Genomic DNA, 57,437 nt, shown 5'->3' with positions numbered 1-57,437 from the left:
CTCTGCTGGCCAATCCCAACAACACGTCCGCCCTTTCTGCATACCTGATGTGACATAGCGTGCTGCAGAGGGATCCTATTCCCCAAGATACCCCACCCCTTCCAGTGCTTCAGGGCCCAAATACTCAGCACCCATGCCTCTGACTGGCCCCAAGCTTAGGCTCTTCCCACACCTCCCAGAGAAAACTAGCTGCTAGTTCGGATGCTGGAGCGAGTACCAGCGTGGCTCAATACCAGCAATAAAGGGCAGTGACATAAGCAGAAGGTTGGTTCTGTGGCCGTGAAACCTTACCCCTCTACTCAGCCAACACAAGGTGTTTTGCCAGGAGAAATGCCAAGCCATTAACTTCAGACCTTAGGACAGAGGGACATGCAGCAGCCATGTTTGCTAGTACCATCACTCCCTGCAGTGCTTCAGAGCACCCACGCTGTACACCCAGCTCATGTAAAACCGGTAGACCATGCCCCTACACAGTGTTTTCTCCAGTCAGTGATGGGAGCCCCTCACACACATACACACTTCCCTGCACAGCTCTCAAGAGGAGTTGCTTTCTGAACAGCCCTGAATTTTGGGTCTAGTCCCAACACGTCAGTGGACCTACTAGTCTCATTCAGAGTCGAGAGGCCATTCCAACAGCTGGCTCTGTCCTGCCCAAGGACAGCCCCTGAAGCTCTACCTCCCTGCGTGCGGAGGGCACCATGGACGAGGGTGGCCAGAGGTCCACGCTCCCGGAGCGACCCCAGCAAGGAACTTAAACTCCACAAAACGGTGATAAACAAGCATGGCTGAGCATTGTTAGTTACCAGTCGTGGGGCTGGATCCTGTGCGTAGGGCGCACACACAAAGCTAAACCCACATGACTTTGATGGGAGTTTGGCTGAACTGGAGCTGCAGCCTCAGCCCCATATTTCCGATAAGCTCATGGCTTCCCCCTATGATCCAGACACGAGAGCCAGCCAGGTAGAGGCCAGTAGGAGCAGGTACCTCCAGCCAAGCCAGTTCCTTCCACCACCTCTGCTCCTTGAGCCAGGAGGGTGGGGAGCAGGGCCGGGGGGCATGACTAGGGATTCCATCAGGATCAGGATGAGACCTAACATGATCAGGATCAGGATCAGGATGAGGATGAGACCTAACATGAGGGGTAGATTATCCAACCTCAGCCTGCTGTGGGGATCTCACCCCTTCCTCAAGCCCCTGCTGCTAGCAACTACCAGAGACAGGAGAGTAGATGGACACTGGGATTGATCCAGTCTGGCAGCTCCTCTCAGGCACAAGGAGTGGCCAGCAGTGACTGCAGCACCACCAGGAAAATCTGAGGTTCATTATTTATTGGAGGGAGGGACAGAGCAACTTGCCCTCATTCGTGCCTGTAATTTATTTTTCACTGCAGTCCCTCTATTATTTCTTTCAGACCACCAGGGACTGCTCCTTAGGCAACTCCCAGGGCTGGCCACCACAAACGGCACCACAGGACAAGGGCAAATAGCTCCCAGAGGGATACACCACTCAATGGGGAAAGGATCAGGAAGCCGGGGGGGGGGGGGGGGGGGGGAGAGGAGAGGAGTGGAGTTGAGCAGTGCCAAGTGCTCCCCCACCACCCTTCCTGTTTCCTACTTGTTTGAAATTAATGCTTTGTAACCTTGTTTGGTAATCCCAGGAGGAGCAATCCCCTTCGGAGGCTCTCTGAACTAATGTTTATCCATTAACTGCTCTTATCTCTGCAACCCTTGCACTGTATTTTTCATAGCACAGCAGCATCCTGTGGATTTTTCCAACCATTTCTCCAGCAGTGCTGACAGCAGCCTGGCACACGCTTGGCCTGTGGTGGGGGGACAGCTTGCGGGATGAAGCCGGGAGGCCAAGCGCTTCGGGACCACCATTTGCAGTGCCCGTGGGATCACTCCACACTCTTGTTCCTTCAGTCTGCAAGGAAACTGTACAAGTCCAGCTGGTGACAAGACCTGCTGGAGGGCTGTTCCCCCACCTTGATTCTGGCAACAGATGAGAGGTGAGGCTCTGTAAGCTGGGTCGTGTAACCAGAGTGGTGGTAGCAATACCTTTTTGCTTTATTGCTGAGAAAGTGCTCAAGAGCTACATTGGTTTGTTGCTTTGAATATAACATGGCCTGAATTCTGTAGAAACCAAAGGCACCACCCCTAAGAACTGCTGCTCCAGCTGCTCCCCCGGCCCCCTCAGACTCTAGTGGAGGTCAGACTCCAATCAGGAGTCCCAGCGAGTTTGAGGAACAGCTCTGGTACTTCATGATTAGGTTGTGTGCCGGGTGGTGCGAGCTCAAAGTAAATGAAAGGGAGCAGGTAGTTTTACCTACTGAATTCTAACTCCTTTCCCCCACTGCCAGTTCGCTCCAGCTCCATGTCCTGTATTTCCTCCCACGAATCTGAGATTTTTTAAGGCATTCAGCACAGCCTCCTACAGGTCTCATTGTTCAAGAGTGATAAATGAACACGTCCCCTATTGTGGCAGGACAGATGAAAGAGGCCTAGAATTGGGCAATGAGGCTGATTGGAGGTTTAGCCTGAAAAGGCTATGGCACTTGTTTACAGGGTACCACTCTCAAGGCATAAAGAACGCTCAGAGAGAGGGGGAAGACGTTTCCCAGGCTGAAATAATCAAAAGACGACTATGTAGGAGCACAGAATTTCTGTTTTCAGTTTATTTTCAGATTTTTACTGTACAAAATATGCAAAGTGTAAAATGGTTTCATGTTTCAGTTCAAAAACAAAACCATCCAGCTATAACTTAAGAGAACCCAGCTTGGAACAGAACAATTCACTCTGCTAGACACACAGTGCATGAACATCACAGACACCAGGAGTTTGCTACTCAAGTTCACAACTGGGACGAGGGGGGGAAAAACAAAAACAGATTTCAGAATTTATTTCAGACCATGTAACACTGCAGTTAAAGCCACATGTGCAGCAAGAGGCTGGTTAGTGTCTATTCATTAGAAAACCTCAGCAGAACCCACCTTACTATATGCAGTTTATGTAGAAAAAAGTACCAGGCTGTACATTACACAGTGATCAGAAGAGTTGTGTGGGAGCCAGGAGATCCTGGCCCCCAGTACAGAATAACGTTGTATTCGTTACAAGATATAGGCACAGAGGAGTGTAAGAATCCTTCACAGATAGATCTCCGTGCAGGCAGCGAACCACAGCAAAACGAGTGTGTCCGTGTGTGTGTCCGTGTGTGTGTCCGTCCCCAGTGAATTAGTTAGTGCTGGTGAAAGGTGCCAGAGCAACAGTCCTAGAGAATTCAGTCCTCTCTATGCCCAGGACAGGCACGGGTGGCAGAGGCACAACGCTTCCCCTACACACTGCCCTGCCACGTGGGGTGAAAATTCGGTCTCTATTAACGGGCCCCTTTCTCGGAGAGGCCATACTTGTGGGCAGTCATGGTGCTGTGGAGACCTGGCCCAAGAGGAACCGAACAGATCAACACTGAAGTTGCACAGGTTACTGAACACCTGTCAGACAGTAACTTGTGGTCATCATCTTTAATGGAGCCAGCCGACGGGAGGCGAAAGGATCTGTGTATCCATCCCATTGCCCACCCGCAGCCACACAGCCCCCTTACAGAAGTAATTTTATGACTCCATCCCAAGAGTGCTTCATTCTCCATACAGTCCTAATGGGCATTATTGAACCACCACCCCTGGCTTTTCAGGCATTAGACAGGAATAATACACACACCTACAAGGGGACAGCACATACCAATACAAGCTGAACATGAAAACAGACATCTGCACATTCATCTCCTATTCATCTAAATGTCTATTGGATGGCAGACTGAAAACTTAAGGACATTTTGAAGATAAAGTCTGGAGCCAGAACACAGTTCTCTCCAAAGACCCAAAGTCAATTTATATTTTTTAAGAGGGGAGGCCAGATTTGCAGGCTTTTTTAATGGGATAGCTATGTTAGCTTAATTGACTTGAATAAGTCTTCCTACGAAGCGGGGCAAACAAGTTTGTGATCTTTCAGGCTTCTTTATCGTTACTGTTTAAATACGTTTATGCCAACAAGACTTTAAAGCAGTGCATGGTGCTAAATGGAATTGCCAGTTTTTAAGAAACTGGTAGTGGTGTGATTTTATAGGATTTTTGGTGGAGTCCATGGCAACAGGGGTGGGTGCGTGGGGGAAATGGAAGTGTTTCCTGCAGCTGGGAGGCAAGATTGGGGTGAGGATGGGATCCACCCAAGAGCCCTGCCTTATCATGAGCTCCAGCCTGTGCTCCTGATGACATCCATCTTGCCTGTTACTAGTTCCTCACCAGGCTCTTGGCCTGAGAAACACAACAGGGAGATGGGAGTGGAGGCTGGAGCAACAGAGGAGGAAGTGGGTGTTTTTGGCAAATGGGTCATCAGAGGCAGCCAGCCCAGCAGAGGGTGGGGGGAGAGGGAAGAGGATAGGAGTAGCCATGGGCAGAGGTGCTGAAAGCTGGTTTATATTTATCACCACTGGCCCCATCCAAAGACACTTATGTTATTCCTCTGCTATGCAGGAATGGGGGCCGCTGTCAAGGCCTATGCAAGACCCAATTGCAAGACTTGTGTCATGCCACCTTTTCGCTCTGCTTGCTGCCTCTGTTCTCAAGCACCCCTGCCCCCAAGGGCAGCGAAGTGACCAGCAGCCACCTATTCTTCCACTATCACCCTCTTCCGCTATTGATAGAGCGCACTTGGTGGAGGCAGAAAGTCACCATAGCCCCCTGGCAGCAAGGGTTGGTTGGGGACCAAATCCGCTCCCCTCCGCCCCCACAGGGTGGGAGCGCTACCACCAATCCCCTTGCTCTAGGTCCATTCCAATTCCATTCCTTCCTCACCCTGCAGAGCAGAGGGGCAGCATGCTGAACCCACATGCCAAGGGGAGAAAACAGCAGCACCTCAACTGTGTTTCTGGTGGACTGCTCAGTTCATACATGGCCTTTCCCTATGCTACGGCCCTAGTTATGGGACTGGCAAGAACCAGGAGACAAGCATCTGCCCCTTCGTTCCGACAAGGGGCCAGGGACCCTACCGTTTTCACTATCCATCCACTCCACCCTACAAACACCACATACCACTTTACTACAGAAAAGCCACCTCAACAATCTCCATGGATCTCAAACTGATCACAGCAGCTTTGCTTGCACCTACTTGGGAGGTTCTGCTTGACCCCTCCAGGCTTTAGGATTTGTATCATGCTGCTGACCGAGAGCAAAGACGTGACATAGTGTGTTTGGCAGTCCAACCTACATAGTGGGAGATGGGGAAATAGCAGGGAGCAAGGAGATCGCTCGTCCCTGAGCAACCAGGAGACCTAACTCCCTAGGGAAAGGCTCAGCCTTACCTGGTTTTCACCTGACATTGTTCAATAGGAATTTCCTCGGTCACTTAACTTATGGTCAAAGGCTTAAACATTTTAAAGTAGGTTTCCATTCATTTAAGAGCTTTCCAATAAGAGAGAGGAGAAAAGGGGAGGGCAGTCGGAGTGAAACAGCCCCCTTCAGAGCAAACCCTGCAAACCCTGCTTCCCATGGACATGAGCGTAAAGCAAGGACTATGGGATTGGGTTGGAAATGCCGACACTATCTTGCTGTCCCCGACACCTGATTCTCATCTATTAACAGACTATAAATGGCAAGTGAAACAGGCCGGTCTAGTTTCACTGTTCAAATCTTTATTAGAAGACAGTTTGCGCTTCGATAGACAATCTCAAGTCACTTCACAAAGGTTAAGTTTAGCCTCACAACATCCCTGTGAGGTAGATATCATGGTCCCCCCTTTTGCAAATGGAGAGATGAAGGCCCAGAGAAGTGAAGTAACTTGCCTCAGGTCTCACAGTGATTCCTATGGCAAAGCAGGGAATAGAACCCAGGAGTCCTGGTGCCCAGTCCCCCACTCCAACCACTTCCCTCTCCTTCCAAGCTCAGCGAAGTGCAGAAAGGTAAATGGCAAAGAGTAAATGACCTTTTCTCTCTCATTGGGGTTGAGACCTCTCAAGCATTAGCAGTAACAAAATTAAGGGCATTCCATTTAAAGGAGGTTTACGCTAACAGCGCCCCTTTCAGGGACAGACAGAAATGGTGGCACTTTGAACTGCAGCAGGTAGGTTATGTAGCAGCTGTGAATACACTCGGCTTCTATTTGGTTTTGTATTAAATCCTTACACACATTTAAAAACAGAAAGACATGTTTCCTGAGCAAAGCGACTGTCAAACAACTTCCAGTTCTGAGGTGGTATGGCAGGAATCATGAAAGGAGGAAATTCATACTGGGTGCTTTTGTTCTAAATTCACACGTCTGAGCCAACTAAGCCAGGGTTGGGGCCCTAAATTCAGACAGCCAGTTCAGCCCTGATCACAGCTTTACCCAATTACCCCCACAGTCCCTGCCCCACAGAGTCTGCTCTCCAGTTGCACTTGTTATCCAAAGGTTAAAGAAACTCACTTTTTATGATGCATCATGCACAACACTATGTGACTTTCATTTAAAAAAAAAAAATGGTACAAAACCAACAGCGTTTTCAAAATGAATATACAGCAAAAGGCCACAACTGTTAAAAACCAACAAAAACTGCCAGAAAGCCTGACGGAAAGAACTGAGTGTGCTTTAGGGCAGGGGATATCTATAAACATCGCATATGGCAATGAGAAGAGATCCTCCCATAGACCCATCCCACACCCTGCAACCACCAGTGCAATTTGGCTTCTTTGTAATCGTTACTGGTACATAAATACAAAGGGGGTAGGGTCCTTATAAATACCATAGGAGATACCTAGGACCAGCAGGAAGGGCCTGGCAGACCACAGATAGGCCATGACTTGAAAATCACCACTTTAGGCTCTGGTTCACCAAGTTGCTTGAACACGTGACTGGTCCCATACACTTCAATGGGACCTGCTTAAGTACCTTGCCTTAGTGTGTTAAACATCTGCCTGTAACAAAGACAGGCAAGCAAAACAAAGACATTCACATTGTAAGAGACTTCCCCCCAGACTTTCCTGTTCATCAAAATAAAGTTAGACATAGGCCCAAGCCAGGAAATCCCACTCCAGATCCTGTACTGAACTTTCCCAGAGTCTGGAGGTCGTCTGGAACTGGGGATTTGGTTTAGCTCAAGACAGAAGTAGGAGCTGGCTCTGGAGTGGAGACCTGGACCCAAACATTCCTTGAATTCAGAGTGCAGGGAGAGTGTTCAGATCAAGAGGTTCTGTTTAAGCCCAGCTTTAAAACAATCCTGTTTAAAAACCTTGAGAACAGAGCTGCACTGACAGAAAAAAAGGCTTAAAAAGTATGTTCTCTGGAGAGCTAAGCTTCCCTCACCCAAGAACAGACAAATTCCAGGCTAGCTTGATGACGAATACCTAAGAGAACAGTAACATAGGGTAAACGGTCAAGGACTTTTTTTTTAAAAAAGCAATTGCAACATTCAGACGCAGTTTGGTCTCTCTTAGCTACAGCAGGGTGGGGGTGGGGGGGATGAATATACTGTAGTGCATTTATGTATACGGTCTTAAAGAACCATGGCACTCAACCACATGTGTCAGCCAAGGTCTGCCCTTTCCCTGCTCACAATCTCTCTGGGCCCTGTGAGGGACAGGGGTTAAGCATTCCCCCCTCCTTCAAGATGCTCTTGAAGCCCTTCTAGAATACGATACTACATTCCTGCGCAGGCTCGCTTTGTTTGGGACCAGGCCGTGAGGGTTAGGTAAACGCCACACACCTCCGAGGAGAACGTTTACTCAGCCAGGCTGTAACTGTGCAAATATATCGGGAAAGGGGGGTGAGGAGGACGTGATAACACGACTGACCCCAGAGGAGCCGTTGCTAGAGAAACACATTCAGAAAGCTGCAAGGGGGACAGAGAAGAGGGAGCATGGGATGTTCAAATTAGTGGGGCAGGGATTAGAGATCAAGGGGCCGAGGGGGAGAGTTGCATCATGCACCAATCCCCTGACATCTCATTAAGACATCTGGTAATAATTCAAACAGCTGAAAAATGAGTAGTGCCCGTACCATGATCAGCAATACAATCAACTGAAGAAACTGAAGGAAACAGATGGCAAAACCCATCTCTGCTACTCCCTGGTTCACAGTGGTCCAGTGCTATTGGAGAAGAGCATCCCTGGAGGGGGAAGGGCTCTTCAACCACTAGACAGCCTGCTTTACAAACAACTATCAATTATCTCCCCACCCACCACACTCTCCTTCCTGAGAGGAGGGGAACTGTAAATACTCCCTCATACGCAGACTTTTATAAATGAGAAAAAGCTACTTCCCAATAGAAATCTACACGCACAGGACGCAGAGACAGGTCAGGCCTGAGTAAGGGAGATGTACGCACAGTATTGATCACTGCAAGGCAGGGCTCCAAAGGAAATATAAAGGCCGTTTGTTTGTTTGTTCACAGTGTCTACAATAAGCCTGGAAAACAAGGAGGATCATTCTGTCTTAAAGGCTGAGCTAACTCAACCAAGTTGCCTTGTGAGCTTTTAAGATATTACTTTCTAGATAGATATCCCAACCCATTACCCCCAGCCCTTCTTCCAAATAAAGTGCAGATGGTCAAATATTACTGGTCTTTGTCATCTGCCAGTTTCAGTCAGAATTGGGGACACAAAACCCAAAAGCACAAGAAGAAGAGAACACTGCCCTGCACCCTAAACCGAAGTCTCAGACTGCAAGCGAAGGACAAATTTGTGAGATTTGGGATCTATGAACTCTTCCGAGAGTTTGATGAAGGGGATTTTCTTCACATTAATTACAAGGCTGAAGTCCAAGCACTTGAGAACAAAAACAACACCATCCTTTAATCCACGTGTGACTGCTTCTTCACTGACGAGCGTCCACTGCTTGGAGAACCAGCGATCCCTGTCATATTGGAGGGTTGGGCCTGGATTGATGTAACGCTCCAGGAATGCCTAGACAGAGAGAGAGACACAGACACAGAGAGAAAAAGAATGAATTAGTGCCAGGGGAACTCCACCTCCCGTGACTCAGGTCTGCCTTGACACTTTCTTTCAATCTCATGATTTAGACCTGTGGACAGAGGTATTCCCTGTAGCAAATTGTTTCAGCTAGCACACTTGGTAAACCTTCCTCTCCTCCTGCCATTTCCTACCCCCAGGATCTGAACAAGTAGGTGACAGCTAGAGATCTGCTTTATCTCATCCCAGTCAGTTCACAAAATTATGGCTCCAATTCCAGTTTCAAAATTGCCTTTTAAATATAAATTTAGCACTGGGGAAAGGTCCGACAGCGCTGGAGAGCCGAGGCCTCTCTCTCTCCAGAAAGGCGCAGCCTGGGCAAAGCACAACTTCCCCTCCGCCATGTATACAACCCACTGCCAAAAAATCCCCTGTCCTGGTGGGAGGAGATTTCAGTCTCCGTGACCCACTCAGTCCTTGGCAGGAAAGTACTTTAACTCAGACACCTGGAAGAACAAGCATCACTTCCAGCAGTTTACTTGACATTGTTCTATTTTAAAGTTCCCACTGCAAACTCAGGGGGTAAGTTCAACTGTCAACACACATCATGCCAAGAGCCCGCTGGGATTCAAACACGGGTATAAGGTCATAACAGACCCTGTGTGAAAGCCAGCCTAAACGCACGTCCTGCCCACAGTGTCCCTGCTACTATCACATATGGCTACTAATACTGGGTAAGATAGTAAGTGCTTTTGCATTTCTGCAGCAGCCTTCACCCCAAAGAGGACTATATGTAAAGCACCAAGCCTCACTTCACCCAGCACTCAAATGCAGCCCCCTCTGGAAAGGACGGTGGCAGCCATTTAACAGTTGCACAGCAACTTAGGGCAGGAAGTGAAGCATAATTATTCTGCTGCATCTGCAGGGAAATGTAGGGAGGTAGAATGCAGTCATACAAACTGGAGGGTTGGCCAGGACATGAAGACTAACACTCCTATTCATGCGCACACACACAACGTGCCACGGGGTCTTTAGCGGCCACAGCTCCTTGGGTAGAAATCCAATCCAAAGAATTGCACCCCCAACACTGCGCCTCTGAGGTCAGTGCTGGCAGCGGGAAAACTGCTCCTTCCTGAATCACCCACTCCACCCCTCCCACCACCTTAAGGCACAGAGCTAGAGAGCTCCCTACTGAATTGCTAACCCCACTTCCTGCAGCAATCTGTGCTTTCCTTGGAGGTCTCCAAACCAAGGATCAGCCAGGCCTGACCCCACTCGGCTTGTTAGAATTGCAGTGATCGTAGCTCATTGATGCTCACAGCTTAAAAAGGCAGACAGGAGAAGGGGCAGTGGGGTCTGAGTTCACTCCAAGACCTAAAGCCAAGTTACAAGCAAAGGACTGAAATGTACCAACTGTATCATCAACAGCAGCCCTCAAGCCTCATTACTCTCTGCCTGACGCCCACTTCCCCTAACATAGACACTTCCTGCAGCTCTCTGGCTCTCCGCTGGAGGCAGCGTTACCTTGGGCGTCATGTTGTTGGTGATGCAGAAGGCCAGGTGCTGCAGGATGCTCTCCATACTGTGATAATGCTGCTGGCGGGTGGTGCGAAGGTATTTCTGCAGAGCCCTCGCCATGGATGGGAAAATTGTCTGGGCTGCCTCACGAGGATCCATCACTTCACCTGGAGCTTTCTGCTGTTCCTCCGCCTGGAGACGTTTAATGTGAGTGAAAGCCTCTTCCACTGCAACCACAAGCCTAGAGGAAGAAAAAGACACAAGGAAGCCAGATTCACCCCCCGGGAGGACGGAAGGTTATGTGGTTAGGGCACCGATTGCTCGGGCGTCAGGAGATCTGGACTCTGTTCCTGGCTCTGCCGCTGGCCCAGCGTGACATGTCAGGCAAGTCACTTAACCCCTTCCGCAGAGAGGGAGATGGAGGCATGGAGAGGTGAATGGGAGTTTGCTTTTTCTCGCTCAGAAAGTCACCCAGCACATCAGTGACAAAGCCAGGATTCGCAAAAAGAAAAGGAGTACTTGTGGCACCTTAGAGACTAACCAATTTATTTGAGCATGAGCTTTCGTGAGCTACAGCTCACTTCATCGGATGCATACCGTGGAAACTGCAGAAGACATTATATACACAGAGACTATGAAACAATACCTCCTCCCACCCCACTGTCCTGCTGGTAATAGCTTATCTAAAGTGATCATCAAGTTGGGCCATTTCCAGCACAAATCCAGGTTTTCTCACCCTCCACCCCCCCACACAAATTCACTCTCCTGCTGGTGATAGCCCATCCAAAGTGACAACTCTCTACACAATGTGCATGATAATCAAGTTGGGCCATTTCCTGCACAAATCCAGGATGCACATTGTGTAGAGAGTTGTCACTTTGGATGGGCTATCACCAGCAGGAGAGTGAATTTGTGTGGGGGGGTGGAGGGTGAGAAAACCTGGATTTGTGCTGGAAATGGCCCAACTTGATGATCACTTTAGATAAGCTATTACCAGCAGGACAGTGGGGTGGGAGGAGGTATTGTTTCATAGTCTCTGTGTATATAAAGTCTGCTGCAGTTTCCACGGTATGCATCCGATGAAGTGAGCTGTAGCTCACGAAAGCTCATGCTCAAATAAATTGGTTAGTCTCTAAGGTGCCACAAGAACTCCTTTTCTTTTTGTGAATACAGACTAACACGGCTGTTACTCTAAAGCCAGGATTAAAACCCAAGAGTTCCTGGCCCCAGTCTTGTGTTCAGCTCACTAGACAGTCCTGCCTCCATTTGTAACTTTGGCCCACAGCTACTCTCATATTGAGTACAGCGGTACGAGAGTGGTGGAACCAGTATGCATTACTCCAATTTTGATCTGGGGGAAGGTGCTTGGCTCAAGATAGAGCGCTGCATAGACTGGGACCCACAGTCTCCACACACCTCTCCCTGTTCATGACCTGCACTTTATTCCATTTTATACAAACCGGGTTGCAGTCCTCAGGCTCCTGGGAAGTTGCCCAAGTGGCCCTGCATCCGGTTGGGTTGTTCCCTGCCCTAGCTCAGGGCACTTGCAGCCAAGAACGCATCCTATGCAAACTATCCCTGTTTCAGCACAGCTGTGCAAACAAACTCAGACCCCCCTGGAGCAAAGCGACACAGATGCCAGAGGATATTCAAAAGCTACCCTAACCGTGTTGAACGAGTAAAAGAGAGTAGTGCAGTTAAAGGAAAACTGTTGGATTGTAAAATACTCATGTTTCACATTGGATTAAATGAATGGAATTAAGTCACTAATAACGACTTTTCTACAATGCCCTGCATATAAAACCTTTAGATATTAATGCAAGGAGAAGCTGCACTGTCAGCCTGATCACGCGTAGGAAGACAGAAATATCACAGACGAGCCAGAGACACAGGAAGCTTCAGTCAGACACGTGCAAGAAACACCAGGAGGTCCTCAGAGCTCTTTTTAGTTAGGTTTTGATGGTTTTAGAAAGATTCCCCATGTATACGCCAGCAGGCGGCATCTCCCGCTAAATGATGGTTTGTCTTTAAGCCAGCAGCTGCTCCAGCTGAGCTCAGTGAGTATGTGAAAAGAACCCAAGTTGCTAGATTACACAGAAGGAAGCCCGTGGAAACCCAGAGACACATGCTTCCCTTTTTGCCGAGAGACTGGAGAAAGCCTGACCAGCAGCAAGGGGTCAGGCTGAGCCAGCACGGAGACAGACCTCATATCAGCACTTTACTGCTGACTCTAAACCCTCAGTTAGGGCAACTCGTTTAGTCCCTCTGGTTACACTGCGACTCAGCTCAGGGATGTCAGCCTGCTGCAGGTGACCTGCCTCAGACAGTAGCTTGGAGGTGCTACCTACCCAGGTTAGTTTCAGTTGGGTGTTAATTCTAAAGGTGAACAACACCCTGCAATCAACATGCTGAACTGGTAATGCACAGAGGACCATTCCAGCAGAAACATCCAGATAGTCATGTCCCTGCCTCTACCAGACCTGTTCAGATGGACAGCAAGACTACAGAGTTTAAGCTGAAGTGTTGCATTGTCATATCAAATGCTGCATTCACCGGCTTCCGAAGGAGGGAGAATTCCTCCCTGTAGAGACTAGATGGCACTGACAGCGCTATGGATTCAGCCCTTGGATTACTTGGGGAAATAATGGGATTTCATGCACTGAGCTGTTATGGATTTCGCAGGCACTGGACCCTTCCCTAATCCCTAACATTCTGCTAGCTGATCTGGAACATTTACACATGTTCTTTGCGTATGCATTTCTCTAAGCACTTCCTGTCACAAGCCATTGCCGCCCCTGGGTGTCTGTTTTCTCCTATACCTTTTTAATAGAAAGGACTTTATTTATACCAAACACTCAGTCCCTTCAACAAAAACCTCTCAATCTGATTCCCCTCTTTTATGGGCCCACCCAGCTGTTCAGATACAGTTAGAGAATCCAGCAGGCCAGCAAACTGACTGCAGCACGATACAATCGCTACAACGTGAAGGAGACAGCATTACCTTGCTCGACGTTTTTTAACTCTGCGATCGTGGTCTGCTTCTTCATAGTAAAGCTCATTGTGACTGGAGTCTCTGCGCCGGGCAGCAGCAGCGATCATGGCCCGGGATTGGCCAGCAGCATTGTTACCTGGGCCTTCAAGGGGAAACAGAAGTCAGAGGAAGACTTTACTGTTGCAGAATGGGAGCTGAAAAGGCTGAAAATCCAAGAGTGCCTGTCACAGGCAATTTGTGGGCCAAGTTGGGCTGTTCCTGCCCAGTGCTCTGGGGGGGAAAAGAGGGTGAAAAACCCTCCCTGCAGACACTGTCCCTGGGAAGCGTGCATATGGAGGGAATATTTCCCGTCCACTCCAAGTGCTGCAGTCAGTGAAGATGGGAGAGAGAATTCAGAGGGGATGAAGTAGCCGAACAGTTACAGCGACTGACTACACAAACTAGGAAACAGAGTGCTAAGGATGTTACTTACCATCCACTATATACATTTTCAGTTTGGCCACAAGGGCAGCTGGAACACATCACATTTCAGCAACAAGACAATGAGAGAGCACAAGAGGAGTTGGGAGGGGGAGAAAGACAGACAGAAAAGAAGAACATCAAGAGACATTGACACAACAGACACACACAGGAAAACACAGAGCTACACTGGGATGTCTGGGCAGTGGCATCATCTTCAGAAAAAAGACAGACACTTTCAAAAATGTAGTTACTGTCAGAGAAGCGACTCTGCAGAATGTAACTCTCGGCTCCATACTGTTTCTCTGTGGGGCTGAAAGTTACATCTGTCTCAAGAGTTTTTATGCCTTTTAGCAGAGCCCACTTAGCTCTAGGAAAAGGAGCTGGAGTCTGCTCTACATCGCACATCAGTATCAAGTAAGTATCTATCACTTGATTACTAGTGATGCTTTAAAATGCAGAATTGGCCCAGCTAGGTTCTGTGATCCCACATGCAGCCTGCAGCGCTATGAGTTAGGGAAAAGTGTTGTCATTTGATGAACAAAGCACATCGGACCTGGAGTCAGAGAAAGAGACATATAAAACCACCCCCAAAATGTATACATTTTTAAAAGCCACTTTTCTGACTGTAACTATGCTTTAAGAGTGGTAGCCGTGTTGTTCTTTATGCTGATTCAGACTGAGGAGTACTTGTGGCACCTTAAAAACTAAAAAATGTGTTTGAGTATAAGCTTTCGTGGGCTAAAACCCACTTCATCGGATGCATGCAGTATACTGTATTTTCCACTGCATGCATCCGATGAAGTGGGTTTTTAGCCCACGAAAGCTTATGCTCAAATAAATTTGTTAGTCTCTAAGGTGCCACAAGTACTCCTGTTCTTTATGCTTTAAGAGCCAGTCTACACCATTAAACTGAAAGTCTTTAAGCATTATCAGTTCTGTAGGGTAGACAGTCCCAAGAATGCTCTGCTCACACAATAAAGGCTGCTTTTTTCTTTAAAAAAGTAAGGTTTTTTTTTAAGTTCCAAGACATAAGTTTGATGTTTAATGATGGATAGTCTAGGAATTCAAACAAACAGCTTCTCAAGAGTAAACACTTTAGATTTCATTTGACAGCCGCGATGTGTAGTGGTACGGCTTAGGAGAGGCGCAGTTCCAGTTTGGTTTAGAGTTATTAATTGTCTGATTCATCATGCATGGTGATGAAAATACAGCCTTTGGGCTAGCTCCCATTTTGCCAGCACAATAGGGACTTAAGCAAGACGACCCCCTCCCTCCCCCCACAGCTGCTGTAACACCAAACTCAAAGGCTGCCAACAAATTAGAGGTCTTAACAGCATTACTGTCCTCTCACGCGGAGAGCATGCGAGACAGATTGTTCCTCTGCTAAGAGGGTCCTGGCTAGAGCTACACAGTCCACTTAGTAAATCCACAGGAATTCTTCTAAAGGATATGCTTCTACGCCACTGAGTTCAGTGTGCATTAAAAAAAACCCTGCTGCGTAGCAAGAGAAGCTATCCAATACCTCTACAAACTCTGGGATTGCACAGTATATTGCAACGGCTAAAGCCCTGCTGTATTCATTACAGCAATAAAGCCAAGAAGTACTGAGAGACCAAGGAATGGACAACGATTGTAAGATCCTGTGTTAGAAGCCACTAGTGCCACAAATAAATGCTTTATGCTCCTGGAAAGTTGGGAGTTCATCCTATCCAATGTCATGAAGCACTTGTTTCTAGCCCTGCCAGACTGAAAGATTTTGGAACTGAAAAAGCATCCCATCCAGATCCCTAGCTTGCTTTTGTCTACTTGAGATCGGATTTTAAATTATGCTAGCTCACAGACTGCTAGTGTTAGAAAAAAAAATCACGGATTTTTCCTCTGAAAGTTTGGAGTCCCAGCTTTCCAGGGGTATACATCATTAGCCTCTTCCTGCACCAGTTGTGCCATGCCGCCTCCTACAGTTATGCTGCAACTGCACTAGAAGAGAGGCCAAGACGGTAACTGGAAAACATGACATTAATTAAGGCTAATACCTTACAACCTGAAAAGGCTGGGAACACTTACGCGGAATCAAATTTGGAAATACTGGTCCAGGAGGTAAGTTCCCCCCTGACACTAGCCCGTGACCAGAATGAAAGAGAAGATTTCCACCTGGTCAAAATAGTTTATTTTTTCTCCAAGACCCCCCCACACACACATACACACAAACATTGCCCATTTCTACAACAGAATATGCTAGCTTACATCCCTTGTTACTGATGTTACTTACTATTTCACACCACTCTGCACTTCCTGCACTAGCCAGGACCAGAAGTGCTACAAAGCAAAGCTGCCCCTCTCCGGGTTTCTGGGCCCACCATCAGCAGTAGGTCTCACTAGAGGAGGCTGCTTTCCAGGTCCAATTTTTGCTGTCTCTAAAGGTTCAGAGGAGGTTTGGAGAAGCATCCACACAACCTCTGAACCCTTTGGGAGCACCGAACAATGCAAAGCAAGATATAAGCCATGTGGAAAGACGGCAGAAGTCGTCTTAGATTCATCTCCCACATTCCTGCTGTGCGTGGAAAACAGTCGCTCTCTGCAAAGTCAAATCCCCTCTGAACACATCCTGCTGCAAAGCCTTTCAGTGCTAATCCACACATGTGTAATGCAGCCCTGATTTTTCCAGCGCCTGTGAAATTAAAGGTGGCCGTGTTTCCTGGGACAGCCTGTCTCCTTTGTATTTTAGCTTCAGCCCTGTGGAGTTTAAAAGCTTCCCCATAGAACTGAAGCTACCCGATTACTGGAACACCTGATTTTATCAAGGCTGTGTGTGTCCTGACACAACCTCTGCTCCTTTAAACCTGGCTTATTTAGATTTAATCAGCAAAGAATGGAGTCAAGTTTAGTTTAAAACAGGTTCAGAGGGGTCACAAAGGGCCTCACAATGGTTTAACTACATCTTTTGAAAAAACACTCCTTTAAATTGGTACAACTTGTGAAGACAAGCCCTAAGTTCACAGAGGCTTGCAGGACACTAAGCCCGTCCTTATATTTACCTATAAAGTGCCATACCCATCTAGGCTTTGTGTTGAGTAGGAAGTACAATCAAATTAAAATTGGGCTTAGCTAATACATACTAGCTAAACCTGACCTAAACTTGGCCACTTTTCCTAGTCAAGACAAAGTTCTATTGTGCTTTGTAAGCCTGAAGTGATCTGGGAGCAATGTACTCAGAAGTGGTAGGAAGATTTCTGACAAGAATTTTGGATGGTGAGAAGGTAGGGCATGTGCCTGGAACAAAGGATAACAAGTCCTGCTCGTCTCCACCCCACACATCAATTCTCAGCAACTATTCCACCTCACCTACCATCCACATTGTAGACTTTCAGGCCAGCCATGTGTTTGGCTGCACGAGACTTGGAGGCCATTAACAAGCTCGGGTTATAGATGGTGAAATCTCTGTAGTAGTTTTCCAGAACCACCAATGCAGCTCGCTGGATGCTAGAAATAAAATGCAACAAAACATTTTAAAACTGACAACTTAACATTATATAGAGAAACACAGATAACCCCATTAACGGGAAAGTGGTTGTTAGCGTCATGGTGCTGCGTACTATGCAATTCTGCAACGGACAAATCTGTCAGACTCCACTACTTGCGGAATTGGGTTCCAGGATCTTCTAGCTTTCATTTTTGAGTGAAGCGTTTGCCTTTACAGTTGCTAAGAAAAGCTTCTTAAATGCAAACAGGGTGTAAACTGACATAGTATCCTCTTCAAATCTGTAGACAGCCTGGAAAACAATAGCTCATCTCATCTTGGCTTTGATGCAGTACTAGCTCATATTAGCCAGCCAGTCAGCCTCAGGTTGAGGCACTGGTTCGGGACTGATTGAGGCTTTCCCCTCCAAATCTTCTATACTACTTCTTGCAGCACCTAGTGGTTCTTGAGATGTGTCCCACCCAAGTACTGACATGGCACAGTCTTTGCAACTTGTGAGATCAGATAAGATCACAGCCTGGAGGTAGTATGGCTGCATTATAGCAACATTCACAATTTCTGGTTACATCCCACACTAGGGCTGGGACGTAAAACAGTGTCACCTCCTCCCTTGGAGTTGGCTTCTATTCCTAATAGAACAGCCAGCACAAGCAAAGCAAACACAAAAAAGTGCTCAGCTGCAAGGGCTTCCTTTCCTCATAATCAGCTTGTCAAGCAAAATATAAGGATAGGCATTGTTTAAAGACATTACAAGCTGAAGTGTTTCAAAATGAGCCAAGGCCCAGGGCTAAATCAGGCACGGTGCACGGAGATGCTCCACAGATTAGGGCTTGTCTACACTGCAAAGTTGTCGACAAAACTTTTGTTTTTCACGGATACTTAAAAAAGCCCCCCCACGAAAGACAAAAGTTTTGCCGACGCAAGCGGTAAAGTGTGAACGCGGCTTTGCCGGTAGGAGCGCTCTCCTGCCGACAAAGCTAACGCCGCTCACGGGGCTGGAAGTATTTTGTTGGCAAAAGTGCCGACAAAATACTGACAGAGCGTTTACACATGCTGACTTTTAGTGACAAGGCTGTGACTGCACAGTGTAGACAGGCCCTTGGCTCCCATCACACAGCTCTGCCAATGTACCATTGTCCTCAGCATCCCCCTCAACAGACCATCAGTAGAGATTTCTTCATGTCACTACCCGGGGAACCAGCCAAGAACACCATGCTGGTTTCACTTTTAACTCTGAAGGATTTGAACTCAACAGCGAGAACTTTAGCTCCTAGAACCAACCTAACCTGTTTTAATTAAGTTACATTTGTCATTAACAAGCAAACTCCCCCATGAAAACAACAGCAGATGATTCTCACACGTGTTATAAGGTGGTGGTTGTAGGACATGTATGCATAGGAAGGACAGCATTGCAGGAAAGGTTCGAATCAAGAAATGGCATTTGGAGTCTATTCTCAGCTCTGCCACTGACTCACTGTATGAATTTGGACAAGTTACTTAACCTGTGTGTCTAATGTTGATAAAAGCCTTCATACCATGCTACTCTGAGCCCACATAATACATAAATAGCCTTCCAAAACAATGTCAAAATCCAGATACCTGTTCAACTACCTAAGGTTAGCGGAGCAAGGAGGAGCAAGCTGTTCCTCTTTCGTTGGGCACCTTCCTCATTAAGTTTCACTGCACAGCTAAGTTGCTTTCCTTAGCTGTGTACATTAAAAGCTCAGGTTTAGATTTTCAAAAGTGAATAGTGATTTTAGACTTGATTCTTGAGGATCCAACTTGAGACACCTGAAAGGTGTTTGATTTTCAGAAGGCAAGTGCTTGCCACTTTCTGAATGGTCCCCTTAAAAGCATCTCAATCTTTGAGATATTTCTCCCCCCCACTCCACTCCACCATTCACTGTTGAAAACTCAAGTCTTGGTGAGAAAGTTGCATAAAATGAACCACGCACACAGAACACAGTTCTCAACGGTTCACCCAATGACAAATCAAAACCAAATTTTCACCTGAAGTTTCAACGGTGTCTCTCCTCAACAAGGGTGATTTCCCTGCCAAATTTCTCTTGGTCAACCCCAGTCATTCTAACTGAGGGGCTGTTAAATAAGTGCCTATTGTCCCCCCCATCATACTTACACATGACAACTTTTTTTGCTCAAGCTTCCCAAAGTTTCACCCACATGCCTGGAAAGGTGAAGGGTTTGGAAAGCGACGAGCTCCTGAGAACAAAGTTAGAACACAGACCGTCATGCTCCTGCTCTGCTTGTGGACAGTTTGGGCTGCATAAGACTACATGAAAATGGGCGGAGCATCTCCAGAGAGGTGGTGTGTTGAGTGACTCACCCCTCAGTGAGCAGGGACAATATAGCTGCGAGAAAGAATTTTGTTAACTTTAATGTAACAATTTTCCTGCAATCTAGAAAGAACATTAAAATGTAGACGTCCCCTATACCCCAATGACCCCCCCCCCCAAAAAAAAAGAAAGAAAGAAAGAATTCAACTTGCAAAAAAATTTCACTACCACATAGACACTCTAAGACATCCCCTTCAGTGGGGCCTGTTCAACTACAGGTCCCTCCCCACTCCAGAGCTGCTACAGAGTATGTTAGTAAAGTTTCATCGTTTCCTAAATCCTCCTGTCAGCCCAACTCTGGCTCACATACAGTCACGTGGGCATGAAATTAGGAAACAGCTAGAATTTCACTTGCAGGGCTTTGTGTTTGGTTTAAAGCTAAATTCTCTTGAATTTTTTTAAGACACCGATGATACAGATAAGAAAATTAGAAGGGTCACAATAATTAGAAGAGTGAGCAAATGGTTGAATCAGAGCCTCCAGGCTGTATTGCTCAACCTCTCTACCCACTTCAAGGGGAAGCTCCGCCCTCAACTGTGCAGTAGGAACACTATTTCTGCTCTGCCTTACGAGCTATAAAGCAACAAGAATCCCCCACCCCCAAATACACACCCAGCCCTTCCCACAGCTGTGAGAAAAAGGCACAGAGAAGGAATGCATAGTGGCCAGATGTATTTGGGCGAAAGTGCAGGGACTAGTGTAGCCTCGAGTAGATGGAAAGCCTTAGAGCAGTGGTTCTCAACCAGGGGTCCGGGGGCCACCAAGCATAGCCATCTTTAGATTTGCTGGGGCCCATGGCAGAAAACTGAAGCCCCACTGCATGGGGCTAAAGCCCAGGGCCCTGAGCCCCGCCACCCAGGGCTGAAGCCTGAGCAACTTAGCTTCGCGGTGCCCCATGTGGCATGGGGCCTGGGCAGTTGCCCTGCTTGCTACCCCCTAACGCTGGCCCTGGCTTCTATATGCAGACAAACAGTTGTGGCAGAGACGGGCTATGGAGTTTTTATAGTATGTGTGTGTGTGTGGGGGGGGGGATATAAGAGCGAAAAAGGTTGAGAACCCCTGCCTTAGAGGGAGGGATTAAGATGGGTAAGTGAATTGACTAGAGTAGAATGCTAAATACACACACAAAATTCAGCTCTGATTTTATATTCTCTGAGACTTTCTGCTGCAGGCAGATTAGGCTGCTTCTTTAGTAATGCACAGAGAAGTAAAGTGGCTGCTGCAGAAAGCCTGCTCCTCTCCTCCCACACACCCTGGACTCTAGATCGAATGGAAACTGGCTAAGGTCCCAGGCCAATGTTCAAGCTGTAGCTCATGAAAGCTTATGCTCAAATAAATTGGTTAGTCTCTAAGGTGCCACAAGTCCTCCTTTTCTTTTTTTTCCTGGCAGAGCATCTCTACAAGGAGTTCAGCCCCATGTTAGCTGGTAACACTTCACCCAGCACCCCTGCAAGTTATTCCTTCCATTTACAATTAAAATAAGGGGATGGGCTGGGAAGATTTCTGTGCACTGTACTGAAATGACCCATTCAGATGGCTGCAACTGGAAGTCTCACCTGTATCCTACATATGACAGCATCCAGTAGAATAGGCTACGAGATAAAGCATGCTCTAGCATTACGCTAACCTACAACAGCGTAAAGCAAACTTCATCAAGAATGTCAGTGTTTTACAACATGAGTTCAGCCTCAAATCACTGTTGGGGCAAGGCAGAAAACACTTGCCCTTTGTCTAGGCTGCAGAAATCAGGATATTCCTAATGTAGATAAGTTCCTGGATATTGTGATGTGAAATCAGTAAGAGGGTCATGTCAGAGCATGCTGCGACTAGGGGACGCCAATAAGCAGATATAACTTCAGTAATATGTTGCATCTGAGGATTGCAAAGCCCTTTACAAAACAGTAATGAATTAAATGTTACAATGCCCCTGAGGAAAAGGGATTTGTTTTTTCTTTGTGTGAAACACTTCCCCCTCCTGCCATAGGTAACTCAGGTACAGCCGCACTTGGAAACTTGGTGCTAAATGTGATTTCAGTTTTAGGAGATCACGAAACACTTTGCAACTTGCAGGCCAAAATGGCATTAACCTAGGCTTCAGTGATGGACTTAATCACGCTGCGACTGAAGTCTCTTTTCAAGGAGAAGATTCTTCTTGGAGGCTTTGCAGAAGACCAGAAATGCTAGGATGAAGCTTAGAGCAGAGAAAGGCAACCCCAGCAGTTATGTCCGAATCAAATCCGCAACAAGTAACAGTGCACAGACATGCACAGCTAGACTTTTAACCACTGGAGTCCCTGTCTTCCCAGGTATGTTACTAGGCAACCCTTCCAGCACCCAGGGTAAGGTTGAGCAGAGGTTTCTGAAGAGGTAGCTCTAAACAAAGTATCTAAAATCCACAGGCATATTCAGATGGGCCTGACGATTCCTGTGCCACTTGATAGACCTGGGTTGTGTTAGTGGTGCACACTGGGGTCTGTTTGGTCAAAGTGTTCCTGAGAGAAGTTTCTCCCCCAAATGACCTACTTTTAAATTTTTTAGTGCTCTAGAAACTGGCACAATGCACTGAAACGGAGGTGGGTAGCTGAGAGGACACATGCTCCATGCTCAGTCACATGATACTGAGACCAGGCAGAAGCAGAAACTGAGCTCTGGATCCTCAAGGAAGAGCTCAGTGAGACACCCTCACGCAGCTGATGGCAAAGGGAGAGTGGCACCAAAATGCAGTCCCAATGACCATGAGTTTGAGTCCCCCCCTAGGCAGATTCCTGTGATTAGTTTTGTGCACATGGGCTCTGTACCAAGCCTAAAACTACGGCCATATCCACAGAGATGTCAAATCACTGTGCTGCCCTGAGCTCATCTAGTGTAGGCTATCAACAGCAAGTCTAAAACATATGGATCTGCTGGGTACACGTAGGGGTAAGCCAGTTCAGGACTACTCTCATCCCCTGGCACTGCCTCCCGCTGGTAGCTGAGGGTCTGTGAGAAATGCCCAGGAAACTTTCCCCATCTTCCCAAAATTGTCCCTCAACTTTGCCCCCCTCGTTACTCCCACTTTCTCAAAAACCAAGGGAAATTCACACACAAAACCCCCTTGCAAGCACGGAGGCCGAAGCCACTCAGCACTGCCCTGTGCTTGCCATGTCCTGCAAGGATATTACAGTGTAGCTCCCAAAACGGAAGTGTTGCAAAAGCTGGAAACCCAGGATGAAGAGGATACTTCCCACACAAACTGGAATCTGCCCCTTAGGGATGGCAGTATGGAATAGGAACATCACAGGACTTTACCCCTCTCTCAATAAATGTGCTGTGTTCCCTCTGCCTACCACAACTCCAAGTCAGCATCATTCATATGTACCCGCACTGTGCTCGGGGCAGCACCACTGATCCAGGAAGTACTTGCTCCTGGTTGGAAGAGGTTAAGGGAGGGGAAGGTTATTGTGCTCTTCCGTTGACCCAGGTGGCTGTCAGGGCGCAGGGTTAAGGTGGTGTCAAATGGGAGGCAGCGGGAGCAGCGTTTCAGTTTTATATCTGAGAACACACACGTAAAACGACTTAAGAAACCCGTTCAACTATTGTGTCAGAACAAGATAGACTAGTGCAACAGCAACAATATTCCATTTTAGTTTACTTGGGCTGTGGTCTCATTCTCTCAAACGAGAGGAAAACCACATTTTCTTGTCAGACTACCACATCTGAAGCCTACAGGCAACTAAGAATAAGTGCGCAGAATTCCTCACCCTGCAAGCCTGCCCAGGAAATGCACTGGGATGGCCAGAATTTGTTTTAAATACATGACTAAGGAGCAGGACCCCAGGCAATTGTTGGACATTCTTCTCAGCTAGGGAGGGGATCCACATGGCCAGTCCTTGGATTTACCGTGTCCCGGGAGGGAAGGAGTCCCCAGCCTGCTCCCCCGCTGACTGTATGGCAGCAACAGAACAGTTCTTGTAAACACTTCATCCTTGGCTCTATTAATTGAATGCGTGCTAATGGTTCAGTTAAAGGAACACGTACTTCATACAAGTATGAAGGATTTGTTGGACTGGCTCCAGGAATCGCTTCCTATGTCAGCTTCTTCGCTCCCTTTAAAGACAGTTTAGGAAATTAAGTGCAAGACACCTATATTAATGCAACGTTAGCTGGATTTTTTTAAAAAAACAAACACACTGCAACATTAGTCAGGAAATGCATTAGTTAAGTTTCCAGCAGCAGGGTTTTCTCAGCTGCTTTGAACATCCCAAATATTTTTTGGCATACATCACACCGAACATCAAGTTACATATTTAACAAGATAAAAACCTCATACAAAATACTGTGTGCAAAACATCCCTGGTAACAGTTCAGCAGGGATTTTGTACAACCTCAATTAAAGTTTTCAGGAAATACAGACTTTTTTCATCTGATACTTTTAAAAAAAAGTCTTTATAAGTCTACCACAAATGCGGTTAAAAATAAATAAATAAAATTTAGTCCACATTGGAGACAAAAACAGCATGAAAAATTACATTTTAAAAAGGAAGTTTCATTGCAGCACGACATCAGCAAACCTTTTTTTTTAAAAAAAAAATAAAGCACTACTTTAAATGAAATATCCAGAACAAGTTATTTTTAAAAAGTAACTGTACAAATATTCCCAGGCCAATGTTCAAATCCACAATTTAATCCAGAACGCTTTCATAGCAGTTCTATAAATCCTGTAACACTCTATATTACCGACACACAGTGGTTGAAACTTTTATTCTGAGAAACTGACCAGGCCAGGAGCTTGGTGAAGTTTATGGTCTTCAGAGCATTTGTACTGGACTGCCCACTAAGCAATTCTGCAACAGGCAGTTTTAGTAGTGGAGACTTCAACTGACAGAGTTCAAGATTAATGTTTTCCTGCCATTTGTAAGATGGGGTACAAGCTACTTTCAGATGGTAAGAAGCATTGGTTTTAGCTCTAGAAGTTTGAGAATGCAACTAGTACAATAAGTCATGGCAAAATTCAAAGATACTGTTGGTGTGTGTGTGAAGGGGGATATGATTTAAAAAGTCCAATAAGATGCTGGCTTGTCAGAAAATGACTAGCAAGATGTGTCACAATTCACTAGTCCCTCCACAACCAAATAGCCAAACATTTTACTCCCCAGTATAAGAAAGTACCTACACATGGAGAAGATATGAAGGCAAAGGGTTCTCTAATCTAGCAGACAAAGACATACCAAGATCCAATGGCTGGAAGCTGAAGTCAGATACATTTAGACAAGAAGTAAGGTGCACATTTAACAGTGAGGATAATTAATAGTGGAACATACCAAGGGATGTGGTAGATTCTCCATCACTTTCAGTGTAAGTCAAGATTCGATGTCTAACAGATATGCTCAGCCAAAAGTTATGGGCTTTATGCAAGAGTTAATGGGTGAAGTTCTATGGACTTATGTCATGCAGAAGGTCAGACTATGATCATAAAGGTCTCTTCCAGCCTTAAAAGTCTATTAATTCTCTGCTGCACTGAGGAACAAGAAGGAGACGCAGGCAGAAAATAGGGTGACAAGGAAGGAAAGAAGGGAAGCCAGTCCCTGAAGGAGAGAGGAAGAGATGAAGATATCAAGGCCTGGAGCTTAGGGGGAAAAATAAGGATGTACAGGGGACAGAGAGAGAGAACATAAGAGATTCATACCAACACAAGGGGGGAAAAAAAAAAGATTTATGTGATCAGGGATTCCATAGTCAGCAAAATCAACAAGCTTGTCATCACCACAACACATCCAGAGAACACAAGAGCATGCGGTCTGTGAGGAGCAAGGCTATGAGATGTGGACACAAGGCTGAAAAGGATCCCGAGGAGAACTGTGCTGCAGGTCGGAACGAATATCCATTCTAGAGAGAATCTAGCAGTGTCAAAGAGTGACTTCACTATGCTGGGTAAGACACTTAAAATGGAAGCTTGGGTGATTTTCAGCAGAATACTTCTGGTCCCCAGAGGAGGGACAATTTAATGAAGACGAACAGGTGATTCAAGGATTTGTGCTACGAGGAAGGCTTTGGGATGATCGACCACTGGGAGACATTCACAGAAAGAAGACATTCCTCTATTGATGGACTTCACTTGAGTACCTGGAGAATTAACCTTCTGGGATCAAAGCTGGCATGATTGATAAGAAGGGTTTTAAAACTAGGAGACTAGGGGAGAAAGTTGGGAGAGACCTTGAGAAATCTCCACATTTGGCTTCAATACACAGAGCAGTAAAATCAGCTAAATGAAGATATACTAAGGGATAAAGGAACATCAGAATGTGAGAGTATGGACAGCAAGGTGAAAGTACACATACTGATTTGAGTAGCAGTCAGGTAGATGTTACAATTAGTAAAGGACTATACCTAACCCAGGTGAAAAACTGGATGAGATCTGAGCAAAACAATGAAGAGCTCATATATGAATGCAAGGAGTCGGGCAATAAAATGGAAGAACTTGAACTACTGATGCAGGAGGTCAAACCAGATATTCTAGGAATGACAGAAACATGATGGAATAGCACTTATGAATGGACTAGAGCAGGGGTGGGCAAACTTTTTGGCCCAAGGACCACATGTGGGTGGGGAAATTGCATGAAGGGCCATAAATGTAGGGCTGGGGCAAGGGGTTGGGGTGCAGGAAGGATGAGAGGGCTCAGGGCAGGGGGTTGGGGTGCAGGAGGGGTTTGGGGGTGCGGCTCTGGCCTGGCGCTGCTTACCTTGAGTGGCTCCAGGGTGTCAGCAGCGCGCAGCAGGGCTAAGGCAGGCTCCCTGCCTGCCCTGGCCCCATGCTGCTCCCGGAAGTGGCCAGCACCATGTTTCTGCAGCCCCTGGGAGTTAGGAGGGCAGAAGGCTTCGCGCCTGCGGGTACCTCCCCCGAAGCTCCCACTGGCCATGGTTCCCCAGTGCAGGTTTGCCCACCCCTGGCCTAGAGGTATTGAAGGTTAAGAGCTGTTTAGGAGAAAGAGGAAAAAAGGCCACGGTGGTAGGGTAGTACTGTGCACCAAAGAAGCAGTAAATTGTAAAGAGACAAGAAGCGACAGTATGAACAAAACAACCTGTTTGGATCAAAATCACTTTGGGGAAGGATTGTAAGAGAGGCTGATTTAGGCAAGCGTTTGGGTCTCCTCCAGACCTCCAACAGTCAGACTCAGATACGGACAGAGATCTCTTCAAGAACATTAGAGAGAGAGAACCACCTTTGGGAACCGTGTCCTGATTGGAGACTTACTTCCCAGATAGAGATTGGAGAATAAATGCTACTAATACAGATGGGGTCTAGTTTTTCCTGGATATGATAGATGAGTTTTCTTCATCAGACCATCACCAAACCAACAAGAGATAATACAATTTTAGACTTTTTGATAAGTACTGAGGACATCATAGAAGAGCTGGCCCTAGGAAATAACCTTGGATTGAGTGATCAAGAGCTGCTTTAGTTTAAATTAAATGGAAGAACCCCCAAAATCAGGTAACAACTATGGTTTTAAGGGAAGTTAAAGTTAACCAGTCTGAAGAGCTCAGACTTAAATGTGGGGGAAACTTAGCTTTTGTATCGCTGATTTGAAGAAATTCCATCCGCCATTTGCACCCCAAGCAAGGGGCAAAACTTACAGGAAAAGGCTCCAGGCCCAGCTGGATGAATAGCCTCCTCAAAAAGGTTAGTAGGTATAAGCATAGAGCCTATAGGGAATGGGAAAAGAAACTGATCTGCAAAGAAAGCTACATCATGGAGGAATAAAGTGAGAATTGCCAAAAGTCCAGTTGAATTAGCCTTTGCCAAGGAAATTAAAATACGCAAGAGGGGGGTTTTCAGTTATATAAATAAAAATAATAAAGGAGGAGGAGATTAGGCTGCTATAGAGTGTGGATGGGAAGGAGTTTAAAGATAAACTAGGTATGCTCAAAAACTAAAGGAATACTTTGCCTCTGTTTTCAATAAGGGTGATAATATCGAACATGGCCATGAAAGACAGGATGGCTGATGGAAGTGAGTGTATAGAAATGGAAGGTACCACATCAGAGTGGAAGGAAAAAAACTTAAAGAGTTTAAGGTGCTCAAATCATGGGAACCTGACAATTTCCATCCCAGAATATTGAAAGAACTGGCACATGAGATTGCTCATCCAGAACAAGGATTGTAATAAGTATCTATTTGGGGGTAGTACCATATGTCTGGAGAATAGCTAATGTCATACCTATATTTAAGAAAGGGAAATAAAAACAAAAGAGAGATCTGGGCAATTAGACCTGTTAGTCTGACCTCAGTAGTACGCAAGACTTAAAAACAAATTGTGAAGGAAAGAATCATTAAGTTCCTGGAGGTAAAGGGAATGTAATGCAACATAGGTTTACTAAAGGTAGAACATGCCAGACTAATTTGATTTCCTCTTTTAGAAAAATATCTGTTTTTTTTTTAAATAAAGGGAAATGCAGCAAATTTAATATAGTTGGACTTCAAGTAAAGCATTTGACACAGTATCACATGGGAAATTGTTTAATTAGAGAAGACGGGGATTAGTATGAGACTTGTAAGATAGATAAGGAACTGGCTAAAGGGGAGAAGGCAACAGGTTGTGTTAAAAGGTAAACTATCATGCTGAAGGGAGGTTATTAATGGAGTCCTCAGGGACTGGTCTTGGGACCAGTCTTACTCAATATTTTTATTAATGACCGTGGCATAAAAAAGTAGCAATGTGCTAGTGAAATTTGCTGATAATACAAATTTGGAAGGCACCGACAGAGTATCAGAGTATAGCCACTCAGGGGAGACAGACACATGCTAGCTCTGCTCAAGCTAGCATACTAAAAATAGCAGCAGAGACAAAGTGGCAAAGGTACAAGCTTGTCCCACCCTGTGGCTTGCCCGTGCCATGACGTCCAGACTGGTACTTTTGGCATGCTAGCTTGAGCAGAGCTAGTGCATATCTGTCTACTCAGGCTGGAAGGCATGCTCCCAGCTGCTGTATTGACACAGCCTTAGAAGCTAATGGCCCTGTGTCCAGTTAGTATTTATTTGTATTACCATACCACCTAGAAGCCCTAAGCATTAATTCCCCTAGAACAGATTTAAAAATATATACGTATAAGCCGCTAACGCTCACAGAGCAGAGCGCCAGCCCATCTTATTGTTGCCAATTCACACTTGAGGCTGGCACAAGGAACAGAAAGAAGAAATAAGTCACTGTCTTTCCCTAGCCACACCACCACCACAAACCAAGAACACCCAATGAGAAATGAACCAAGGCCTGGCCAGATGCCCAAAACCCTCATTACAGGCTTGAGCCAGTACTCATTGACGCTAACGGTAGCTGGATCAAATCCTAGGAGGAGGCGATGACTGGATCTCAGAAGCTAGCTCAGATTTAGGATTCTGCCAAGCATGCTGCCAGTGTGCCATGCTGACTGTCTCCACACCGTGGCTTTGTGAAGTGGCTTAGTATCCCTGTGGGAGTGAGAGAGAAGACTAACTTGTTCATTTAAAAAAAAAAAAAACAACCTACCAACTGCTAGCACTGAAACAGGCCTAAGCAGTGAAAGACCTCCATTATCAATTGATCGACCAGGCTAGGGCGAAAGGCTGACCAAAGCACAGAGATGGCAATTTACACGAAGGGATGGTTTCAGGAAGTTGATCCACAAAGTCTCAAAATTAACGGCTCAGCAGGCACTCTGAACCTGCACGGCATCACCCAGCTTAGCACACACAGGTGCAGTAAGAAGCAGCACAAGCCAGCTGGTCATTCCAGCTTCCTTACAGTCATGTGAACCCATCTGCCCTTAGCTCTTTGAAAGCTTGAATTAAATCAATCCAAGTGAACAATCTGCAGGCTAACTACTGCTGGGGACTATCAATGCTTGCTACAGAAGTTGGTCTTAGGAGAAAGATCTCAGAAGAAGGAGAGAGTGGAACAGCAGGTGCCAAGAAGTGCTGGAGGAAGAGATCTGGAGGGCTCCGGAGACTGGAAGTGAGTTTGAGTCTCATTTCTAGGTCAGCTCTTCCAATCCAGACTAAGTCTGTAGCGAACAGAAGTTATCACACAATATCTGGGAGCTTACGAGAAAAGCGAGTTGATGGTCTCCGTTCCTGATGTCCAAATCACAAACAGTCCCCATTGCTGGCAGGGGTGCCAAAGACTGACCAGGCCATGGAGAGTCAATGTCACTTCCACTCTGGAGGTGGGTTCTTTAGGACAGGGGATGAGGCACACAACTGGCACCATACTGGGAGAGGCATGTCCTATCACGTGCTGTTCTTGTTCTGCAGACAAATAGACTGCAGTCTCCAACGCTGTCCCTCCACACTGTCCACTAGCACTTAAAACGGCAACTGCAGAGAGACCTAGAAAATGAACACGTTTCTTTCAATATTCATCGGTAATCCACCGAACAGGTAGACACAACCCTTTTCTCTCAGGTTTCTTCCTAGCATAAGACACCAGCACATAAAGAACATCAACAAGAAGAGCGTGAGTGTGTGTTTTTAAGAGGCACAGAAACATTTAACTTCCAAAAAGGATTTTAGCGTAAAACAAACTTTCTAGTTTTGGATTAAACTCCCACCAAAGCACTTTGGATAAAGAGTTAGAAACAAAGGTAGACACCAAAAGAGTACAGAGCGTATTGTTGGTGCTTGATTGAGTAAACACCGCCTCCTCCCATTTTCTTGCTTCCTAACAATGAAAGTTGTCTACAGGGAGTGCTCATCACTTCCTAAAAGTCTTCCAGACGCAACAGAAACTCATGCCTAGGATCCCAGGACTTAAGTGCCAGTGTATAGGTGAGCACAGGAACAGAAGGGGATAGGGGCTTGGGCTCCCGCAATCAAGTTCTGCCCCTTTTTAGATGCACTCCAGCTACCATGACCCCCTGTGCACCTCGTAGCACCCAGGAAACAGCCAGGATACAGAAGCACCCTAACCTTGCTGCTTTCGGTCACTGGCCCTACATCTATGGCTCCTGAGGTGGGGTGGTGGTATAGAGACTCATCCTTCTACATCAAATTCATCACAAGCCTAAGCAAATATCTCCATTTACATTAGTGGATTTGTCCCAATTTATACCTGCAGTGGATTCAGACCTGAAAAAACACAGTAAAAATAAAAACAAATGAAGAAACCCTAATATAAAAACTCTACCTTCCTCCAATTTCCCTTTTCTTTTTAAATATGGAAAAAACATTCTATTTCTTGTACATATGCAAAATTGAATCAGATCACTAGGTAATAAATGTTTTTAAAAGGGCGTAAAAAAAAACCTCATTAAAAATAATGTTTTTAAAAGGGTGTAAGGCTAAATCAATTATCTTTCTTATGCTCGGTGAGATGGTTGAAGAGCCTTTGGGAGCGCTACTGGGAAATTCGCCCCCATGCACATACATTAATAGCTTTGAAAGTTAAGGAAGGAAATTATATTTAATGTATTTTCCCAGTTTTACCTCAAAGTAAATAAGCACGAGGAAATGTTCTAAGTAACCATTAAAACAGTTTTAAATTCATACATCAATGTAGGAAGAGAGTCTTTTTGTTTAAAGGGTCTCATTTGTTGCAACAAGACAAAAGCACTCTGGTCTCATTCCAGGTCCTGGCCAGCAACCTGACTGAGTGCCATCCCAGGGAAAGGATCTTCCATTATTTGATTCCTGGCAGGGCCCAGGATTAGCAGATTCAGAATTCAAAGGCAGTTTGCCATTACTCTGAATTAGAACAGCTTTAATCTCTTATGGGGAGATTTCTCATGATTCTCTCTCAAACCCCCAAATTTTGCCACAAAGCTACTCATAGCTGAACAATGGGGTTGAATACATACGTACAGGGGCAGTAACCTAAACTATATTTTAAGCTTGGTCTGCACATGGACTTGCAGAGATGTAACTACTCTGTCCCAAAACAGATGAGTTATTTCAGTATCAGTCACAGAACGATAGAATATCAGGGTTGGAAAGGACCTCAGGAGGTCATCTAGTCCAACCCCCTGCTCAAAGCAGGACCCATCCCCAACTAAATCATCCCTGCCAGGGCTTTGTCAAGCCTGACCTTAAAAACCTCCAAGGAAGGAGATTCCACCACCTCCCTAGGTAACGTATTCCAGTGCTTTATCACCCTCCTAGTGAAAAAGTTTTTACTAATATCCAACCTAATCTCTCTCCCCCACTGCAACTTGAGACCATTGCTCCTTGATCTGTCAGTCTGGGTGAGGACATTCATTTCAGATGGGAACCAGCTAAAGTCAGTGGCTAGACTTTCACTAAACAAAACCAACATTAGCCACTTTCTTCCAAACTGGAAGTCCACACAGACTTGCTTGGAAGTAACTAAACTGGTTAAATTCACACCTTTTGTTATTTCTGTGCAGGTCTGTGCACAAAAGACCAGCTCTTGGGGGCGGTTTTGAGACTATGCCATACAGGACCCTGTGCTTCTGAGGGACCCCATCTCTCACACTCTATTTCCAAGCCAGATTGCAATCTCCCATGCAGGGCACGTCTTGACTGCAGAGTTAACTTGAGTTACTCCTCAAGTTAGTCAAACTCAAGAGAGAGCAGCCCACTGCGAAACAAGACTCAGGTCCAGTCCATACTTAAAATTTCGGTCAATATAGCTAGAGCACTCAAGGGTGCGAACAATCCACACTGCTGAGAGCCATAGTCAAGCCAATCTAACCCACGTTGTGTTCACAGCTAGGCTGATGGAAGAATGTTTCCATTGACCAAGCTACCATCGCTCAGGGAGGTGGAGTTCCTGTAGCAACGGAAAAACTTCTTTCATTGCTGTAGGAAGTATCTATGATGTGGGATTAAAGCAGTGTAGCTACAGCACCCTAGCTATGCTGCCGTAGCATCCATAGCATAGATACAGCCTCAGTGTCCACAGCGGCGCTGCATTCACCCCTGTGTGGGTCACTGGGACATCTGGGAACACGTCCCATGGTTCTTAGTGCTGCAATAAGAGGAACTGCTCTATAAATTCTTTCCCAGGGAGTTGCGGGAGAACTTGAGCACACAGGGGAACTGGGGGGAAGGGCGCTGGAGAACAAGTGGCTCTTGAGTGATACTCGCCTGCATCCAGTACTAGAGTAGCTGTGCTCGTAGGAGTTTTAGCTCACGCCCTGCCCCTAAACAGGGCAGCCAACTCGAGTTAAAAGCACTAGTACACTTGGATCAAGGTTTGTATGTGTGGAGGGGACCATGGTGGGGAAAACGTGTTGTTTTTTTTAATTTAATTCAGGTTTTCTATGATTTAAATTATTATAAGTTTTCATTTTAAAAATAAACCTGTTTCAAATGAAATGTGAGTATAATACAGGAAGCGTTAAGGCCTAAACCTATTATCTGTTAAGACATTTAAATTGGAAAAAAAAAATGCTGATTCCATTAGCCTCTATCAAAAACTGTGTTAAAGGCTGCTTTTCTAGATAAAGAAAGAATCAGGGAGGAAAACATCTAACTTTTGAGATCAAGCTTAATAAATATGGTACCACAAGTCATGTACCATATTAAGGGCTTGTTTTGTTTAATAAAAAGATTGTAAATGCTGTTGTGTGTTTAATTCCAGTTACCATCCTAATGCTGCTTGACACATATGAGCAAAGTTAATTTTCTATTAAAGCAGCAATAATCACCATTTTCCAACATACTAAACTGTACAAGAAGAATCTGAAAACGTTAAACTATATAATTGTTTAATAAATGTATATAGGTATAGTGTATCCTCCTAGGTCACAAAAAGATGTACCAACTCTAGTGTAAATGCTTATTTAGTTGTAACCATTAAAACATGCTGATTTACATCAGCGTTGGAGAATGCACATTTCTTTAGAAAAATAACTGAAGTACAAATGGAAAAGTGATTAAAATTGATAATTTAAATCAAGACGTTCCACTTGGTGATTTAAATCATTATTTAAATTACTGATTTAAATTGCCTTGATTTAAATCAAATCGACACTGGAGGGAACTCAAGTTAGGGTCAACACTCAAGTCAAATTAACTTTGCAGTGAAGACAAGTCTGCAGAGTCTGACTTAAGGTCAGCAATACAGATTGAATTCCCTAGCACTTCTCCCCTGTTCCCTAAGTGGAGGGTCTAGGATTAGCTGCCATTTTACTTGATATTTTTAATATTATGTATAGATAGGTAATGAATTACGTATTTATTGAAAACAATTTCTTGTACACCAGATCTGGACTTGTGCTACTTTGATGCAAACCTAGTACCCCATGATTTGTCACAGGGAGTCTGTGTTAAAAGTTTTGGGGTTGTTTTTTTCAGTGTTTGTAGATGCCTGAGCCTTTTCTGTAGTGGCCACAAAGTTCACAGTAAAAAGAAAAGGAGAACCTGTGGCACCTTAGAGACTAACCAATTTATTTGAGCATAAGCTCTCGTGAGCTTTCATCTGATGAAGTGAGCTGTAGCTCACGAAAGCTTATGCTCAAATAAATTGGTTAGTCTCTAAGGTGCCACAAGTCCTCCTGTTCTTTTTGCAGATACAGACTAACACGGCTGCTACTCTGAAAAAAGTTCACAGTAGGCACTTCAGAGGAGGCCATCTAGCCTTTTGGGCAGCAGGACAACAATGGAAGAGGAAATGAGATATCAAACCCCTCAGTGCAGGGTATGCTGAAGTGCTTGTACATCTACTGCTGTGTGCTGTCAGTTTGCAGAACTAAAACAAGGAGAAAAATCCCAGCAGACTAAGCCATGGCATTTCCTCTGCTACCTCTCGGTCTGGAAGACATAGCTCCTCGGTCTGCCCTTCAGGAGATCACATAGTAAGAGGAAGAGAAAGCCAGGGATTAATAATTAACTCTAGACCCTTCACCTGCAAGTACACAATCGGGACTGTTAAAATATTAAGTTACAAGTATTCCAAAAATGTGAAACCATCACTCCAGGGAATAAAGGTCACTCCCCAGTCTCTTGGTTGGAGCTGCTAGTAGCAGAGAGCAACTGTTGCACTGGCTGGTGTGCATCATACGCCACTCCACACTCATGTTTTTGGGACGCAAAACAATTGGAAAAAACGAGCTCAGGCTCCCTTGGAAGGCCCCAGGGCTGCATCATTATCTCATTAACATATCCAATTTCAACAGATTGTCAAGAATAGCTGTGTACTACAACTGCACATTTCAGGAGAGGATCCCACTGCACTAACTTTCACTACACTAGCCTCCAAGGAGAAACTGCTGAGCTTGAATTAATATGCAAACTAGATACCATTAACTTGGGTTTGACTGGGAGTGTCTGGGTCATTACACATATTGAATCTATTTCCTTAAGTTAGGTATCCTCACACCTTCTTGTCAACTGTCTAAATAGGCCGTCTTGATTATCACGACAAAAGTTTTTTTCTCCTGCTGATAAGAGCGCATCTTAACTAATTAGCCTCTCACAGTTTATATGGTAACTTCCAACTTATCTGTGTGTATATATACATAGATATATATGTTCCATTCTATGCATCCGATGAAGTGGGCTGTAGCCCACGAAAGCTTATGCTGTAATAAATTTGTTAGTCTCTAAGGTGCCACAAGTACTCCTGTTCTTGGTGCAGTCTAGTGGAACACACAGGTGTGGGGAAGCTTGCACTGTGATTGTCTGTGCTGGGCTAGTTCTGTAGTCGGAAGGACTTCAGTCTCCAGGGCATCAGTCTGGCACCTTTCACCAGCACTGAAAGGCTACACTGGGACTGACTGCATAGGTTCCGAGCGCGCTTTACATCCTCAGTGGCAATTAGCCACTTTAGCAGAATGACACTCAGCTTCCCAGGAAGTTCTGGACTGGCTAGCGTGAGGAAGCGGGGCAGCTGTGGGGAATGAAAACAGTAGAGAAGAGTTGTATTATACAGAAGTGGGTAGGTTAGCTTTGATTTGAGAACACCCTCCAATTCTACCAACATGAACATTTTAGAGATGGCACAATTTAGCAGGGAATGAGCAAGAGGGTATCCAGCTCCACTTCGGCTACTGGGTTTGACTGCAGAGTTGGCTGTGCTAGTCCACTGAGCATATACTCAGCCTGTAGAACTTACTGCTACAGGAGGTCAGTCTCTCTGATACCATAGCTGAATATATTTCAAATTACTAATAAAATTAGTAGTTATAGGCCAAACTCAGAGTAATCAGATCTCATGCTTCAGAGCAAAGGCTGATCATGGCAGGAGGTTTGGAAGACCACACTTTCCTAACCTGTTTGTCAAGGGATTGGATTCTCCATCCCTGTAAATCTTTAAGTCAAGATTGTATGTTTTTCTAACAGATATGCTTTAGTTCAAACATGAATAGGGAAGTCCTATGTGGTCTGTATTATGCAGAAGGTCAGACCAGATCACACCGATCCTGTCTGGCCTTATAATCTATGAATCTCAGGGCTCGTCTACACTGGCAGTTTACAGCACTGCAACTTTCTCGCTCAGGAAGCTGGAAAAAACCCAACCCAACTTGCGTGCAGCAAGTTTCAGGGCTGTCAAGCGCCAGCGTAGACAGTGCCCCAGGGCTGGGAGCTACGCCCCCCCGTGGAGCTGCGCCGCAACCACACAAGGCAGGTTAAAGCGCTTTAGCGTTGCCAGCGTAGACTAGTCCTCAGGAAGGAACAAATTGGCCAGATACATTCGGGAGTTTCACCACCATCATCTGCAGGATCATGCCCTGCCTGAACCAAGAGACAACTGAATGGGCCATTGCTCTGATCTGGGCCAGTAAATCCTGTGATGGAGAATGGGGTTAAGAGGTGGTACTCCATAAAGAGCTTGCATTTGTGGGGCTGAAACAGAGTGTGAGTAGCCACCAAGAAAAAAAGTTTCAACATGACTCTGGACAGAAAGCAGAGTTTTCTGTTCCATTCAGATGATGCACAAGTGTCCTCGCTGACTAAGAGCATGTCAGTCTTTAAGCATTGCCTGGAGTTAGTGAGCCACGCTTAAGGAAAGGCTTAAACATGCAGACTTTGGTTTGAGGAACCTACTTCCCTCTACCCCTTTGTTCCTTTTCAATCCATTCCCCTCCCTCCACACTCCACCTACGCCCACTACGCCAGCTGGAGGAGCCTGGATACAAGAGGCAGCTTTTCAAATGAGATCATTAAGTGCTGAAAACCCAGAGAGCAATTTCACAAGTGCCTGGCCTGCTGTTTGTTTAAGTTTGAGCATTGATGAAAGAAGCTGTTTGTACTGGATACAATCAGAAAAGAGGTTGCATAAATTTTCCCTATACAGCTCTGCCAGCACAGATTACTCCTGCTTTGCATTACAGTCCACAGGTGTAGGTGGACATTCGCCACGTATGCCACGGTTGTATTATCTTCTGCTACAGTGAGTGACAAGCTCTCCCTGGGGCCTTTCATATAGGCCTAGATGTGGTGACTGCATCTGCATGCACAGTGATCAACAGAGCAACTGCACCTCTAACCTGGAGGCATTAATGACTACTAGAGGGAGATGTGTCTAGAAGGGATGGGCAGAGTAGTAGCAGATGGGGGTGTAGCTACAACCAGTTTCTTTCTTGGCCTCTTGACTACAATTAAGGTCAGATTAAATATCCCATATAGCTTTCAGCAAGGATTATATCCTACCTTTGCAAAGGGATGGGCAAGGATCTAGTTGAGACTATAGTCCAGGAGAATAAGCTTTCGTGAGCTACAGCTCACTTCTACACTTTCCACAGTATGCATCCGATGAAGTGAGCTATAGCTCACGAAAGCTTATGCTCAAATAAATTTGTTAGTCTCTAAGGTGCCACAAGTACTCCTTTTCTTATTGCGAATACAGACTAACACGGCTGTTACTCTGAAACCTATAGTCCAGGAGTGACCAAAGTGTGGCTCACAAGCCGCATGCGGCTCTTTTACAGTTGAAGTGCGGCTCACTGAGCCCTCCATGCCCCGCCCCCATTCTCCACCTCCCCTCCACCCGGAGGGAGGGGAGTTTGGGACCTCTGCCTTGTAGCACGGTTGTAGGATAGGGGCTTCTGCCCACTGGGGAAGGGGATCTCGGGGCTTCAGCCCCGCAGGGTGCGCCTGCCAGGGCTCAGGGCTTCAGCAGGAGCGGGACTGAAGCCCCAAGCCCCAGCAGGTGCCTTCCATAGGGCAGAAGCCCCGAGCCCCAGCTCTCGAACTTCTGAAGATTGTCATATGTGGCTCGGAGGGTCAGTAAGTAGCCACCTCTGCTATATTCCCTTCCAAGTACTCAGCCTCTCTGGATTAAAGACAGCCAAGTATATCCACTTGTGTGGATCACACTGCAAATGTGGCCGGATGTCCAATGAAAGCTAGATTGAGACTCACAAGCTAATCTTACAGGAAGCTTGTTTTAAGAGGTGAGTCCATGTCCCAAGAGGTGAAAGGCTAGGGCAGTCTGGTGTTCACCACTGACCTGGCATTGTACAGACCCATATAAATGGGCAACTGAACAGTGTCACCTGTCCCTCCTCCACTGCTCCTTGTTCTGGGCATCCCACCGATGTAACAGGGTGGAAATAGACTCTATGACCCACTAATGGCCCTGTTTAACCCAAATCATTCAGAGATAATGCAGGCGCCTGACACTAATTCTGTCAATGTTTACAGACTAATAATCACCATGTGCTTCTGAAACCATTCATTTTCCTGAGCTGTCTAGACTAACACTGCTCTAGGGTGAAGGGTGGGGGGTGGGAGAAAAAAGGGAGGGAAGAAGAATGTCTATCCGTTTGAAAGGAAGAGAATACATTTAGCGGCCTGACTAAGAATGGGAGGGGTTTTTTAATGGGGCCTTTGCTAACAACCTATGAGGCATCCAGAAAATTTTGGGAGGAACTGGCCTGAAAGAGCAACCTATGCTTGGGTTTTGTGATATAAACAGGGACATTAAAAAATTAAGTCCCCAGAATATCAGTCCTGCTGATAGAGAATGCTTTATTTTTCCTTCTCTCTCCCTTCCCCTTTCTGTTCACACCCCTTTTTCCTGCTTTCACTCCTACCATCTGCTTCCTTACCCTGTCTCGCTTGCATGTTCCTCAGTTTTCCTTTCTCTGAGTTTTGTTCATCTCGCCTCTTTCTTTCTCACTCTCTGTATCCACGTGCATTTGCTGAACAGGATTGCAAACAGCCCTCCTGTTGTGTTCCTCTGCATCCCTCAAGTGATTTCATAGTTACCAGCAGTGCAGCCAGCATTATAAACTTACCCAATAAAGCAGGGCTTAGGTTTGGCTGCACAATCATGGGTACAACTCCACCTTCCACTTGCATTGCAACCCCCTTCTCCCAAACAAAAAAATCACAGGCCAGGAGGATCTTAAACTGGGCAGCTAAACTTGAAATCTTTGGAATTGGCGTGGTCCCTCTGTCAGCACTTCAGCCAGCCTGCTAGTAGGAACCACTCTGGGAAGAGAAGTGACCTGAGCCTGCCAGAGCTCAGCAGGGGTAGAGAGAAGTCCTTACTGGCAAGTTCAGCTCCTCTCCATTCCTTCGCTCATTTGGAGCCAGTGCTGGCGGAACCTTTCCATCTGAACCTTTGCTGATAGAAAATTAGGTCTGTGACAAGACTTTCTGCAGAAAGTGTATGCTTGCCTCAGAATTTTGGTTGTTCCATTGGGAAAAAAAACAAAACTCCTGATACTTTCAGTTTTGACAAAGTTGAAATTTTTCCACAGAACTTTGTTTTTTACTGACCAGCTCAGTTTGGAAGGGTTCTGAGAAAACATTAGGAGGAGATATGTTGAAAGCTCTCCCCAACCCGAGCCCACCCCCAAAAAGCATGCTAGACACTCAAGGGAAGGGGGTAGAGGTGGAGAAGCGGGGCTCAAAACTGTGGAGATGGAAAAAGACAGACAAAGTGAAGACAGGAGTAAACTGCTTGGTCTTAGGATGAGAAGTTAGTCCATTTATTTCAGTTACCATGCCAGTTAAATGTCACTGAAAGAATAGTTAGGTGCAGCTAGGTGTTTTCCAAAAAAAGCCAGATATATCAGGCTCTAATAGAAGACCTGTTACCACTTTAGGCCTCATCCTGCTGAGATTTATGCAGGTGCTTAACCTTAAGCACAAAGTCAATGGACTATTCACATCTACGAGCTTAGTTTCAAACACGTTTGCAACAGAAGCCCTACTGTCTATGAATACAAACCTAGGATTTCCCACCATTGTCTACTAAAACACTCAAAAGCAAGAATTCCATTTTTTTTTTCTTTAGGAAAAAACAGATACAAAAGTAATTTTTAAAAATGCAGAACTCTTTTTCTTGTAACAATGGCATCTTCACATCCCAGTGTGTGACGCATTAGTGTATAGATGAATTCTTCCTTTGGTGGCTACCCTTCAATCTCTTTGGGCTGAAGGGTCTTGGTCCTTTGTCTGATAAACACACTAGAACCTATCACTGAAGAATCTTAACATTATGTGATCTAAACTCTCATACAGGCAATAGACTAATTAGGCTGATAACAACAGTGTAGTCCTACAGATCTTAGTGATTTACAAACAACAAGTTAAGCCCCGCTAATGCATCACCCTCTATGAAGATAGGTATCTTCTCCCATTTTACAGGGGCAAAGAATTGAACTAACTTATTCAGAGTCACATGAGTCACCAGCACAGCCAGGAACGAGGACCAAGAATCCCAACTCCTTGGCTCTTGCTCTAACCACTAAGCCCTACTTCAAAGCAATTCCATTGCTTTGCTAACAGGCTGCAGGAGACTGTTCATATATTCATTTAAACCAGCAGACACTAATCTCTCCATCTGCAGTAGATCTGTGTGTGCCACAGGGATCTGGACAGGATACATTTAACAGATGTTTAATCCAGACACTAGTTGATAGCATCTTCCCTTTAAAGTCATTCTCTTCCCCAGCCTGAGGAGCCATCAGTTTCATGGAGTGAGGGAACCAGAAATAAGTCTTCTCCCCCACAAAAAAGTTCTAGCCAGTGTGATCTGGCCTTTCCCACACCTGAGAGAGGCAGGTACCTCAGCACAAAGGGTGGGGCTGTCAGGTGTGAGTCATACAACTAAGGGTATCAAATGACATCTAGGAGGTGCCGGAGTGCTAAGGAAGATCTAATAACTTTTAGGCACCATGGCCCCACCTGGACACCTATAAAGTAGAGCATACCACCCACCACCACCTGAAGCAGCAAATAATCTAGAAACCAAACTAAGTACATTAGTAACAATATAGAGCAACTGAAAAGGCAGCCAAAGCTTACACATGGGGCTGACAGCAGCGGAAACAAATACTACAGAGTGCGTGTCTTCAGTTACCCTAAGAGGGGAGGGAGAAGCTGGGGCAGCTCTTTCACAAGGAGCTAGTGCCACATCCTGGGAGCTGCCACAGCAACAGCTTGCTCATCTGTGTACCTAGGGCATGCAAACAGAACCCCTTCACATCAAGCAGCGTCAGGCTCCAGATGCACAACAGGACAAGCCTTGAACATAGCCCCCGCCGTCTTGATCACAGACTTGACAAGCCAAATCATGAGTTTGAAAAAAATTCTAATCTCATCAACTGCTGATCACTTACAGACAGGACCCCTTTCCTCCTGGCTACCCAATGCAGGAGCATTTAGGGATTCTTCAGGCAGTCCCAATGCTGGCTCTTCATAGGAAGAGAAGAGAGGAAGGCAAGGACTAGAGGTTAAAATACAGGCCTGGGACTGAGGAGATCTGCATTCAGTCCCCAGCTCTACTGGCCCTTACCGTGGGCAAATCACAGCCTTTGTACCTGTTCCACTAGGTGTGAAACTGGAACATTCCTTTCCTACCCTACTGGGGAGCTGACAGGTTTAATCTTTTCTTCATGAAGGACTTAGAGAGCCTCGGGTGGGGAAGGTTAGAGAAACCCACTGGATATCACAATAAAAAAAACCATGCTCAACGGATTGCATTCTCTGCTGTTGCACTTGGATCTTGACACAGATTTCCAGACATTCCCCTGCCCCCAAGAACTTTCAACCTACCTCAGGTGCCCCAAGCTATAATATCGCGACTCTCCGTCTGTCGACCGCACCACCTTGACCGTGAACATGGGCTGCAGTTGCCTCAGCTCCAGCAGCACAATGGCTAGATAGTGAATGAAGAGGAGAGCATCTACAAGAGACACTGCATACTGCACTATCCCCTGGTAATTGGTGTCCTTGGAGTCCAAGATGCGGACGCCATAGAAGAGCCAGTAGGAAAAAACAAACAGGAATATAAGGACCAACAAGAGGGCCCGGAACATGAACACTCTTGGTATATCCGCCTTCGGCTGACGGAAGAACAGAGCCCAGGTCCCAATCAGAAGAATCAGGAGTTTAAAAGCCACAGAGATGAACAGTCCCTCGCAGACGGTGCCACATGGCTCCAGTTCATCCCGCCACAGGATCTGGGGTAAGAGAATGAAGGCAATGGGGGTAAGGAAGACGAGGAGTCCAAGGACAGCAGCCACTGTTAAACCAAGGTAGCGTTTGCAATCCAAGCCAACACTGTCCTCCAGATCCTTACTGATCCTGGCAATGTCCTCCTGGGAGATGCTGTGCTCCGAGGTGCCAGTGATAGCTGTTGTGGTCTCACCCCAGTTGTCATCCTGAAAGGGAAAGAGAATAAGGAAACATCAGTTTATATCAATTCCTGACATTCTGCGTTTAGAACCCAAAGGGCCACATGGTCACCAAAGAGGATTGGAAACTGCCACAACACAGCTGAACAGCAGGTTTAGAATCCCCCAAAAATGTATTCAACAATAACGTGGGAGCATGGGAAGCAGGGGTAAATGGTCTAACCGAGTTTGGAATTTTTTCTTGCATCTACAGCCCCAGGAGAGATGACTCAACATAAGAACGGCTGTACTGGGTCAGACCAATGGTCCATCTAGCCCAGGATCCTGTCTTCCGACAGTGGCCAATGCCAGGTGCCCCAGAGGGAATGAACAGAACACGGCAATCATCAAATGATCCATCCCCTGTTGCCCACTCCCAGTTTCTGGCTAACAGAGACTGTGGACACTCAGAACATGGTTTTCCATCCCTTCCCATCCTGGCTAATAGCCATTGATGGACCTAACTTCCATGAATTTATCTAGTTCTTTTTTGAACCCTGTTATAGTCTTGGCCTTCATAACAACTTTACATGCTGATTACCGTGCATGGGTCTTTCCTTTCAGTTCCCTGAAAGACAATCAAATACCCTGCCCAATCTGTAGGGACAACAAAGATTATATGTTACGGTGTGAGTGTGAGTAGAAGGAAGGAAGGGGATTCATGAAGGGAGAAAGACTGGGAGCATTTGCTCCTGCTACTTAGAGATCTGGAGAACAAGCCCTGATAAAGATAGCCAGAAGTTAAAAATAGAGGAGCCCACCTCCTGCAGATACAGAACATTCTGTAAATGCAGGAACTAGTGCTCTTCCAGTCCGCAAGTATTTATAAGTGCAGTGCAGAAGCCACCTGCAAGAGAAATTCTGTTTCAATGGTCAGCAATGAGTCGAGTGCAATTATGGTTATAGTGAAACCTCATCCATGGTTTGCACTTGCACTGTGTATTTTCTCAGTCTCCCTCACTAGTGGAGGAAACATTACACACATCCTCTGCTGAACTGTTTTAGCCAATGTTTGTTAAGCTAACAACCAACTCACCAGTAATTTGAGGTGCTGGGCCATGTGACTCTGTGGGATTCTACAACACTTGTGAGCTCCTATATTAAAGTACTGGATGTGTCCAAAAGCTGTTCAACCTGAAGCCAGCATATTTGAAAAAGTAGGGACAATTGCCAAAGAGTCAAATTTCAGTCTACAATAAAGTTGTCTGAAAGTCAGCAATAAAAGGATTCCAACTTCAGAGAACTTCTGCCACAGAGATCCTTCCTACTCCATGAACACACCTACACAAGGTCAGATTAACTCTTTATCTTTGTATGTATGGATCTGATGTGGAGCTGCTGTTCAGGGACTGACTCAGACTTCTGAAGACTTGACAATTTACACCAGTGCATTCCAAACTGCATTAAAGCTTCTAGACAATAGGTAGATTCCTTCATTCCACCCAGTGGCACCTTAAGCCTTTGTAGTCACCCAGTCAGTCATTAGCACCCCAACATGGTTTTGGGAAGAGAAAAAGATATCCCAGTGCAAGTGTGTCTGTGACTGATAGGAGAAAACCCTCTGGGCTTCTGCATGGAAATATGCTGACAAAAGTGTTTTAACAAACAGGCTTAAGTTAATTGACAGAGGTAGTGATGTTGCGCTGTTCTTGTTCTGTGGTTTCAGGGCCTCCATCTAATCTCCATCTCCATCAGCCCAGTATCTAATAAAATCATCACAATCACTTCTCAAAAGAGTTATAAAAAAGATTAAGTCTAAAGGAATCCTTGTAACAGGAGCAGACTGAGGCAGCATAATTGTTTAGAATAGATCCAAGAATTTTCACTTCTGGTGCAATTTGAGACATTAAAATCTTGGGCCTAAAGCACTAAGGTTTTAAAAGGAGAGTGAGAGACCAACCACAGCCAGCATCTTGAAACAGCCTCAGCAACATTAACACTTTTTGTAAAAACAGGCCCTGGAAAGGCCTAACGAGTTCTCAAATGGAGTGCAGTACTAGAGTACTCTGCCTTCTGCTAGCACCTTCCATATGATGATCTAGGCATTGTCGATTCTTAACCCCTCCCCACTCAGTGAGGTGGACCAATATAATTACCCCCATTTTACAGATGGAAAAACAGTGACAGAGGGGGAACTGACTTGCCAAGATCACAGCAAGCCAGGGCTAAAACCTAAAACAGAACAACACGCAAGTCCTGGTTCCCAGCCTCGCTGCTCTAAGAGTTCTTCCCATTTTAAATGGCATTATCAAGAGTTCATGCAGTCAAGTGGAGCTACCGGGCTAAAAATTTGTGCCGAAAAGCTGCCGGAGCATAATGTCTTTGAGTTGCTAAGAGACAATCCTTCTTGTATTGTTTCTGTATTTTTCTTCGCTTTTTAGTTTACATTACTAGAGAGATTTGCATGAAGATAAAGACTTGTTTCTTAAGAACTCATCAGCATATTTTGCCCCACCTGACACAAACTCACCCATTCACAACTGCTTAACTGGCAGTTTGTGAAAGCTATTGTCCGAAAAAACAAAGAAGGTTTATTTATGTACCTCCATTTGGCACTCTCTGCAGTGGCATCTGGGTGCTCTAACAACTATTAACGCGTACATTGCTGGCGGGGAAGAGGCAGCAGACTGAGGTCTGGTCTACATAACTACTGCGCTCATGGGATGTGAAAAATCCACAGCCCTGAGTGAAGTAGTTATACGAACCTAACCCCCACCCGCCCGCTTCCCCCCCTCCCTCTCCCCACCCGTAGACAGTGCTACATCAGTGGGAGAGCTTGGTGTAGGAGCATCTTCATTAAAGCGCTACAGCGGTGCAGCTGCGCTGATGCAGCGTTTTAAGTGTAGACAGGCCCTGATTCCCCGAGAGAGTTCCTGGTTTTGTGTAAGACATCAGTACTAACCTAAAAAGTGCATGCAGATGAAGAGCGAAACGTAGGATGCACTGAAACACTATTTAGACACTATTCCAAGTTTGTCTTGAAGTGTCACAGCTCTTTAAGGCCACTATTCACGCAGTATGACTGCTTCAAACTGTGGAGCTCCCAGTATAGAAGGGCCTCTGTTCTGATCCAGATGTAATACAGAAACAGTATCTTTCCATTCTTTGCCTGACCTAGTGTCCATATACCTACTGCATGGACTCAATTTTTTGCCGTCACTCCTTTTTCTTATATTTGTTGTACATTGTCTCTTGCTTTCCTCCCTCCACTCAGCATCTTGGTCGCCTGTTCTGTTACTCTTGGAAAGAGTTCTTTTTTAAAAGGTCTAAATTTTTTTTTAAATGGCATGTCGCTCAGCCGAAAAGCGAAGGGGGCTGGGTTGGGTAACTATCCTTGATCAGTGGTAAAAACAGCTGGCTTGGTACGTTTGGCAGGACACAAAGCACCTGTGGTTCAGTAGTAGGCGCTCTTCGAAATCAATAGTGAGCGAAAGCCCTCAGTGTGGCCAGACAGGGCACTGTACTACTGAAAGTGATGCTTTCAGAAGAGACAAAACAAAAGTCCTGACAGCTTGTAAGCTCAAAGGTCCCATACCTTTTAATACAAGCGTGGAGGTATAACTGGATCATTGCATTCTGCCTCTCTAAAAGCCTGTGACCATTTCAATTCTTCATATTTATCTTTAAATCATGTGTTGTGCTCTGTTAAATTGTTACCACATCCCACCACAGAAGTGGCTGCATCTTGGTGGTAGGTGAAGTGATGCAGTCCCTATAGGTAGAGAGTTTTGCAAACCAGTTTAAGGCCTGAAAAAAAAACCCAACAGCATTAACTATGATCCAAAGGGACCCGCGAGCCATACCTGCCTGCTACCAAGAGTGCAACGAACACATTTCCATCAGCACGCAGGCAGGCAAAGACAGTCACCAAAGCAGAATGCTGTCCCACAGCCCACGCTTCACCCATCCACGTCTCCATCTGCTTCCCGTTCCTTACCTGACCCTCTTCTGTCCGAGAGGCATCATTCCCCAGCAGCGGTTCTGCGGGAGGCGTCTGGATGGTGACTGATTTCTCTGACCTACTGCCATCTTTACTCCGCGGCGATTTGTGCCTGTCCCGACTCCTTTCCCATAAATAAAGGCAAGGGGAGAAGAAGATTACAGGACCCATTCACCAGAAGGCATCACAGACTCAGCCCTCCCAGTGAGATCTACCCACTTTCATTAACCTCCTGTAAATCAAGAGGTGCCCTCGCCTCTTGCCAGTCACCTTTGCGATGCAACCTTCCAGAACATAAACTCCACCTGCTATGCCTCCAAGAAGGTTGGGAGCCAACGTAGATCCCACGTCTGCAGATGGTTTCTGGCAATAGGATTGTAGAGGACTCGCTCCACCGAGGAGCCTGCACCTGCCCGTACAACGTGACCCTCTTTCCAAACTTTAAAGGTGCCATCTTGCATGCCAGTCCCCCCAGGGCACGGCACATTAGTTCGGTGCTCACAGAGAGCTCAGCACTGTATAGGACAGTCCCCAGCCTAGAGGACTTAAATTAGAAGCTTTGTACCTATTTCTTCCCTTCTCAATCCCTGGTCACAAACTCCTCCTAGCCCAGCAACATCAGAAAAGGCCTGGAGAAGGGGAAAGTCTCCCACACGTATCCTCAGTGTAAACTCAGGGAGTACTCCCTCTCCCCAAAGGATTTCAGTGGGAGATTGGGGGGTGGCGGGGGTAAGAGGGGGGTCAGTAATCAAGCTGTCTCAAGGGGGCTGAGGTTGTACTAAAGGGAGCACTGACAGTAATATTTAGACTAAGATCTTCAGGACAGGGAATGTCTGGGTCCATACAGCACCTAGCACAATGGGGCCCTGATCTCAGATGGAACCTGCTAGTGGCTGCCATAATACATATATAAGCCGCAAACAAACTTTGATTTTTAGCTGTTTTTTTAAACACCTGAATTACCCACAAAAGGTATTAACTGAAGGGGAAGGCAGCTGAGGGGAAGAGAGACTTTGCCCCTAGCCGAGAAAGACAAAAAGGAGTGGAAAAAAGGAGAAGGAATAGCAAGAACTTTTTAAAAAGCTGGTCAGTCCTCCATCTGGGGACTCTATCCAGCTCTCTCAGTTAATGACTGAACTAACCGAGTTCTTTCCATCTCCACTTTCCGTGGCCCTATTCCTAGTGTCCCGAGAGAGAGAGAAAGTTGTCCCACACTTTGCCTCCTCTAGATCCACAGTGTTTTGGTCTGCGAGGGGCTTCAGCATGACCTACAAAAGAGGTCATGACACTGTGACACTGCCCAGCCTAAAGGACTAATTTGTTAATAACGGTTTCCATACCCTTGTCTGTGGGCTTTTTTGGAGTGACCTGAGTAGTGGGAATATCCCGAGTATGTCGATTCGGTATCCATGGCAGCAGACGCCTGCCCCCGCGCTGGAAGGGGCACTGATCAGCTTCCTTAGACGGTGAGCAGCTGTTGCTCCTGAGGTGGGGTCCTCAGAGAAAGTACCTTCCTGGGTACTCTCAGCGTCCCAATCATGAGTAGCTCCAAAACATCAGGCAGCCAATGACTTTCCACCTAAAGAAACTCTAAGGAGGGAAGAGCAGGTGCCTTAATCTTCAGTACCAACCTAGGAAAAAAGAAACAGATGGGCGTACAATACCGATACTCTACTAAGCAAAGCAGCCACATTCTGACCGTGGTAGGCCTCCTCCCTCCTTCCCCTGTAGCAACTATCAATATTTGTCACACCTGTTCTAAGCGTGTAAACTTCTGTGGACAGATATCACATCTTTTTTGTTCTGTCCATATATTTGTGGAGTAATAAATTATAAAATAAGCAGTTCCCGCTAAGCACAACGCAGCCTCATTTATCTCAAAGTCTCCAGGGGACAGCAGAATCTTTGGGTAAACAGAGGGGTCTGGTGAGGGAAAGGCAACGCAGCCCATGCCTGCAGCACAGTGGAGGTCTGTAACTCACTCCTGGAAAATGCACAAAGATACAGTGCATTCGAGTCTCCACCACCACCTCGCCTGTGCAAAGGAGATATAAAAATGCTACCAAGTCGGAGTGATAACATTTTACACTCACATTGCGCAGGTGCGTATCAGCGGGCAAGGCAAAAGAGAATCAGACCCACCGTGCCTGAACCTGAACTGTTTGCTAAAGTACAAGGTGTGTCCATTTTATTAGCATTACTAACTATAAAATACCATCGATTACAAGGCCCCCTATCACTTACCATCTACATGCTACTTGGGCTATGAACTGCAGCTTTTTAAAAGTCACAGGAGTCAGGGTAGAGACTATTAGATCACATTTACTTTACACACACCCTGGATCTGTGCAAGATCTCTTTCCTGGAGTACATTTGGAACGGCATTCTGGCTTATGACATCTTTGTAACAAGCAGAAAAGGGAACATGCTTTGGAAAGAACAAGATATTGGAACAACAATCAAACATGTCCGATAGAGTCGGAGCTCTGTGCGAGGGACTGGTGGACACTAATCCCTTTCATTCTGGGGAACCCAAATTCCCACTTTGGATTAGGTTACAAATTAAACTGATTAGCGGAGAGAGGAGCAATTTGCCAGTTTTTGCGATCCACACAATCAGGACTGTCACCACACAGATCCCCAGCCTCTAGAATAGTAGGTGGCAGGACTGCAGCTCAAGACTGCGGGCCCTTGGCAGAGCTTGGTGTTTGGCACGAGGAAGGAGGGAGCAATTTTATGCATTTCCTGCCCAGGCTATTCCTGCCTCTCATCAGCGTCGTGGCCTTTACTTTCATCGGTGTTACATTTATTTACAAGTTCTAAGATGAGAGAGTTTGCTTTCATTAAATCCTTCTATTATTTTCTGTTCACAGCAATCTTCAAACCTCTTGCAGGAAATATTCAACCTCCTTCAAAAGGAGCAAGAGTTGGCTTTTTAACTCATCTGGGCTAATCTTTTCAACACCTCATGTGCTAATTAGTGATGTAAGTATACAGCACACACCACATTACACAGTATAAAGTGTGCAGAACAAAGAACAAAATGCTGGCCCCATGGAGTTCACAGTCTGATGGAACAAATGGGGACAATATTACAAAATGTTACATGGATGGTGGGAGCTGCAAGGCCTTTGTCAAATAGTTGGGCGCTTGCAGGAGTTATTTGAATGGAGAGGGCGTTGGCTGTGTGCATGTTAATTGGGAGGGTGTTGCAGCTATAAGGCAGGAAAGTCTCCAAATGAAAGGAGGCACAAAGCTGGGTGGGATGCAGGAGGGTAGAGACCCAGGCAAGAGCAGAACAATGCAGAGATCTGAAAGCGAGTAGGAGAGGCTTGAAGTGTAGGCAGGAGAAGGTCGGAAGCTAGTGCAGATCTGTGCGCAAGGACGGTGGTGAGAAGAAAACACCCTTCACAGAACATGATCAATAGAAACCACCTACAGCCATAATCTGCAGTTCCCGTAAATCAGCAAGACTTGCATGCAAAAGAGGAGGAACATCCTGAATTAGACAGAAGTTGCAATTAAGAGGCATGGCCTCAAAGTCATTATTTCCAATCACAAATTGTTTGTGATCTTATTCAAATCTATTCTTTGAGGACAGCTATCCTCTCCACTAACATGTGCCCCTACGATGGGATAACCACCCCAGTATAGAAATTACACTAGCTTCTACTATAGAGACTAACACTCTTACCTCTCAGAGGTTCTCCAGGCACTTTGTAAACATACATTCCTTAAATCTCACAGCCTCCCTGGAAAGTCGGTATTATCCCCATTTTACAGATGGAGAAACTTAGGCATAGAGGGCAAGTGGCTTGCCCAAAGATCACACAGCAATTCAGTGGCAGAGCCAAGAATAGGAGTATAATTCCCCAACCCCTCCTCTAACTACAACCCTAAGGCAGTAACCAGTGCTTTGATGTAGCAATTCCTTGTGTGTTAGCAGTGGAGCTTCCGTTGAGGGGATGGCGGCAGAGAGATAACCCATGGTGTACTGCTTTACAGGCACGAGGATCTCTGTTGAGAGTCAACATAGCATTTCAGCAGACCAACACTACAGCGAAAGTACCCAGGCTTTCCCCGCATGAATCAAGAGCGGGCAGTTCCCATTCTGAGGTGGGGAGAGGTGACACAAGGGATCAAGTGGAGAACACGCACCCTATATCAGGAAGTATTTTCATTAAGCTAACACAGAAACACCAGGGCAGGCAGGCAGGATCCCACTAAGTTGTGTGTGTGTGTGTGTGTGTGTGTATAAACAAAAGCAACGGTTGTGATGCAACGCCACAAAAAGTCAACGAGAGGGTCCCAAAAAGTAAAACCTCTTGGATCAGTCACCACCAACAGCAATACCCTTAACGCAAGAGTTCTGCAACACCTCACAGCCTTGGCCACGCGACACTGACGGTTAAACAGAGTGCTCTGCCAAGGCTGCAGCAGGGCTGCTATGAATGGGCACTATATCCGTTTGAATTCAGTTGGGAGAGAGAGAGACCACTGGCTTTGCCTATTAGCCAGCTAAGGGCACCCAAACTTTGGGCAACCCAGGGCTGCACTGGCAACTTTCCAGAAGCCTGAAGACCATACCCAATTTGAGCAACAGAGCAACATCACAGGCAACCTCCTTTGGAAGACTGCAGAGATCACAATCCTACAATGCTCCGTTGACATGGAGCATGCACACCCAAGTCAGGCAGGGACGGGTGTGCGGTATGTAGCTCACAGTAGGAAATGGCTAAGCCCAGCTGGGATAAACTCTTAAGAACTGCCAATGGGGGTGAGAGAAAGGAAAAAAGAAGAGTCCCAAGGGAGGGCTAATTAGGTTGGGAAGCCATAAGACGACAAAAAGAAAAGGAGGACTTGTGGCACCTTAGAGACTAACAAATTTATCTGAGCATGAGCTTTCGTGAGCTACAGCCCACTTCATCGGATGCATGCAGTGGCTCATGAAGTTGACAGATTTCCACTCCATACGGCTAAATTCAGTGCCTTGCATAATGACAGGTTTCAGAGTAGCAGCCGTGTTAGTCTGTATCCGCAAAAAGAAAAGGAGGACTTGTGGCACCCTAGAGACTAACCAATTTATTAGAGCATCAGCTTTCGTGAGCTACAGTAGTCCTTGACTGGCAGGCCCAGAAAGTAATGGGAAGGTTCCTACAATTAACATTCTGCACAGAGCGGACATGAGTGCAGCACCTAGCACAATGGGACTGAACCTGGTTGTGGCCTATAGATGCTATCACAATAAAAGTAACAATAAATCTCCTCATGGCCCTAGGGGATGGGCAACTGTACTGTACAGAAGCCTTATCTAGTCACAAGCTTGCACCAGTTTAAACCCCAATTTAAGTTCATCATCATGTGTGACTACTCAAGGATGCCCTGATTGTGTTCAGACACTTTGGACTGGCATTGAAGGAAGCCCTTTTGGGTACCAGAGTGTGGTGGGGAAGGGCTTGGGTAGGACTTTGACTGTGTGTATCCTTCTCGCAGCCCATAAAGGTGTTGCAAACTTCATCCAGCTGCTGAGCACTGGGGATACAGAGCCCTGCTATGCTCCCTAAAGGGAAGGTGGTTATGCTGGCAAGAAGAGCACTAGCCCCTCACATCAAGATGAATCACTGCATATTAGATAAGATAGTCTCCACAGGGTACAGTAGAGATCTCTGTAATTAAGGTTGCTAAGTAACTCATTGCAACTCCCTAGTTTCACATGCTCATAAACCGCTCACAAAAATTTCTTCTTTGGAATGGCCATTTTCCTTGCTTAGGGCCCAAGCCTGCTGTTAGTGAAGTCAGTCTGTCATTGATTTCAAGAGAGCAAGGTCCCAGATCCAGGCAATTACCAAAAAGGTTGAGTTGAGTTGGTCGCATTCAGCCCTTTGATTTACAAATGTGAACAAAAATATCCAGCCTTCTACGCTACCCCACCAGTTTCCTCACCATTTCAAGGTTTGCTCATGCAGTGCTTGGGAAGATAACTCTAGATCAGCTCAGCTTTGAAGTTTCAAATTTAGTAAGGAATTAATCTTTATGCAGGTTTAGAATTTCTGCTGAATTAGATTTTGGCAGTTAGTTTGTGAAGTTACGTGCATTTAAAAATGCCATTTGGAGCATAAGCAGCAGAAAGCATCCACAAGTACACACATGTTCAGCTAAGTGTGCAGTTGGCCTCAATATTTAAATGCCACCAACTGTGTATTGGCCAATGGAGGCCCATAAGCTGGCAAACAAAGGAAATTTCTCCCAATTTAATTTAGTAAAGACTTGGAAATTAAATACAAAAACCTAAAAGCTGTGTTAAGGCAATGTTAGGATTGCACAGCCAAAGACCAAGAGGCAGGAAATTTACAAGTTAAAAGTTCCTCCGGCAGCATTAACTTGGCTTCACAGTATATCTGTGGTGTTTCCCTATTCCTCTTTTCCTTAAGTGTAATAGTCACATAGTTTAATATATTAAATTGCACACTTAAGAACAAATAGAAAGAGCCACGTATGAGCAACTTCACCAAATTAATGTTGCAAGAACATTAACTTCAGCAGTTCCTGACTCAAGCCCCAATCCAGAAATCACACCCACAAAGACAGAATGGTCTGTCCACGTGAATCCAGTTGTAGGACTCGGGACTTTCATTTTAAGTGTGCAACCTCCATTACGTACTTTTTTTGCACTTGAGTTTGTGGCACGTTTCAGCTTTCACTCTGGCAGCAGCTTTTTTATTTCCGATATCTAAGTTAAGGCCTTCACATTATATGGCATGGATCTTCCTGCAGGAGGAGAGTCTGAATTTGTTTTAAATAGGTAATACAAACACATGGGTGAATCATTTGAACATGTATTACAGGTCCAAAAACACAGCAGTGCTGTTTGCTTTGTAACAAACGGAAGTGTTTGCCAAGCAAGAGATTTGAGTTACAGTCCACACCATGTGCAGCCGCTAGTCTGCGTCCTGAAAAGCTCCTACCGGGCTTTCTTTAGGGCCCCGGCTAGCTACTCAGCAGCGCTTCATTGCAGCCTTCCCCAAATTTTTGGAAGCTGAGTCTGTACCTCTTAGTTTGCATACCCCCCACGCCCCTAATCTTTTGTGGGATCCTTGGGGAGGAGGGCACAACCCACACTTTAGGAAACACTGGTCTTCATTATATGATCTATGCTTTCATGAGCAGTGACATAGTGAACGACATTGACATTTAAAGCGTCCTGGCCTCCGAGTTAGCCTTTGTTGAAACGAACAGGGCAGGTCAACCTTGGAGCCATTGTTTCAGGCCCTCGGCAAACTCAGGCATACTAATCTGCATTGGTTATACGAAGGTCACATTTTCAAGGTTTTCTCTGAAACCGTAGCTAGACTTTTGGGGGTTCTTCTAAATGAAAGCTGAGACTCTGGAGAACAACTGAGAGGTCTGTTTGTACCCCCTCCGGGGGGGGGGGCATCCTTTAGGACCCTTTGTGCCACTTACACTTCAACTACAGGGGGTGGAATGGCCAGTGGATCTACAGTCCCAAACCCAAATCCCTACTGGGCAACCCAGCCGGGCTTCATAACATGCACCTCTTAAAGGGGCTCCCCATCCTTTTGAAAGTAGAATTTCACTGCCTTTGTAATGTCCTCAGTAACAATGGAGGAAGGGGCAGGATTTGCTCCAAAGACAAGTGTGAACTCCTTCTATTCATCTCAATGAGACAGTAAACCTGAAGTGATGGTAAGCAATTTATTTGCAAAAAATATTACCCATAGCACCCAGTCAGCCCTTTCTTCTTCTGTTGGAGCACTAGATACCCAAGGTACCGGCAGCCACTAGCATTTTAACCACTCTTTCATGCAAACACTGCTCTGATCGGGGTCAGATGTTATGGTGCTTAGTTTGTTAGTGGCTATCTGGAGCCCTGAATGCACTAACCTTCACTCCAGTGGTGGAGGTGAAAGGACAATAGCAAACATGGGAATTTAGAAGCAGCATCCTAACTTAGACACAGTCTGTATATCTGCTTAGCTTTCATGCTCCTGGCTGATAGCCATCGGCGGTTAGCTACCTCTCTGTGTGGCTGAATGTGGGCTGGAAATCCTTCCAGAATTTTGACTTGCAAGGAGTTTTTTTTAATAGGAGGTTTTCTGTAACTCTATTCACCATTTATTTTAAAGATTAACAAGTTAAATTACTATAGGACCAATATTGGTCTCAGCTTTGCAGCCAGTTATATATTCAAACCCCAAAAGGAATAAAAAGCCAAGCCTCTTTAAAATCAAATTCTTAGAAGGTTAAATACTCAGCAACTATGAGGCAAGAATTACTAACCCAAACAGCAAAATACAATTCTTCTCCCACTAATCAAAACTATTTTCCTAACTGATATTCTAACGCTATGTACAATTGTTAGTTCTGCCTCCCTAGAGTAAGAAAGCTGATGACCTGTCACTTGCACCTTCAGGAACATGTAGCTAAAGAGCTCAGCCTTTGGTGCAAGAATGGTTATTTTGAACCATTAAGTAACATTCTAAACAAAGAAATTAAGTCTTTTTTTTTTTTTTTTTAGCACCCATTCAAAGTTTGCAATTGTTATAACAAACTGGCAAAAGTAATAACTCAGTCTTCTGAGGGGACACAATCACCACCTATATTGCTAAAAACTAAAAGGAGTGTCCCCTGCAGCCCAAGTGCAGGCCTGTGCTTTCGGAGCAGAAGGATCTCAGGTTTCTCTCTGTCACTGAAAGGCTGTAAGTTGCCATGGTCTAAACTTAACAGACAGCCAGGCAGACCTGTGTAGCCATAAATTGTCACATTAGTCCAAGTGATCAAATTAAGTTCTGTATAACTAGATCACATTATGCTTTACTAGCTTTTTTGTCTTATACACCTACCCACAGTTACCCAAACAGACTTGGAATTTAAACAACTTAAACGTCATCCAGGGAATTAAGATATATTTGCAGAGCATTGAACTCAGTTTTAATTCACTGGTTTATTAATCAATGACTAATTTGCTCCAAACACAGGGCTTTAAAAATTCGCTTGCCATTGGTGAGTGGGACGCTTTCCCTGGCAACCCTGCGCAAGGCAGTGTTGCCTTCCCAGGTCTGCAGGCAAGCCCCAGTGTGCCTAAGCTGCTGCTCATAGCCCTGCCTGAAGTTAGCAAGATTCCAGTTGTGTGCACTGCTGTTATTCAGGACTCTGTGGGCAGCAATGCCAAATGACAAGACTTCTGGTCCGATTTATGCTGCTGCATGGGAAAGCTCTGAGCAGCAAAAGCAGAAGATCTAGAAAACAGAGGCTGGGGCAACCCTTGCAGCAGCCAGGAGGCTTGCGGTGGGGGGAAGGAGAAGTGACAAAAAGCTCCTTCTCCCTTCCACCAGAAGCGTGGAGTGCCCAAACGGATCAGGCACCTACTAGCCAGGATGTGCAAGTGAAGTACACGCTGGCGGGTAGCTGAGACCCACAGAAGCCCGCTTACTGCTTCCCCGACCCTGGTTTAACAGAGGCAGCGAGATGCCTGCCAGCCTGAGCCGAGGGGCCACCCAGCCTTGAGCTCAGATGCAGCCCAGCAGCTAAGAACCATCCTCCATGCCGGGCGGCCCCCGATGGGAGAGGGGCTGTGGGCCGCCAGCCCCCAGGCGCAGAGCACGCCCGGCGCGACCCCCCGCCCTGCTGGGGCCGAGGGCTGAACAGGCCCGGCAGGACGGTGGGGGGCTGCTGGAGGAGGAAGCCGGGGAAGGGGTGGCACGGCCGCAGCCCCCTGGGGCTACCTGCCCCGCGGGGGGAGGGCTGAGGGGCGCAAGCCGCAGCGGGACCCCCGCCCCCCCGGGGGAGGGGTTGTGGGGCCAGCCCGGGGAGGCGAGAGCAGCCCCGGGGGTGCTGGGCGCGTGCAGGGCAGAGCCCCGCGGAAGCCCCGGCCCCGCGTTGGGCAGCGCTGCGGAGGGGGAGCCCGCGCCCCGCGGCGGGCCGGGGGAGCCCCAGGCAGGGGGAGCCGGGCCGCCCGCACCCACCTCTTGCGGCCGCTCCATGCTGCTCCCGGTACCAGCCCCACTGCTGCAGTTGCTAGCGCCGCCGCTTTCCGCTTCCTGTGCCCGGCGCCGCCCCGCCCCACCGCAGGGACCAGCCCCCCAGGACTAGCCGCCCTGCGGTCCGCCTGCCGGCCCCACAGCCCCCTCCGGGACCCACTGCCTGCTGGGACATCTCCCCCCCCCATTCCGCACAGCCGCTCCAGGGCCCCCCGACCTGCTGGGACCGCCCCCTGCCTCCCAACCTCCTCCAGCCACCCCCCACCCCCCGCCGTGGGACCACCCCTTGCTGCTCCCCCAGCCCCACGGGGACCTGCCCCAGGGCTGCTGGAACAATTTGTATAGTGGGAGTGGTGAGAGCCATTGACTCCAGCTGTAAGCCCTGTATTTCATGGAAACCATTTGAAGCCAGGAGGTGCGGCAGCACCCCCAATTCCAGCACCTTTGACCTGCCCTACTGCAAGCTTCCCTCAGGGCCCCCAGCATCCCCAACTATACCCCACCCCCTCCCCAGGACCACACTCTTACAGACACCCATGCATAAGAGCAGCCCCTGCCCCTCACTCCCACTGCAACTCTCTTTAGGATCAGCCCTTCCAACACTATAACCTCCCCCCCCCCCGAGCCCAGCCCATTGCACCCCCACACTGCTGCATCCACCTCTGGGATTCTTGCAACCTTCTCTCCTGCAGGATCAGGCCTCTCCACCCAGGGCTCGATTAATCACTAGGGACACAAGTGCCTTCACTCTGGGGTCACTCGATATCACCATGTGCTGGAACCCTCACTCTACAGTATGAAGCAGTATGCTCCAATGCGAGAGGCTGCAGAGAGAACCCCAGACAGCACCCATTTCTCTTCAAAGGAATCCAAGGAGGCAGTAGATGCCACCAAGAGGAACTCCACCTGGGTGCGGGAAGAGCTAAAGGACCAGTAATAATCCCTGTGATTGCAGAGCATGCTCCCTGCTTGCCCCGTTATATTTCTTCCTCCTAGTTTGGTGGATACCCATTGTGGACTAGTGGATATGACACTAGACTGGGAGTCAGGAGGCTTGAGTTGTGTCCCTGGGTTTGCCACTGACCTCCTGTGTGACCTTAGGCAAGTCACTTCACCACTCTGTGCCTCAGTTTCCCACCCCACATATCTTTTGTGTGTCTTGTCCTATTTAGACTGTAAAGTTTTCAGTGGCAGAGCAAGCAATAGAATCAAGATCTC

The 57,437-nt window shown here is 46.3% G+C and overlaps 1 protein-coding gene across 1 annotated transcript; it reads right to left on the bottom strand.

Moving 5' to 3' along the window:
• Positions 1 to 2,646: 2,646 nt before the first annotated feature.
• VANGL1 (VANGL planar cell polarity protein 1) lies at positions 2,647 to 56,252 on the bottom strand. Its single transcript, XM_077822641.1, has 8 exons — positions 56,205 to 56,252; positions 47,562 to 47,852; positions 46,219 to 46,345; positions 41,662 to 42,269; positions 17,251 to 17,384; positions 13,452 to 13,584; positions 10,457 to 10,691; positions 2,647 to 8,926 (listed from the first exon to the last, which is right to left on the bottom strand). The coding sequence occupies exons 2-8, from the start codon at positions 47,630 to 47,632 to the stop codon at positions 8,666 to 8,668; spliced, it is 1,569 nt and encodes a 522-aa protein (XP_077678767.1). The 5' UTR covers positions 47,633 to 47,852; positions 56,205 to 56,252; the 3' UTR covers positions 2,647 to 8,665.
• Between the last annotated feature and the right edge of the window lie 1,185 nt (positions 56,253 to 57,437).

Source organism: Eretmochelys imbricata, chromosome 1 (genome assembly GCF_965152235.1).
Source record: "Eretmochelys imbricata isolate rEreImb1 chromosome 1, rEreImb1.hap1, whole genome shotgun sequence".
NCBI lineage: Eukaryota > Metazoa > Chordata > Testudines > Cheloniidae > Eretmochelys > Eretmochelys imbricata.
This window is presented reverse-complemented; position numbering and strand designations above follow the sequence as displayed.

Coding starts and splice junctions, on each gene's coding strand:
- VANGL1 (XM_077822641.1), bottom strand. CDS start 47,632: ATGGATACCGAATCGACATACTCGGGATATTCCCACTACTCAGGTCAC. Junction 46,346..47,561: donor AAAAAAGCCCACAGACAAGG/GTATGGAAACCG, acceptor TTTATGGGAAAG/GAGTCGGGACAGGCACAAAT. Junction 42,270..46,218: donor CTCGGACAGAAGAGGGTCAG/GTAAGGAACGGG, acceptor TTTCCCTTTCAG/GATGACAACTGGGGTGAGAC.